Raw genomic sequence first — 71,190 nt, 5'->3', positions numbered from 1 at the left:
AAAATGAAAAGCAAAGAAACCATTAAAGCAGAGCTTGAGAAAAATATAGAAGTTGAGATTTTTATACAAGAAAATTTAAATGGCAAGTAAAGAGAAGCATTTAACTAGAAAATCTAAAGCAATAAAAATAAAAGGAACAAACTTTAACAAATGTAAAGTAAAAGAAGCTGAAATACATTAAACTAAATCTAAAAATGTATTACAACCAAGGTACATGGACTAAAGGTGTAAATAAACCTAAGCTACAGTGATAACTAACTTAACTAACATTAAGAACAACTAAAACTAGAAGAAAAATTGTTGGGAAATGTAAAATCTATAGCTAAGGAAATGAAAATAAGAAGACCTAGAAAAAGAGGAAGAAAAGCTGAGAAAACCTAAGGAAAACTAAGCCTAAACTAAGGTAATGTGGCCTCCTTTCTCTCTCAGCCAAATTTTCGATGATTTAATAGTTATTCTGACCTAATTTATGTGCCAAAAATACCCTTGAACGAGCCTTCAATGATTGGTGCTTCGGGTGGACAAAAACTATGATTTTTGCCCAATTTTATCCCCTCACGATATCGGTATCACAATACCTCGAACAGTTCAGAAGTTGGAGGTCTTATTGGAGGGTGGATTTTTATAGTATGCCCAAAGACCAATCATGAGATGATTGCAATTACATGTTTTACCTTGTTTATTAATATAAGGCATTGCTATTATTATTTCAGTTTATTTTTCTGTGTATATAAATAAACAAAATTGTAATAAAGTCCTAAGAAAATATAATCATTCTTAAAAGGTCCTTAGTCTAGTATTATTGTGAGTTTGGACAACAATAATGCATTGAGACTAATGTGTAGTTAATTGATGACAAAGTGTTGCCATTGACATAGGGTTGTCAAAATCAATACATTAGTATGTGTTAGAGAACAACATATTGAAATAACCTGCTATGAGTATGTTTCTTGGATTATTATGTAATAGTCACAACATTACTCAAAGTGATAACTATGTATATGATCCTCAAACTTGATATCATCATTGTCCCAACATCATGAGTCGTATATTTTGATACAGTCAAACGTCTACCGTAACAAGTTGTACTATAAAGACTGATGTTGGATATACCACAACGCATGTAGTGTGATATGGTTGATCAAGATAAGATCTATCCCTCCTACATAATAGGAGCAATATCTTAGGCCTCTTGATGAAGTGAGACTAGAAATGCATGGCCATGTGCGAATAAGTTGATATGAGATATCACACTTATTTGTTTATTGTAATCTACATAGAAAATCAAGAAATATGAGATTGGACAATACAAATGTGACTATTCCATGACTTGAGTCCAATATATATATATTCACATGCATTTACACACAACATTTCCATGTATTAGTCAATTAGTAATAGTTTGACAACTTAGAAACATGAAACATAAAGCGGGTTCTATCACTACACATTGGATACACGAATCTCCATCACACTAATGACTCAAAGAGTCTAACATATCCCATAAGTGTAACTTAAAGCTAAACACTCTCTAACACACCAACATATCCCAATGAATAGAGCTTAGCTCGACATTCCCTTGTCTATTTGATCTGTCTGTAACACCTCAAACCCGACCTAGAAGTTGAGACTGAATCTGGAGGTGTTACACCAACACATTGAAAAAAAATTTATTTTAGTGAGTCTTCAGAAAATCTTCAAAAAAATTACTTGATTAGTAGTGAAAAATCTTTTCGGAGTTTTAATTTTCGAAAACCAAAATCCATTTTTGTGACTTGAGTGATTTTGTAGTTTCGCGGTTGAGAATACCTGTTACTGACGAATTAATAACAACCCAAAAATGAGTTCAAAAACATATTATAAACCCAAAGTTCAAACCAAAATAATTACAAAAATCATCGCATTTTCATACTTGCAAAAATAATTCGAGCTTTCACACGTCGTCTAGTCATAAGTCAGAGGATTACCTGAACAATCGAGAACAAATAGAAGGGTGAACTATAATGCCCAGTGAATAACCCAAATGAAATGAATATAAAACAATACACAATATACAAATCAAAGTAACGCAAGTAATTCGAAACGATCATTTAACCAGAGCGAAACAAAACAGAAAATCACAGAGATTTCCATAACAATTGTATAACAAAATAGAGGATGTATGAGTATGCCAATGCAATATTCTTCAAAAAATAGATTGTAGATTTTTCAGAAAACATCCTACCCAACTCCGTTACACACCAAAGTAGAGTTTCTCTTGAACTCATCCAACCAAAACACACCAAATAGGTCAGTTCGGGTTGCCTGGCAACGATGACCCGCCATCTCAGGTTGCCAGTTAACGATGGCGTATCACATTGCAGTTAAACTGTCAAATTAGATACAAATTTGGTCCAGCCACTATGTTGCAGCCGAGCTGCCAAAATAGATATTGTGGATAACCCACCAATTAGTGCAGATCATTAAACTGACAGAACTACCTCCTTTCACATTATCTCAAACCCCATGCAATGTGTCATGGCATGCAAATACAGAATCAGAATGATAAGCATGTAGGTCATGCTATCATACAATAATAGAATTAGAAGGCATAAGAGTCCGTGATTTATATTACAGATTTATCAAGCCTCAATAGACCATATCAGATTTGCCACGAAGTCACATGCATGGTTATAAATAAGAATCAATACCAAACAATTCAACATATTCGAATATCACATACTCTTAATCAATAGAGTAACGTAGAGGCGTACCATCAAACTTAACAGAATGCGGATCATATTTGGATAAATCGCATACATTAAACAAGAGCATATTACGCATTAACATATCATACTTACTTAGGTTAAAACATATCTTACATGCGTATTTAGCAAGATTTTTTCCTAAAAATATCAACTAAAAAATCATATTTAAACTATTTATAGAATTTTGACAATTTAAAAAAAAAATCTAATTTTAACTAGTCAACCACTAATTCTTCAATTCTTCAATTTGGTCTCCACTTTGCTTTTCGTTCCAATTTAGCCCATTTTATTTGATTTTAAATTTTGGCACTCCAATTTCGTCTCTGATAAGAAAAACACAAGTTTAGTAGCATCTTATTAAAAAAATTAGCCAAAAATAAATAAATTAAAAGCACAAAATTAACTTGCTATCATTTATACTTGAAACTTAGGATAGAGGTTTAGGCCACTCCTAAGCTCCTAATTAATACTATGAATCGTATCTATTAGCAGCGATTCCAAACACTCACCGTTCATGCTTTCGCCTAGTCGCCTAAAGCTTAAACTAGCTTTTCCTTGCCTTTCGCCTTACTTAAACATGGTCCTAACGACTTTGAAACTTCACCAAAGTAAATCACACAATAAACACAATTAATTAGTAGCCATAACACACCTTAAACAAACAAAAACACAGGTCTAAGGCTAGTTCCTCTTAGAATTGAAATTTTCAACTAACAAACTTGAAACTCAAATATCTTAATCTTTACTCATTCCCATCTGCCTATAATCAATTCCAATCATCTATTTATACATCTAAGAATAATTCTCAACCCTCAAACCACACAAAATAACACAGATTCATGGTTCCTAAATTCTAACATAAAATAGCCATTTTTCATAAAAACTCATTAAAATATTAGATTCTCTAAACGAGACTTTAGGGAAAATTTAGAAACCTCCTAACCTCATCAAAATGAATTGAAAAACACTTTGAAACATCAATTTTATACAAAATCTCGAATTTCACCATTAACGACCCAAATTTTGGCATTTATTCAAAACTTTTGATTCAATAGATAAAAACTCTATTTAAAAGACTAGATATCATCAAAAACTAATAGGAAATCGAATCGTTACCTTTAATGGAAGAAAATCAAATGTTTGGTTGAAAATCTGAAAAACCCACAAGGGGAACAATGGTGAAATTAATGATGTTTTTAAAGCTTTTTATGGAATTCTAGGGAAGTTTAATGATTTGGAGATGATAGAAATCAAAGGAATTGATGTTTGAAAAATAAAATAAGTGAAGCGTGATTGGGAAAATCAAGGGATTGTAACAAAAAGGGTGAAGGAAGAAACTATCGTAAGTTTAATGTAGATGGAGAGGAAAATAGGATATTTTTAAAACTTTAGTATAATTGATTTAAAACCACTCCTAATTTAAACCCTTTTAGAAAACAATCTTTTTTTCAAAATTGAGGATCTTTCCTACCTTATTTTCAAAAATTGATATGATTTTTAAAAAGATATAGTCAAAAATAATTTTGGGTTACCATAATTCAATATTTCTGAACATATTTCAAGCCAAAATCCCTAAATTACCCTCGAAACTACTAAACTCAATTTTGGGGCATGACAAAATCCCAATGCAATAGTATAGCAAGTTATCAATGATAATAGTAACAACAGTAGAAATACCAACTAGTTTCTAGCATGCAAACAATAACAATTTAATATTTCAATAATGACAATAGGCATGTGACAACAGTATCTTATGCATGCAACAGTGATTACTTAACCAACTAGTAGAGACCAACATAGAATCACAAGTTATCCACGTTACAACACATATTAATACAGATGACAGGCTTCAGAGCAAAGATGGTATGATATCACAACATACATTACCACACACAATTGCAGTTTCAACAGTGTCAAATTTTCGGACTTTCAAAATCTTGAAAAATGTCGTTACCTTAACAAATTTGGTGTTCTAAGCCAAAAGCAAATGTATTAAGATCATTTAATCAGTTTAATATGAAAAATCAGCTGCATACACACACGATTTGGTGACCTACACATTCGACCAATGTATAACACACGCAGTTTTGACACTACATCACATGTAAAAACACACACGAAACACATAGTATTAGAATCGATGGCAAAGATTCCGGATGGATCTAAAAGAAACCAATTAATAAGAAAGAGAAGAGCAACCCGCAACTCAATTACGAATCAGATAACGGAGTCTTAACCAACATAAGAGATTTCACTTGCCGAACTGCAACAAATGGGTACTGAAGTTATCGTCGACAGTCCTACACGCCAATGGGGTTCGAATGAATAGATTATGATTCGACAAAGAGGATGAGATTAACAACTTAAAGGTGGTGAAGTATAAGACCAAAAAAAATGAGTAATACAAGATTGTAGGTTCAGTGGCAGGAAAGAGAAGAGAAAAGAGAAAACAGTGTTACGGAGGAAAAGAGAAGAGAAAGAAGAGACGCGGCATAGAAAAAGTGGAAGTGAGGATTCAGAAAACCAAGGTTAGGGGCGATAATAGAAACAAGGGAAGTGGAAAAGTGAAAAAGGGGGTTGACCAAGCAAAAGTGTTTTTAAATACCTAGGGTTTGAGGAGCACAGTAGGAGCATACGACATAACTAAGGTCTACAGAAAAGGAACATGCGACATACTAGGGTTTACAATACAAAAATATGCGACACACTAGGGAAGAGATGAAGAGAGAATTAGGGTTTTGGATTTAAGGTTTTTTAAAAGCTCTTAACAATCCAATCCCATATTAAGGCCCAATTGCACCCTCAAACAGGAAATAAAACAAATTTGACAGTTACAACTATAACCCAGAAAATTTAACCTACATTTTGGGGTGTGACACTTGGGGTGACGACAGAATACTTTATCAATCGATCAGATTCGTGCATCTCGATTGTTGCAAAAACTATCAATGGCACTTTGACATGCCAGATATTGTGATTCGCCAAAAATTCGACCGAGATGCATTATTGAATTCTTGGATCAGAGACTGACATCCATTCAAACTACAATATGAAATTGTAAATTTTATTACCTACCTAATATTAAATTTCAAATCCTTACATAAATATTATATATTTGAAATTTTCAAAAATTAACCTCGATTTCTAATTGTTGATCTAACAATAGTTGACTATCTTCGAGCTCGTCCAGTATACTCACATGACTTGCATCATTGTTCCACATTTTCAAATAATATGTTATTTCAAAAATATGATAACTACATTATTAAATGAATTTTACCTTATTACGAGTGGGAATTCATAAAGAGCGTTTACTCAGGGACGTAAAAATGGTAGGTGGTACTATGCCCATAACTAAAGAAGGAGTATACAACCACCGATTTTAATTTTTTATGTTTTTAATTCCCGACACATATCTCGATACAATCTCGCTAACATAGTTAATCCTCAATTAAGTTGCCCCACTTCTTTTAAGTCGAGTAGTTTTAGGAGCCACCTTATATGTACCAGATTTTGAGATTTATTTGACATTAGAAAACCCCCGTTTAACCTTAGGATGAATGCTTACGCGTATTTTTGTCTTTCAATGGCACTAGCGCAGTTGTTGATATATGAGAAATTATCTTCTAAACATTTCATCTCTATCTGACTACCACTAAACTTGTCTGGCACTTTGCCGAATAGTTCTCACAAATTGTGCTCCAATCGCCAACGGCCACTACCCCCGTAATGACTGTCCCATCAACCGGTAAACTGAGTTGTAATGCTACATCTTTGAGTGTAATTGTACACTCACCGCACGGAAGATGGAATGTGTGTGTTTCGTGTCTCCATCTTTCCACCAAAGCACAGATAAGTGCGGGATCCAATTTAGTCCCCCGAGCATACGAGACACGTGCAGGAATCCCATCTCTTGCAAGTGTTGTTCAATAACACGCGGTATTCTCGCACGTAAATTGTGTATATACATCTTGATAATTCAATCTTCGGTTTGATTATATAAACATAAACAAATTATAAAATTAATAATGTTAATAACTTAATAATTATTTTAATTAAAATAAAAATAATATTTTCTTACTATTTGCAATTAGACGCCAGAAATGTGTTTGTCATGTAAATGAATAAGAAGCATTGACATTTTTAAAATTATAAAAATCAAATAAAATCAAAGAAATTATGAAATATAAAATTAAGACAACAATAATTTGAAAGAAATTGAATGAAAAATTGAGAATAAAATAGTTGAGAGAATTGAGAGAATATGATTTGAATACAAAAGAAAGAAAATGAGTTGAGTATATATAACAAATAAAGTGAGTAATTTACTTATAAAGTCCTATTTCTAAGTATATTTACGGAAATGGGCTAATTTCTGCATTATTTACCGGAAAGGACCAATTTTTGCAAAATGCGTCCAAGTAGGAGCGTTTTAGGGTGAAATTTTAGCAAAACGTGCCACTAGGGGAGCGATTTTGCCATGTCAGCTCAAAACGCGCTGACATGGATTCGTTTTGCTGACGTGGCAAAATCGCTCCCCCAGGGGCGAGTTTTGCTCCGTGTTTTTGTCCCCAACGGCTATTTTTGCTCTCCCAAGGACAGTTGGGGGGTCCAACGGTAAAAAAAGAGTATAAAACCCCCTCCTATTATTTCACACAATATTTCTTCAAATTTTGGCAAAAAGCTCTCAAATTTCTCCCTAAATTTCTCAAAGCTCTCTTTAATTAATTATTTCCTTTTAATTTTTTTTCTAAATTAGTATTATCTTTTTTATAATTTCAAAAATATTTGATTGTGTTAGCAATGACCGGGGAATTAATTCGTCTCGATCATAAACATATCTCTGTGGAACAAATGAAAATGGTAAGGGTTCATTTTAATTTTTGAATATTATTTAATATTTTTTTCATTTATGTAATTTTAATTAATTTGTATTTTATAATTTTTTATAACAGTCTATAGATCGGGTGTTACAATGTTCTACTTGTAATATGTCTAATCCTCCAGCACCATTGATAGAAAATTACTTGAGGGAACCAGGTCTTTAGCACATGGCCACTACAGGCCGGAGGTGGAAGTTGGACCCGAAACTCATCAGCGCGTTAATAGAGAGGTGGAGATCCGAGACGCACACATTCTATCTTCCATGCAGAGAGTGTACTATCAATTTAGAGGACGTACAGTTACAATTAGGATTACCAGTGGATGGGTCCGTACTCACCGGGTCCGTTCAATCTGCTAATTAGGGAGACATATACTACGATCTTCTAGATACAATTTCAGATAATATTTACGGAGGTTGGATCGAGATGGGCTGGTTACGAGACACATTTTTGGAGTTGGGGAATGATTCGACTGAAGTAGAAAGAATACGATATGCTCGAGCATACATCCTTGAGATGATTGGAGGTTATTTAATGCCGAACTTGTCACAAAACCTCGTACATCTAAGTTGGCTGCTAAAACTCGTTGATTTTAGAGCAGCTGGCGAATTTAGTTGGGTGTTTGCTTTGTTGGCAACATTGTACCGGGAGATGTGTGGGGCGACGCTGCCAAATAAAGCCAATATCAGAGGTTGTCTATCACTACTACAATCAAGGGCTCGATTTCGCTTTCCATTTTTACATCCTCCAGTGAACCACCCATATACATTCTCGCTCATAACGATGTAAATTTTTTATTTGAATTTACAATTGTTACATAGATTTATAATTAAATCGTATGTTAGAAAAATATTTAATTAGGTAGAACCATCCAACAAGTTATGTTGGAATCCCTACCGCTCTTAAAGATATACGGCTTCTATTAGACCAATGGTCGGAAGCGCAAGTATTAAATAAATTATATATACATAAAATAGTCGTTTCATATTTAGTATTTAGTATTATGTATATAACTAATATTTTTATCACGTTCATATAGTTTCAATAGACACCATATAAGGATCCGACAATTCGAAGAGTAATTTCGGATGAATTCTTTCAAAATCTGAACATTTGGCATGTTAAGGTCCCATTGGTCAACTATGCTACTTTCGAGATGCACCAGACGGATAGAGTGTTGCGGCAATTTGGATTCCGCCAACCGATTCTTGAGGCACCTGAAATGCTCAATAAAGAGCACAAAATTGACTTACGGCAAACGAATACAAATTGGCCAGTATTTTTCTCAAAATATATCGAAATTTGGGAAAATCAGTATGATCATATACCTTCTCATGAATCGATCATCGTTTCAGAGTTAGCGTACGCGCCAGATTACATGCCATGGTTTAGGATCCATGGGAAACCATATTTCCTGTCGGAAGAGCAGAGGCGTCGGCAAATCCATGCCAAAAGGGAACGACGGGGCCCTTTAAATCCAAAAAAAAGGGATGACAGCACGGGCCCATCAACAGCGTCTATACAATCACCCGGCCCAATGCCTCAACCGAAGATACCCACACCACAGCCCCTTCAGGATATGCCAGGTGTGTATCTTAGCCCTTACATGTATCCTAATCCTTAAATGTTTCCTTTTTCCAGTCCTATGCCAGGTTAGAATACATGGCCAATGTATCTCCTTTCTCGATAACTTCGTCTGAACCAAGAATATATAGGCCATTGTTGCCAGAGGGATCGCACGAGGCACCGTCGGGGAGCTCATCTCATTACCAATCCCCATCACCTTATGGGATTCAAACACCTCTGCCGTGGGTGATGCAAACACCTCCACATTCTTTATTCTATCAATGTGGGTCATCCTCCCAACACCCACAACCGGAGCAACCACAATCTCCGCCAGAAGTTGAACCAAGGAGGAATCCAGCGCGCAATTGTCGACCACCCTCATGTGCCACTGATTCTGACCGGCACATACATTGATTTTTTTAATATATTTGTACAAACTATTTTTATATTGTTTCAATTAATAAAATAAAAGTTGTTTTTAATATTTTAATAGTAAATTATTTTTATATTTTTAATAAAATAGAAGTTCTTTTGAAAAAGGTAATAGAAATAATGCAACATAGTTTCATTACAGCAATTACCAAATATTTCGGTTTGGACATGATCGAATTGGATGACTTGGGTTTCTACTTAATAGAAGCACAAAATCAATATTTAATAGAAGAAACCCTCATTAGAGTCATTCTGAAGATTTTGTGCCTAATTCTTTTACGAAATTCTGTCTAATCTATAGTCTGGTTAAAAATCAGTCACATTGTGTTCTCCGATAAAAAAAAAAGCCGTTCTTGATGTCACGGACCTCACCATCATAGTAAATAACAACACTAATACGTTCACTAATCTTCAATTTCTGTTCTGCTCAGCCTCTCTAATTTTTCTTACTGTAACTTATGCAACCTGAGAATGAAATTTGGCTCATTTATAGCCTAGAGCCAAACATGAACTACTGTAGAAAAAGAGCGTCGACGTTTGAGCTTTTTTCATCAATTTTGCTGACAATGCATCCTGCTTGAAATGTTTTTGACACTATTTGTTCAGAACCATCTTCTTAAAATTATTTTTTCAGGAACTACTGTAGAAAAAGAGCGTCCACGTGGGAGCTTTTTTCAGTAATTTTACTGACAGTGCACCCTTTCTTGAAGCTTTTTTGATACTAGTTATTCAGAAACCTCTTCTCAAAATTATTTTTTCAGGAACTACTGTAGAAAAAAAGTGTCTATGTGAGAGCTTTTTTCAGTAATTTTGCTGACAGTGCATCCTGCTTGAAGCGTTTTTCACACTATTTGTTCAGAACCATATTCTCAAATTATTTTTTCAAGAACTACTGTAGAAAAAAAACACAAAATCCTTATTGTCAATATAATTTTCTGAAAACCCTAAACCTAAACATAATATTATTTTTTAAAAAACTAAACACTAATTTAATGAATTTTTTAAAAACACTAAACCCTAATTTAATTTAATTTATTTATTTAAATCCCCTAAACCTTAATTTAATTAATTTTTAGAAAAGAACACTAAATCTTGATTTATTTTTAAAATTTCTAAAACCCAAAACCTTAAATTATTTTAACAAAACCCTAAACCCTACAAACCTAAGCCTAACTTATTTTAACAAAACCCTAGCCTTACAAACCCTAAAAACCCTAAACCAAAAAACCCTAGGGACTAAACATGCAAAAAGCCCTAACCTAGAAAAAAACACAAAGCAAAACGCGTCCCTAGGGGAGCGATTTTGCCACGTTAGCAAAGCGTGTCCACGTCAGCGCGTTTTGTGCTGACATGGTAAAATCGCTCCCCCAGGAGCGCTTTTTGTTGAAATTTCACCCTAAAATGCTCCTACGTGGACGCGTTTTGTCAAAATTGATCCTTTTCGGTAAATAATGCAGAAATTGGCCCATTTCCTGTAAATATACTTGTAAATGGGCCTTTATAGATAAATTATTCGTTAGATAATCTTTAAATGATTTATTTATATTTTTAATAAATTAAGAAAATGAATTTAGGAAAAAACATGAATAAAGGCACTATTTAAGTGGCTTTTAATATTTGAATATCTTAACTAAACCATTCTATGGTGAACTACAATAACAATAGGAAGACAAACACAAATCTTTTTCTAAATGTAATCACAATGATAAAATTGTTCAAACACTAAACGAATTCATATATAAATAAAAAGTCATACAAAAAATAATATAAACATGTCAATATATACATAAACTAAATTATTAATAAATGAACAAAATTATATAAAAGTAGAATACTTTAAACACACATTTTTTTAAAAGAAGAAAAAATCTTTCCTTCTTTCTCTTGTTTCTTTCTTTAAAGGACACCCTTATTGTCCTTGAAAACCAAAGAGATAAAAATTTGTACAATTGTGAAGCAAATATATATATTTTAACCATTTCTTTTAATCATAGGTATAGTTACTGAGACTTTGCACACCTCAAATTGTTGCAACTTGTAAGCTGGCACTAGGTCAAGGTGCCCACACAAATTACTTCACTAACTTAATAAAATAATGGAAAACGAGAATGTTTAACTTCTCTCAATACTGCCTCTCCCTATTTCTCTTTGCAGCCACCAACTTTGTACTCACTGTTGTCTGCCCTCTTTCCTTTGCTTTAGGTTTCTTCTTTTTTTCCTACTCTTTTACCAAAATAAAGTCCGCACCTTGCCTCTCCTCTTTCGTCGGTCTTAGACCAGGGACATGAGAGGCTTTTCTCCAACAGCTTTTGGTTGCTCCTCCCCCCTTTTTCGCGACGTCAGGCTTGGACCATTTGGCTTCCTCTAGCATCCTTGGTGTTATTGGGCAGAACCTCTTCCACCTTGACCTCCCTGGTTTGAAGTGTGACGGAGATCGAAAAACGCTACTCCAAAACAGTACATGTTGTCGGCTCTTCTCCAACCCACAGTGGTCGAAGGTGCTTCCTGCCGGAGGCATTACAGGTCGGTGATAGATTACAGGTCTTCTGACCTCCCCGGGCACTATCCTCCAGTGATGATGGCTCAAATGTGTTGATAGCTAGGGGTTTTTTTATTTGCTTGTGGCTTTAGGGTTTGTTGGCTCTACGTCCTAAGCTTTTGACTTTTTGTTCTATTTTTGTAGGCTTTTTTTTTCAACCTTATCTCTTTCATTTATGAATGCCAGATGTTGGGGGGAATAAAACTACCATATCAATACATGGTTACATGATAATAACAATAATAATAGGTAAATTTAACACTGTTGATCCTACTCAATAATCTTCAACAAAGATGATTGCATGACTTGACCTTTTCGTTTTAGTAAGACAACAGAAGATGATCTTATTTTAAATGAAAACTATTTAGATATATTTATAACTAAATTCAAAATTATTCATCAATTCTATATGCTAGATATATATATATATATAAAGCTTCGGGCATTCCTTCTCTACGTGATTAAATTTCAATTTTAGTTTTTCTATTTTTATGTTTAATTTTTTATACATACTTTAATATTTTACAATTTTATTAGTTAGTCTGAATACTTAAAAATTTAACTTAAATTAAGATGATTTTAAATAGCCATTTTTTAAGTTAACTCTTATTACTATTTTTTAACTCTAGTAAACAAACAAATAAAACCAAATATCCAAAGGATTTTTCAACCCTAAACTCTAAATATTAAATCCTAAATTTTACCCAACTTTAAACCTTAATCTTGACCCTAAATCCAAATCAAACCCTTTCCCTAAAATTATAAACTTTAAATTTCTAAAACCATCCTATTATAAACCATAAACCAAATTAAAAATAAACAAGTTACAAACCTTGAGGTATTATTATTTGTTAATTTTATTTATTTAATCAAACATTAAGGTTAAAATATTGTTAGGAAAATTGATCTAGTGTTATTGATGACATTAATTAAAAAATTGTAAATGAAGTGATGCATTTTTATTGGATGCCTAAAAAGTGAATTTTTAGGATTGTTCTAACACAATTTAAACTCAATATTTTATTCTAATCAAAAAATTGAAATGAATTTTTAAGAAATTTTAACACGTTAAAATTTTCTGTTAAGTTCAAGTCCATTACAATATTATTTTTTTGCTGTATGACCACCGGATTAGTATTTGTTTTTAATTTCAATATGTTAACTGAACTTGATATTTTAAATCTGGAATTTACAAAGGGAAAAATAATGTAATAAAGGCTTGTCGGATTCGGGTAGAATTTTTGTTAAAAATAGTAAGCTATATTAAAGAAAGGGTGAAATAAAAAAAGTAGGCATAGCCAGCCAATTTATGGATTACATTTATCTTAGAGAGGGCCACTTTCTAAGAACCAAATAATGTTGAAAATAAAAATAGCTTCACAACATGCATTTATATCATATATGTGTATATATGTATTATTTTATTATATTAGAATGGTATTTAAGGTATTTTATATTGACATAAATTTTAATATATTAATAAATCAGAAAAAAATTTACCATATCTGGAGGAAGCTAACACCATTGCGTGTCTCTATCCAGGGGTTAATTAGACGAAAAAGCTGCTTTTAAAAATTAATTAGGAAATTAGGTTATTTTTCTTCAAATTTAAAGAAATGAGTCGGTTTTGGAAAGAAAAATAAGACGCGTTTTCGTTCAACGGTAACTTTTTACAACGGTTAAAAAAATCTAATGGCTAATTATCAATGGTTTTTTTTTCTTCAAACGGCTAAATTTTTTTTAACAGCTACTTTATTTGACTAATTTACCTATAAAGGCCCATTTTCAAGTATATTTACGGAAATGGGCTAATTTTTGCATTATTTACTGGAAAGGGCCGATTTTGGCAAAACGCGTCCACGTAGGAGCGTTTTAGGGTGAAATTTCAGCAAAACACACTCCTGGGAGAGCGATTTTGCCATGTCAACACAAAACGTGCTGACATGGACGCGCTTTGCTGATGTGGCAAAATCGCTCCCCCAAGTGCGCGTTTTGCTCCGTGCTTTTTCTAGGTTAGAGCTTTTTGCATGTTTAGTCCCTAGGGTTTTTTGGTTTAGGGTTTTTAGGGTTAGAGTTTTGTTAAAATAATTTAGGCTCAGGTTTGTAGGGTTTAGGGTTTTGTTAAAATAATTCAGGGTTCTGTGTTTTAAAATTTTTAAAAAATAAATTAGGATTAGGGGTTTAAAATAAATTAATTAAATTAAGGTTTAGTGTTTTTAAGAAAATTAATTAAATTAGGGTTTAAATTTTTTTAAATAATATTGTGTTTAGGTTTAGGATTTAAAAAAATTATATTAACAATAAGGATTTTGTTTTTTTTCTACAGTTCTTGAAAAAATAATTTTGAGAATACGGTTCTGAACAAATAGTGTGAAAAACGCTTCAAGCAGGATGTACTGTTAGCAAAATTACAGAAAAAAGCTCCCAAGTGGACACTATTTTTCTACAGTAGTTCCTGAAAAATAATTTTGAGAAGACGTTTCTGAACAAATAATGTAAAAAACGCTTCAAGCAAGATGCACCGTCAGCAAAATTACTAAAAAAAGCTCCCATGTCGACGCTCTTTTTCTACAGTAGTTCATGTTTGGCCTTAGGCTATAAATGAGCCAAATTTCATTCTCAGGTTGCATAAGTTACAGTAAGAAAAATTAAAGAGGCTAAGCAGAATAGAAATTAAAGATAAGTGAATGTATTAGTGCTGTTATTTACTATGATGGTGACGTCCATGACATCGAGAATAACATTGTTTTTTATTGGAGAACACAACATGACTGGATTTTAACCAGATTATAGATTTGACAAAATTTCGTAAAAGAATTAGGCGCAAAATCTTCGGAACAACGCCAATGAGGGTTTCTTCTATTAAGTATCGATTTTGTGTTTCGATTGATTCCATGACATATGACTCATTTGATATCAAAGGTGGTCGTAGCTTTGAGGCGATGGTGCAGACTCATCTCGCTAGTGGATCACCCTATCTTGAGTTATATGTACAATTTTCATCACCAAATAAAACATTTGTGACTTCAACATCTACTGATGTTCGTGAGGAATACACGACCCCTACCCGACACTCTGTTAGTGGGAGGCAGAACACGGAAGTGCCCATGTTTAGTGACACTATGAAATACACAACTCTTGCACAACACTCAGTTAGTAGATGAGACATGCATATCGGTGGATCGATGTTCGATGCTGGAAATACGTATTGGGGGATGACATCAACTTCTAGTGGTTGGCAATCTACATCTAATTGGGGACGTTACGAAACGTCTACAAGAAGGGATGATGTACTCCCTACGACATCCACCGACGGATGGACCTCGTATGTTGTATGATGGGTTGGATGATGAATCTGATGTCGATCCACTTCAGGAGCCCAGCCTCGATGGTCCAGGAGTTACATTATTTTTTGAACCGGAGCTTGTTCCATCGAACCTGAAGACGTTGAAAGGGGTTCAGATGAAGAACAAAAAGATCCGCGATTCAGGGCGTAGTCACCTCCAACCCATATACATAATGTTGATATATCGGCAGATGATGTGTTGAAGTTTCCAGATCTATCACACAGAAGGTGTGACCGTACAAGTTCGTCATTGGATTCAGGTGAATTAGAAGTTGGTAAGGAGTTTTCCAGTAAGGATAGTTTTCTTAGTGCATTGAGACACTATAGCATCAATCACGGGGTTAACTAAAACATGGTTAAATCTAAATCCATGCAGTTCAAGGCCAAGTGCGCGGTGTAAGACGTTACATGTTCATGGAAAATCATGGTTTCTTTTAGGAAAAAGACAGACTTATGAGAGATAAAAAAGTATAAAAGTCCACATACATGTGTTTTCGATACATTATCACTGGGTGTTTAAGGTTTTTGAATAATAATGTTATTACTTAATGTTGTATTATTTAACGTACTTCGTTGACAGGTGTTTCACAAGATCATCCCAAGATGGATTCAGGTATGATAGCTAGCTTAATGCTACTGATGTTGAAGGCGGATCCTAAGATTTCTGTGTCGGTCTTAATTGCCAATATTCGTAGCCAATTGAGGTACACGCCCTCTTACTGCAAGGCTTGGATAGTTAAGCAGAAGGTATTGGAAAAGATGCATAGTGGGTGGGACGCTTCATATAATGAGGTATGGTAGTGGTGTCAGGTGTTGGAGAGGTACGTCCCAAGTTACATAAAAGACCTTGAAATAGTCCTTGCGTACTACAACGACCAATTGCTCCGTGGATGCCAAGTGTTCAAGCGTCTATTCTGGGGCTTTAAGCAATGTCAGGGTGCATTTGTGTGCTGTAAGCCATTGGTACAAATTGACGGTACCTTTATGTATGGTAGATATACCCATTGGCTATTGCTAGGTGTGGCACAGGGTGACTGTGAGAGAATCCTCCTAATTACGTTTGCAATAACACCGTGAGAGTCAGGTGATGATTGAGATTTCTTTCTTTCTAGGTTAAAGAGACATGTATGTCCCCAACCTGATATTTACATTATATCGAATTAGGGCACTAGAATACTAGCCGCAATTGAGCGACAGAGAAGCCTATGGGATCACACACACTATCGTTATTATCTAATGCACGTTGCGTACAACTACTACGAGCAATATCGATTTATCATTTAACGACAACAAATAACCAACATGGGTATTTAATCTCTATTAATATAATTTCGTTTGTAATATTCAATTTATTTTGAATAGAATAGTAGTAAGTAATTTTTGGTATCAACTTATATTGGTAGGGTACGAGATCAATAAGGACCGTTTTCATGAGATATTGGGGATTTTGCGTTCAGTTTCCAATCAAGGTGCATACTACCTCTATAAAATACCTTTCGAATACTGGACACAAGCACAAGATGGCGACCTACAATATGGTCATATGACCACAAACCTGACTAAATTCATAAATTATGTTCTAAAAGGAACGCGTCATTTGCCAATAACCTCGGTTGTGCGAGAGACTTATTTTCGTTTTGCGGCACTATTCCCAAAACGATCAGTGAGTTATAAAGGCCAAATGTAGGGAGGCCATGTATGGTTCCGAAAGTTATTGCAAGAAATTAACAAGGCAAAGGCGCGGGCCAACACCATGCACACAGCGTGTCACAATCGCAACTACCTATGGTTTCGTGTGATGAATTTTGACAGACCGAATCATTGTATTACCGGCGGGCAATATCGTGTCCTGAGAAATAGGACTTGCGTCTATGGCACGTTGCGTACAACTACTACGAGCAATATCGATTTACCATTTAACGACGACAAATAACCAACATGGGTATTTAATCTCTATTAATATAATTTCGTTTGTAATATTCAATTTATTTTGAATAGAATAGTAGTAAGTAATTTTTGGTATCAACTTATATTGGTAGGGTACGAGATCAATAAGGACCGTTTTCATGAGATATTGGGGATTTTGCGTTCAGTTACCAATCAAGGTGCATACTACCTCTATAAAATACCTTTCGAATACTGGACACAAGCACAAGATGGCGACCTACAATATGGTCATATGACCACAAACCTGACTAAATGCATAAATTATGTTCTAAAAGGAACGCGTCATTTGCCAATAACCTCAGTTGTGCGAGAGACATATTTTCGTTTTGCGGCACTATTCCCAAAACGAGCAGTGAGTTATAAAGGCCAAATGTAGGGAGGCCATGTATGGTTCCGAAAATTATTGCAAGAAATTAACAAGGCAAAGGCGCGGGCCAACACCAGGCACACAGCGTGTCACAATCGCAACTACCTATGGTTTCGTGTGACGAATTTTGACAGACCGAACCATTGTATTACCGGCGGGCAATATCGTGTCCTGAGAAATAGGACTTGCGTCTATGGCACGTTGCGTACAACTACTACGAGCAATATCGATTTACCATTTAACGACGACAAATAACCAACATGGGTATTTAATCTCTATTAATATAATTTCGTTTGTAATATTCAATTTATTTTGAATAGAATAGTAGTAAGTAATTTTTGGTATCAACTTATATTGGTAGGGTACGAGATCAATAAGGACCGTTTTCATGAGATATTGGGGATTTTGCGTTCAGTTACCAATCAAGGTGCATACTACCTCTATAAAATACCTTTCGAATACTGGACACAAGCATAAGATGGCGACCTACAATATGGTCATATGACCACAAACCTGACTAAATGCATAAATTATGTTCTAAAAGGAACGCGTCATTTGCCAATAACCTCGGTTGTGCGAGAGACATATTTTCGTTTTGCGGCACTATTTCCAAAACGAGTAGTGAGTTATAAAGGCCAAATGTAGGGAGGCCATATATGGTTCTGAAAGTAGGGAGGCCATGTATGGTTCCGAAAGTTATTGCAAGAAATTAACAATGCAAAGGCGCGGGCCAACACCATGCACACAGCGTGTCACAATCACAACTACCTATGGTTTCGTGTGACAAATTTTGACAGACCGAACCATTGTATTACCGGCGGGCAATATCTTGTCCTGAGAAATAGGACTTTCGTCTATGGGACGTTTGACGCACTTTTTTATCCATGCGCTCATGTAACTACAGCTTGTTAGAGTCTCTATTTGAATCCTATGAGATATGTTAACGAAATATACAAAATAGAATACATGTACAATGTGTAGAGACACGTATTCTTACTGGTCCTAGATGAACGTAAGTGGTTGTCTGTATCGCTTGTTCCGTTTAAGTTGTTACCGGATAGAGAATTGCGTCGCAAACCAAAAGGTCGACCTTACTCTAGTGGAATACGTGATAATATAGATATCCGAGAAAGAACGAACCAACAGAAGTTGTGCGGATGGTATAGGAACCCAGGTCATACATTTCGATCATGTCCAAACCAAAATAGTTGATAATTGTTGTAATGAAATTATGTTGCATTATATCTATTGCCTTATTCAAAAGAACTTCTATTTTATTAAAAATATACAAATAATTTACTATTAAAATATTAAAAAACTTTTATTTTATTAAATGAAACAATATTAAAATAGTTTGTACAAATATATCACAAAATCAATGTATGTGCCGATCGAAATCAGTGCCATATTGGGGTGGTGAATGATTGCGCGCTGGATTCCTCCTTACTTTAGCTTCTACCGGGGGTTGTGGTTACTCCAGCGGGGGTTGTGGTTGCTCTGTTTGTGGGTGTTGGGAGGATGACCCACCTTGATAAAATAAAGAATGTGGAGGTGTTTGCATCACCCACGGCAGAGGTGTTTGAATCCCATAAGGCGATGAGGATTAATAATGAGAAGAACTCCTTGACAATGCCTCGTGCAGTCCATCCAACAACAATGACCTAATCTGAAGGGGTTGTGGTATGAGTGTTGTCAAGGAGATGCACCGGTTATGTATAAGTGCTAGGATACATATAAGTGCTAGGATACTTATCCAACCCATGGTATGAGTGTTGTCAAGGAGATGAACTCCTTGAATCCCATAAGGGTTAGGATACATATAAGTGCTAGGATAAGTACCTGACATAATCTGAAGGGGTTGTGGTATGAGTGTTGTCGATTGAGGCGTTGGGCCCGGTGAATGTGTGGGCACTGTTGATGGGCCTATACCGTCATCCCTTCTCTTGGATTTAAAAGGCTCTGTTGTTCCGTTTAAGATGGACTTTCCAACGCCTCTGCTCTTTTGACGGAAAATATGGCTTGCCATGGATCCTAAATTATGGCATGTAATCCGGTGCGTACGCTAACTCTGGAACGATGATCGGTTCACGAGTAGGTATATAATCATATCGATTTTCCTAAATTTTGATATATTAGGAGAAGAATACCACCTAATTCGTATTCATTTGTTGTAAGTCGATTTTGTGCTCTTTATCGAGCACCTCAGGTGCCTTGGGAATCAGTTATTGGAATCCAAATTGCCGCAACACTCTATCCGTCTAGTGCATCTCAATAGTAGCATAGTTGGCCAATGGGATCTTAACATGCCAAATGTTCGGATTTTGAAAGAATTCATCCAGAATTACTACCCGAATTGCTGGATCCTCGTATGGTGTCCATTGAAACTATATCAACGTGATAAAAATATTAGTTAAATACATAATACTAAATACTAAATATGAAACGACTATTATATGTATATATATTTTATTTAATACTTACTTGTGCTTCTGACCGTTGGTCTAATAGAAGCCGTCTATTTTCAAGAGCGGTAGGTATTCCAACATAACTTGCCAGATGGTTCCACCTAATTAAATAAATGTTTAGCATACAATTTTATTTTAAATATATGTAATAATTGTAAAATCAAATAAAAATTTTACCTCGTTATGAGTGAGAATGTATATGGGTGGTTCATTTGAGGATGTAAAAATGGAAAACGAAACCGAGCCATGATTGTAATAGTGATAGGCAACCTCTAATTTTGGCTTTATTTGGTGGCGTCGTCCCGCACATCTCTCAGTACAATGTTGCCATCACGGTAGACCCCAACTAAATTCGCCAACTGCTCTAAAATCAACGAGTTTTAGCAGCCACCTCAGATGTACGAGGTTTCGTGACAAGTCCAGCGTCAAATAACCTCTAATCATCTCAAGGATGTATACCCGAGCATATCGTATTCTTTCTACTTCAATCGAATCATTCCCCGGCTCTGGAAATGTGTCTCATAACCAGCCCATCTCGATCCGACCTCCGTAAATATTATCCGAAATCACACCTAAAAGATCGTAGCATATGGCTCCCCAATCACCAGATTGAACGGACCCGGTGAGTGTGGACTCATCCACAGGCAATAATTGTAACTACACGTCCTCCAAAGTGATAGTACACTCTCCGCATGGAAGATGGAATGTGTGCATCTCGAGTCTCCACCTCTCTATTAACGCGCTGATGAGTTTCGGGTCCAACTTGCATCCCGGGCCTATAGTGGCCACATGCCAAAAACCTGCTTCCCTTAAGTAAATTTCTATCAACGGTGATGGAGAACTAGACATATTACGAATATAACATTGTAACACCCGATCTAAAGACTGTTATAAAAAATTATAAAATACAAATTAATTAAAATTACATAAATGAAAAAATATTAAATAATATTCAAAAAATAAAATTAACTCTTACCATTTTCATTTATTTGACGGAGATATGTTTATGATCGAGACGAATTAATTCCACAGCCACGATCAAATATTTTTTAAATTATAAAAAAATAATACTAATTTAGAAAAAAAAATTAAAAGGAAAAAATTAATTAAAGAGAGCTTTGAGAAATTTAAAGAGAAATTTGTGAGCTTTGAGAAATTTAGGGAAAAATTTGAGAGTTTTTTGCCAAAATTTAAAGAAATATTGTGTGAAATAATAGGAGATGGGGGCTTTATACTCTCTCTTTTTACCGTTGGAACCCCCAACGGTCAAAAACTAAAATAGCCGTTGGGGAAAAAAACACGGAGCAAAACGTACCCCTGGGGAGTGATTTTGTCACGTTAACAAAGTGCGTCCACGTTAGCACGTTTTGTGCTGACATGGCAAAATCACTCCCCTAGGGGCGCGTTTTGCTGAAATTTCACCTTAAAACACTCCTACGTGGACGCATTTTGCCAAAATCGGACATTTTCGGTAAATAATACAAAAATTGGCCTATTTCTATAAATATACTTGGAAATGGGCCTTTGAAGGTAAATTAGTCTTATCTAACCTTCTTTTAGGTGAACAATATTAAAGAATTAAAATATTTATATTATTTAATTATTTTTATTTTATTTAATATGTTAAAATTTATATTTTTTGTTTTATTTATTCTCACTGAACAAAACTTACCAAAAGTCAGTTTTTTTTACTTTTGGTGACAGTGTTTTTGCAAAACATAAAAAACGTCACGTATGAACTGTAAGAGAAAGTATTTACGACGCTGTAGAAAAGATCACAAAAAGTTCACTTTTTGTGACAAAGCTAGAGGTCAAAAAAGTTAAAAAGAAATCACAGGATGCATCAAAACGTAACAAAAAATTGAGAACAGAGACTATTATGATGTTTTAAAAAGGTGAGGAAATAATATGTTTTTTGGATTACGTTTTATGAAGAAAGGATTGAAAGTAGGAGTACAAATACATAAATCCACCGTACAAGAAGTTAAAGTCAAAACATTAAAATAGAAATAAAAATTGATGTTGAAATGAAGATTGAGTGGTACGATCATGAAAACTGACGATAAGACTACCACATGGAATCCGATCAGAGCTCATGGGAGGACTCCTAATTGCATTCCTGTAGTCTTATTAGTTTTAATTTAAAATATCACCAAAATGTCCATTAATGTTAAAAGTATTATTAACTCCCACAAATCATTAGATATTTTAGTAAACAAAATTTTAATGGACACAGAAACAGCTCAAAAGTCAAAACCCCCGACTGTATAAAATAGACACCGCAGATAGAGTTTCGTAACTCCAGCTCCAGTCCAAAAGCCCAAAGCTATTACCCACACGCCACTCTCCAACTGTATAAATAAGTGGTTTTACCGGCAAAACCAAAAACTATTAAGCTCTTGCAAATTTGGGTTTAACAATGGAGGAGTGTTTTGGCCTCTGTTCATCGTTTCTCTAACAAAACCTCAAGGGTCTTTTTTTAATATATATATTTACAATTTTTGACTTTGGAAGGTTGTTTGGGGAGGGGGAGTGAAATTGAATGGCGGTGGAGTACAAATGTTGCGGAACGGATTTCTTTATTCATATATTGGTAATAGTATTGTTGGTGGTGTTCGCGGGTTTGATGTCGGGTCTTACTTTGGGTCTTATGTCCATGAGTCTTGTTGACCTTGAGGTTCTTGCTATGTCTGGTACTCCCAACGATCGTAGACATGCTGGTAATTTCTTCATTTCCTCTTCTTCTTTTTTAATTAAGGAAACCGAATTAAAGAATCAAAAAGTTGATAATGTATCCTTGGGTTGGCAATGGTAATTAATAAATGACGTAATCTGTACTTGAAAAGTTGTATTCTTTGCTTTGATTTGATTCACCAGAACAGATGGACTGGAACCATGAATTAAATGTTAGAATATTTTACTTTTTGAGCGAGATTGATGTGAAGTTTTCAGTTTTTCTTCATTGAAATTTATGATTCAAGTGGATGAAAAAAAATGAAATGCCGAAAGTCAGTGAAGTTTGAAGGGTAGACTTACAGATTACATTTTGTTGATGAAATTATTGTCATATATTGCTATGGATACTGCATATTGAACTTAAATATTCAGATTAAATGCTAGCCGTGCTAACTTATTCCCTTGTTGGAACAGCAAAGATATTGCCTGTTGTCAGAAAACAGCATTTGTTGCTTTGTACACTACTTCTATGCAATGCTGCTGCAATGGAGGTATATGTTCAATGGTGTGATCTGTTTCTAGTATTCCTGAATGTTAGTTGATATTTTATATCACTTTTTTGTTACCTTTATCAGGCACTTCCCATTTTCCTTGATAGTTTGGTTACTGCTTGGGGTGCTATCCTGATATCGGTGACCTTGATTCTTCTATTTGGTGAGGTTAGGCCACCTTACATGATTTGAATTGAAAGTGCCCTTGAATTTGGCGCAAGTAACAATCCTTGTTGAAACGCTGAACATGATATTCTGTGATATGTTTAACTTTTGTGCGTGGTACTTAGATACCATTTGCTATAATTTTGGTTGAGCAACTTTTGCCACTTAGTTTTCCAACCATTCTGGCTTAAGAGTTGCTCTTGGAAAATGAAAGTACATGTAACTGCGGTAAAAAGGAAGCAAGCTCTATGCATGCTCTAATTGTTATTTAATTGTATGTGCAGATAATACCACAATCTGTTTGTTCTAGATATGGTTTGGCAATTGGTGCGACAGTGGCTCCATTTGTTCAAGTTCTTGTTTGGGTCTGTTTTCCTATTGCCTATCCAATAAGTAAGGTGATGGATGTTACAATAAGAATTCAACCATTTTTGCCTTTTTAACAGTGAGAAAAGCAATCAAACTTGTAAGTTCCTGCAAATTTTCTCTTACCAATTATTTTCTGTGATTTTCAGCTGCTAGACTTGCTGCTGGGCCATGGACATGTAGCACTTTTTCGAAGAGCTGAGTTGAAAACCCTAGTAAATTTGCATGGCAACGAGGTATGCTTAACAGCTTCTTTATATTTTGAGACTTATTGCATAAAAGCTTTTACTTTCCCCTATAAGTTGTGTATACCGTGGTATGCAGTTACTAAGTCATAATTAACTTGGCTGTCGCCATTTATCGAATCAATGTTTGTTTTTGATAATTTGTTTCACCTGCCATTCCACTAGCTTATTACGGTAGTTAGTTTCTGTATATGCTTAAACTGCCTCTGTAAAATTATTCGAGTGTTTTTGCTCTTTGAATCACAATGCCTTGCTTCAGAAATCTGCTTCTTTCATAATAACTTTCTGCTTTTATGATCCTTTTGATGGACCTCTAATTAGGCTGGAAAAGGTGGAGAATTGACACATAATGAAACGACAATTATAGCTGGAGCACTTGAGCTCAGTGCCAAAACAGCTAAAGATGCCATGACTCCTATATCTGAAGCGTTTGCAGTTGATATTAATGCCAAACTTGACAGGTTTTACTCTGTAAATTATAAAGAAAGATGATAGCATTGGCATCTGTTTTCATTTTTCATTTGGAAAACTACCATTATGGACAGGGACTTGATGAATTTAGTTTTGGAGAAAGGGCATAGCAGAGTGCCAGTTTACTACGAGCAGACTACAAACATTATCGGACTCATTTTGGTAACCATTTTTCCTTGGCTACAACGCAGTTTGTCGAGCGCAATCTGTACTTATTTTCAGCTAGTCTTTTCTCTCTCCGAAACGTTCCCTTTAACTATTTGGCTTGAGATTTTGGAACTGGATGATGCTCTGTGATATGCTGGGCTTTCTAGTTTATGACGTTCATAGGCTTAGCTTAGTAATGCTTTTAAGAAACATTTTTAGGACAAAAAACACTTTTGAGAAAAGTTAAAATTTTCTGCTTTTGAAAAACACTTCTTTCAAGCACTTTTAGGGCATCGTCTTGCTTAAGAATACTTTTATCTCGAAAGCAGTTTTTGTCTCAAAGCATTGCTAAACTAAGCTATAGTAACAAATCCAATAGCCGGTGCAGCCTCCTTTTCTAAATAAGTTTTCCCTTATATTGAATATGGTTCCATTCCGAATATTAGTATTTGTACTCATTTTCTTATTCCTTGGGCTTTTCTTTATTCTTTTTAAGTTTCTGGGTGTTTTTTCTTTCTTTCTTTACTTCTTTTAATCTTAAAGGTAAATAATTTATTGACAATTCACCCTGAAGATGAAGTACCTGTGAAAAGTGTTACTATACGAAGGATTCCAAGGTATCTTACAGTAAATCAATGAAATTATTTCAAAAAAAAAAAAATGGACCGACTGTATTTGTTTCATTCACTCTTTACCTCCTTAATCATTGGTTGCTCCTATATATTTATTTTTGCATGTTACAGGGTTCAAGAAGAATTGCCATTATATGATATATTAAATGAATTTCAGAAAGGTCATAGCCACATGGCCGTCGTTGTAAGACAGTGCAACAGGACAGATGAATCTCCTAGTAACCGTGATGGGAGTAAGTATTCACCTCTCAATCGATATATCCAGTTCTCTCCAAATTTCCTTCCGCTTATACCTTGACTTTGCTGCGTAGGAACTAATTTATGCATGGCTTCCATTTTGGTATTTATTGCTCTAATCTCTCTATCTGTTCGCTTAAAAACAGGGCCACTGCCAGAAGTTAGAGTCGACATGGATGCCGACAAACATCCAAAAGAAAAAGTTTTAAGACGTAAACGTTCACTCAAGTGGAAGAGCTTTCCGGCTACAGGAAGATCTTTTAAAGGTGGTTCTCGGAGCAAAAAATGGACAAAAGGTACTGATTCAGACATCCTACATCTAAATGACAATCCACTCCCAACGCTCCCAGAAGAAGCTATCGGCATAATAACAATGCAAGATGTGATTGAAGAGCTTTTACAGGTACCTCTGACCCTATTTAACAAGTTTCTAATATCAATTTTCTCAACACTTGACTCTTATATGTGAGCTTGAGCAGGAGGAGATCTTTGACGAGACGGATCATCATTACGAGGACTCATGACATATATTTTCCAAGTTTTAGATAATGATGAAAATATATATATACAGTAATACAAACTTTATGTGAAAAGGTGATATTGTTTTTTATTTCCAGGTTTATTTCTCTCGTGTCCTACATTTTTCTCAATATATGCATATGTATACCTATAAAAGCACATGGATTCAACAGTTCTAAGTTTAAACCAAATTCTCTTCAAATGATTATCAAACTGCTTGTGTTTGTAAGGCAAATCAACATGTAGACTTAGCTTTCAAATTTCAAGGTTTGTTCTTCTTGGCAAGGCTTTTCAGCTTCTCGTTTGCAGCCACAAGTTCAGCAGCTATTCCTGGTTCGTTGGCTGAATGCCCCGCATTTGGAACAACCTGTGATAATAAAGTTTTTTTTTTCATTACGCAAAACGGTTATAAGGAGTCGTAAATTAGTCTCCATGGTTGAGTGATTCATGCAAATGCAGACTGAACAAGATAAACCAAAAGCATCAAATCTTGATGTGATTATAGGCCGCAGCATCATATTCAACAGATAATTTAGATCTTACCTTAAAATCCGCCTCTGGAAATGCTTTGTGGAGATCCCAAGCAGACATCATGGGACAGCAAACATCATATCTTCCCTGTTCAAAATGGTTCAAGGGGTACCAGATTACACATGTTCATAAACTTTTAGAAAATGCAATATATTTGTAAGACTCTTATGTTAAAATGTCTTATGAAGAAGCAGCAAGGTTGCCTGCATTGTCTGGGAGGTAAACGTTTACATACCTGTACAATTGTAGTGTTAATATGCCTTATTTTGTCAACATTGTCTAACAAGAACGAATCGGAAGGAAAGAATCCTTTATTCACAAAGTAGTGGTTCTCAATCCTTGCAAAAGCCTAGACACAAACAACGAAGAGACAAATTTATCAAAATTGCAGTAAAACTTCAGCATCTTGTTTAAACTATTCTATTATTTCTAGCTCTATGTCGAACAGTAGGTCTTCTCGGGCATAAAACTCACCAGTGAAAAATAATCATCATCCCCTCTCTTGATGTTTTCATCATTTGGTAGAAGATGGGCAGTCATCATTTCCCATTTGGTCCATGCCCTAGCAGCTGCATACTAAGAAATTAACCAGAGAGTTAACAGAAAAAACATTTAACCATTTTTTACATATAATAGAAAGAAAAAAAAAACCACCGCAAGCTCACAAGTCGTAGGTTCAATAAACAAGAAGGGTAGAGGAAGGAAAGCAGTGTATCCAAAACCAGATGATTCCTCTTACTTGTATTTCCAAATCCTCAGAATTCAGTCTCCTGTGGTAAGCAGTAATAAAACTCTCCCTCTCCTTTTCTGGAATAAGATCTCTAAACGGTTCCCAAGCTGCATATTTTGAAGAAATGTTTGCACATCTTGATCAGCATTCATAAGTACAGATATAAAACAAAATAGTCTCACCACAATACACATAAAAATGGGTTTAAATCATTCAAAATCACTAAAATGTTACAAATCAAACATCTTTTCATGCATCTTGAAATCAAAATATATTGGGAAAAATAAGAACTTATCTTACAGCATTAGAACAACTATTTTTAACATATAGAATGGAAGTATGGAACACATACCATCAGGATAAATAGCAGCAGCACCACCTTCATAAAACCAATCGATCTCTTTCTTCCGTAAAAGGAATATCCCTCTTAGGACCAAGCCAGTAACCTTAAAAACAAACGAGAGAGACCATCAATTCAAACTAAAAGGGGGGAATTATGGGAAGTGCTGATGACCTGATTGTATGTATGAGGAGTTTCAACCAGCAAAATGATGTACCTTGTCAGGATGTGATTCACTGTAAGCAAGAGCAAGTGTACTTCCCCAAGAGCCACCAAAGACCTGAATAAGCAGAAAGCAGATAAAACAATGTACTTAACTTGCCTATAACTGCCAATAAACCTGACATTGGTTAAGCAACTAAAAACAAGATATCAGTACCTGCCATTCTGGAATTTTCAAGTGTTCTCTTAGCTTTTCAATGTCATCAATAAGATCCCAAGTGGTGTTATTTTCCAAGCAAGCATGGGGAGTACTCTTTCCAGCACCACGCTGGAGCAGAACTCATATCTTATTAGTGGTTAAAATATGAAACTTTTTTAGAGATTTGAACATGAAGGAACAAAGAGTTACCTGATCAAATAAAATGATCCTATAAAATTCAGGATCAAAGAACCTTCGGTTACTAGGTGATGTTCCTCCTCCAGGTCCCCCATGAAGAAACACGACTGGCTGCAAAATATGAACAGAACAGATAACAAAAACAAGATACCAAAAATAGAAAATCCCCATTCCATCCTAAATGATTGAGACAGGGAATGGGTACTGACATGGCCATCTGGGTTTCCTGACTGCTCCCAGTAGATTGTGTGAACATCAGAAACCTTGAGAAAACCTGTGCTATAAGGCTCAATAGGTGGATAAAGATTCCTGATAAGTTGTTCAGTTGGGTTCCCTGACTCCATTTTATCACTTAACTGAGTCTCAGTCTTATATCCGACCCTTTGCACCCACAAAGATAACTTCTTTTTCCCTGGAGAGAGTCAAAGCAAACAAATTTCAGCATACCCATATCCACAAATGAATGAAAAAAGAGAAGTTACCTATTTTCATTAAAAAAAGTTAATAAAAGAGAGCAAAGAGGGGACCTGAGAATGTGAAATTTTTGGAAAGTGAAGGGAAGTAGGGAAAGGAAGGAGGAAATGCGGGTGGTAGCGAGGAATGAGTGAAGAAAGTGTTTGATTTTGAGGCAAATTTAAACCCTAATCTCATTCTTACTTTCGGGATAGTGGTGGCATAAGGAGGATGCTTCTTAGGCTAACTGATAAGCATCGCATTGGGCCTTGGAATTAGATTCCTAGGCAGATAAAATCGACCATTTTGCCTTTATCTGATTTGTGTTAAACTAGAATCCTAAAATTCTTGCATTTTGAAATAATAGCTCCATTTTATCAAAATGAGGGAACAATCGTTTTTAGGCCTAAATTACATCCATTGACAATCCCATGGTAGTTTAGAAGTCTATGAAAGCAGATTCAACTACTTTTAAACCATTTTTTTATGAGAAAAAGAGCATAAATATATTAAAAATCAAAATAAGGTTGGATATAAAGTATGATTATAGACATAGATTTCATTAAAGTCTCAATACAATCATGATACACAAAAGATTGCAGTTAGAAAAGGTGTCAGAATAATCCTGTTGAAAGCTGCTCCCCAAGCAAGCTAGTTTATCTGCACATTGGTTCCCTTCCTTGAAAGTAAGATTAAGAGTGACCACAGCAAATTTAAGCAAGAGGCACCTGTAATCATTAACAAGAGTAGAAAGAGCAATATTATTAGCATTTTCATTTTCAATAAGTTTAAGGGCAATTTCAGAATCACTTTCAATAACAATGTTATTAAAGTTTACTTGCCATGCGAGGACAATCCATCTTTAATAGCCCATAACTTCGCTTCAACATTAGTAGCCAAGGCCAAGGGGATGTCTAGGAATGGCAACGAGCCGAATATCTAAAACTTTTAGATTATCTGAATCTGAATTCGAATCCGCAAATCTGTCTAAAAATCTAAATCAACAAATTATTCGAGTATTACGATCTAAATCCGAATTCAAATTAAATACTATTATCCGTTAAATATTTGAATCTGCAAAAAATCCAAATTTTATATTTTCAATCATACGTCGAATATTTGAACCTGCAAAAATCCAAATTTGAATCCACGAAATAATATAATGAAATTTACACCTCCTCCAAATGTTGCAATATTGTCGCAGCAAAGTCATCCTAACAGATTGAAAATTCAGCAGCAATCATTTCTTCAACGATTTCAGAAGCAGAAGCAATGTACTCAATTTAAGAAGTTTTTGGATGTATTAAAACAGCTTCATATCAACATTCCATTTGTGGAAGCCCTTGAGCAAATGCCCAACTATGTGAAATTTAAAAAGGCTATTCTTTCTAAGAGAATGTTAGGGGAATTTGAAGCCATAGCTCTAACTAAAGAGTGCAACTCATTTTTGCAGGACAAGTTGCCACCTAAGATGAAAGATCCAAAGAGTTTCACCATTCCATACAATATTAAAGATTCTTATTGTGGGATGGCCTTGTGCGATTTGGGTGCGAGAACAAAATTGATGCTAAAGTCAATTTTCAAGCAATTGGGGATTGGTGAAGTCAGACCTACTATAGTTACTCTTCAATTGGCAGACAAATCTATTGCTCATCCTGATGGGAACATTGAAGATGTGTTGATCTGGGTTGATAAGTTCATATTTCCCGTTGATTTTATTGTGTTAGATTATGAAACAGATTGAGAGGTACCTAATATTTTAGGAAGGTCGTTCCTTTCAATTTGTATAACCTTGATTGATGTGTAAAAGGGTGAACTAGCCATGAGGGTCCACGATGACAATGAAATTTTTAATGTCTTCAAGGTTATGAAATTCCCTAATGAGGTTGAAGAATGCTTTGTTATTTCAATGGTAGATTATTTGGTTTCTACAGAGTTGGAACATAATTCTTTTGATGATCCTTTGGAACATCTCTTGTTATTTGATTCTCTACATAAAGATGATGAAGATGAGAATCTAGCTTTATTGGAAGCTAATTCGAAGAGATTCAGAACAATAGCTTGGTTTGATTAATTAGAGTTGTCATCTTGAGAGTTCAATGCACCAAAAGCATTAGTTGAAGAACCACATGAATTGGAATTAAAGGTTTTTCCTTCTTATTTGAGATATGCATATTTGAGTTCATATTCTACTTTACCTGTCAATATTTCAATAGAGTTGACAGAAATATTGGGAAATGTGCCAATATTGTAGTAAACATGTAATTATTTTTTCTATAATTGAACGATGAATAAATACATAAAGTTAATTTCACATTTCACTATTATATCTTTTGTGTTTCTTTCTTTCATATTTTGCAGGCATAGAGAAATTGTGACAAATAAATATTAGCTCATTGATTGTCTAAGTTCAAACTGATGATAAGTGGCACTGTAATAATGTTTATATTGCGAGAAAGACGACTTACATCAGCAGATAATCTAAACGAGTCTGTAATCTTGTAAAATAATCAAAGTGAGCATTTGATTCAAATACTTAGAAGGATTATTATGTCGTCTATAATTCCAATTGGGGAGAAGACTAGTCTTGGTTATCGGAGCAGTTGACTCCACAAGTAGAGACATAGATGTATTCATTAGAATAATGATACATTGGACTAGACCCATGATGAATTAATTTTGAATCTGTTTGTGAATTAGTTCACTTGTGACGTTTAATGTGTGATTTACCTAAATCCTGAGTTAGTCACTGACCATGCGTATGTAACTCATGTGTTTTGATATAAGTAGAGGCATAACTCTAAAAATGATCGAGCCCATAGCAGATATGTTAGGTACATTGCTTGTGTTTGACATGGATTTACTAAAAACAGTGGAATTCATAGCTTGATTAAAGAGTTAACGATATCCTCTCATTGGCATTGTGTGGATTGATAAATATGGAACGTGGTCACGGGTTGCTTGTTCTCGAACAAGAAATTTATCACAATCATTTGTTGACAGTGATAATATTAATTATTAAGAAGACACAATGGTGACAATGAGATAAAATAGGATTGTATTGAGTGAACGGATTTAACTCAAATGAATCATTAATATCATGAGGGTAACACACACATAACAAGGCCATTCGACAAAGTAGTTGGATGAATTGCTTTTGTTGAAAGTATACAATAAGGAGTTTCCATTCGTGGTACTTCTTGTGGACTGACTTCATGATTAAGTAAATTGTGAATTATCAAAATGATGCTTCTAGACATAATTGCAATTACTCGAGCCTAATTGTATAGGTCTGATTGGTCCCTCTGTTCACTCAACAAAAGCTCAATCGGACTACATTTGAATTAGAAGAAAATTATAGGACTTCAAAAATAATTTAATTAAGTCGATTTATTCAATACGAAATTAAATTGGACGGTTGTGAGAATTGTTCAACTAGAGAATTTGATTAAAGAATATTCTTAAAAAATAATTTGGAAAGTCTTAATAATTTTTTAGAAAATTAATTTTGATCAAGTAAAATTAAATTAATCAAATTAATTAAAATTAATATGATATTTTTAAAATTTAATTTCAAGTTAAACAATTGGCCTAATGGGTAATTGAACCTGAAAATTAGACCTGAGATCGAAAATTGGGTCCGAGAACCCAAAAATTGGTTGAACCAGGCCTGGTATGTAAAACTGGACTAACGGCCCAATCGATGGCAGGACCGGACCGGTCAGACCGTCACTAGCCTGGATTAAACTGGCAACAGTCAAACTAGCTCGGGGTGTCGTAAGGGTGTCGCACCTATGATGGCACCACAGGACACAATGGTGCCAGCAGCGACGACGACATTCCGATGGTCGACGGGTGGTCCTTCGATAGTTGAGCAATGGAGGAATCACACTTCTACTAGCGCTCTACCGGATAATTTGATTTCAGATTAACTATTCCAAAAATAATATTATTTTAATAGATTTAATATTAAATTTAATTTAATACTTATCTTGATAGTATTTTATTAATTTAATTTAATATTAAATCTAGTCAAATCCAGCCTGGTATGTGAAACCGGGTTAACCGTCCAACCAATGGAAGGACCGAAATGATCGGGCCATCACTGGGCTGGACCAAACTGGCAACAGCCAAACCGGCTTGGGGTGCCATAAGGGTGTCGCACCTGGGATTGCACCACAGGACATAACGGTGCTAGCGACATTCTGGTGGCCGACAGGTGGTCCTTCGGCGATTGAGTAGTAGAGGAATCACACTCATACTGGGACTCTACCATATAATTTAATTTCAGATTAATTGTTTCAAAAATAATATTATTTTAATAGATTTAATATTAAATTTTATTTAATATTTATCTTATAGATAAATATTCTATTAATTTAATAGATTTAATATTATATTTAATATAATACTCATATTAATATTAAAATGATTAAGTTTAATCATAGTTGAACTTTTTAAACTCTCCCTATATAAAGAGAGTCACGGGTCATTATTTTCACACACTTGAATTCAAGAGAAAGTTATAGAGAGAAAATTCTCTAAAGAAATTATTTCAAAATATTTCTAGAGATATTTTTCTTATTTACAATTTAGCTTAGAAGTTTAGAGAAATTGCAAAATTGTCTCATTGGTAATTTTTGTGAAAAATTTTCTAATTCGAAGCGAGCCCACACTCGATAGACGTGAGCTTGAGGATAATGGAGAAGACTACTCGGTCAAAGCATTCATCCTAGATGAAAAAAAAAGGTACAATTTTGATTAAATGTTTATTACTTTAGATATCACAACGAAGTTCTTGTTTTTGGAAAAAGAATTAAAACTCTGGTTTTTCCCTTAAACTTTTTTCCATTGCATTTTTTAAACCTGATTTTCCAACAATAAGACCAAGAAGCAAAGTTACTTGTGATTTTGAAAAGGCTGAAGAAGGCTACCGAGTGGACTATTGCATATATTTGAGGTATTAATCATTCTTTGTGTATGCACAAGATATTGCTAAAAGACAGTGAAAAGGGGTCTATCGAAGGGTAGAGGAGATTGAATCCAATTATGAAGGAGGTGGTAAAGAAAAATATCATTAAATGGTTAAATGCTGGAATCATTTATCCCGTCTTTGACAGTTCTTGGGTGAGCCCTGTTCAATGTGTATTGAAAAAAGATGGAATTACAGTAATACAAAATGATGACTATATGTTGATTTCTACTAGAACTGTCACAAATTGGAGGGTTTACATGAACTACAGTAAGTTAAATAAGGCCACCAGGACCAGGAAAGGTCATTTCCTGTTTCTTTTCATTGATTAGATGTTGGACAGACTTGTTGGGCGAGAGTATTATTGCTTCTTAGATGGGTATTATCGGTTCGATAGATGGCCCTTTGTTTTCTTACCTCACTTTCCGAAGCATTTACTTGAACCATGGAACCCTACTACTAGAGAAGAACAAGAAGAGCCCGACACCAACACCAACAACAATAGTCATCGATAAAAGTGGAGGTTGTTTTCTTTTTCTCTTTCCTTATTTTTAGTTATTTCATTGTTTTTATTTAGTATTTGTTTGTTGTTTTTTTTAATATTTCTTTTACTAATTTTGATTTTTGTAACAATAAGGATTTTTTTCTTTAAGTTTGGTTGGGGAGTATGTTTAAGTTGCTATTTTATGTTTTAATCTTTCTTATTTTCTTAGGTCTAGGATGTTGTTTTAAGATTATTATGTTTACATAACGTCTAGGTTGTAATGTAATCGACTTTTTACTTTGGTTTTGTTTCAATGAGGGAGCTTATTGATAAAAAAAATGCATAATAATGATAACTGTTGTGTAGGACTAAGCCTTTAATACTTGAAGTTTTTTATGCTAACTGAATTGTGGTGCGAATGTGAACCTCAGTAAATGCACATAGTTCAACCATGAAATTTTAATTTCCCAAAGAGTGATAATTCTTGAAAAGACTTATATTTCATGCCTTTAGACCTAACTAATTGATTGTACTTAGGTACATTTAGTTACATTTTAGGACATTTTATTCGTATTTTCATCATTTCATTAGAAGTTTGGATTGTGTTTAATTATTAGGTACTTTTAATTACTTGTGGTAAGGTTGTGTTTGGTGGTTTGGTAGGTGTAGGTTGAGGAATGAGAAATAAAGAAGTAAAGGTTTACCAAGGCAAAAGGTTGGACATTTTTTCAGTACGAATGTCGTGACAATTTCAGTAAGACTAAGTCAACACCTAATGCATACCAGTTTCAGTCCAACTGTACTTGTACCAGAAAAATCTACCTAAAAAAGAGGAAAAGATAATCTTGGGTTGTTCAAAAAATAATTTAAAAAGAGGAGAAGATAAACATGGGTTGTTGGATTTACCCTAAGGAAAAAGCTATAAAAAGCCAAATGAGGAAAACCTAAACAACGAACAAGAATGAGAGCCTTAGGCAAAGATAGAGGGTAGCGACTGAGTAGAGACAGAAAGAGGAAGACGAAAGCAGTCCCTCTTAGCCATCGCAGGATATTGTGCTGCTGGAGTGTGAACTGGACACACCAAAAGTTGTCTTCCTGAAGTCTTCTATATTTCTTACATTTTTCTTTCATGAATTTAATGATGAAAATGATGTTGGATGTTATTTTGGTTTTGAATTTTATGTGCCAACCCATGAGCTAAATTTCATCGGGTTGGGATTACATGATGAAACTTTTATTTTCTTTAATGATTGAAGCATAAATTCGAATCAATTTACTATTTCATTCAATTGTTTTATTTCTAAATTGTATGCATGTAATCCCTAAACATAGATGATTGTTCAGCATACCCATAAACTAAATCTAATTCTGAAAAGGTTGGATTAATTGGATTGATATTGAATGATATGAGCAAGTACTCGACTAATACTTGCAGTAAACTCTAGACATAGAGCAACATTCATACAGAAGGAAAACAATACAGGGTACCATATTAAGGCCTATAGAAACGAGTAATGTAACTTGAGGTTTTTGCTCTCGAAAGAAGCAGACCATTTTAGAACTCTTCTGAGCAGTAAACTGAGTATGATTTTGCCGAGGCATTATTGACAGTAAGGGTAGGTTCTTAGTAATTCCGACCTTCCAAAACAACATCATATATCCTTTTTTCTTTGCCGTTGTATCTTTACCATATCATTCTTAGTTATTTATTTGTTCATTTACATATGTTCCCATAGTAATTCTCAAAATTGCCAGTACATTTCTACTCTCGCTTTGCCATAGCATTTCCAAGTATTCATTAATTCCACATATTGCATATATCACTATTTTTTAATTGCCACTGCATACTTACCATAGCTTTACCATAGCATTAATTGTATTTTATTATAATAACTTGACCACTTTTATGCCTCAATCCAATCCTCATGGGAACGACACTTACTCATCACTATATTACTTGATTCGACGTGTATACTTGCACAATTCGTATATTATTTCACACGCGACAGAGAAATCTAAGCATGCATGAAGGTTTAAGTATTTAGAATTGGCTTGATAATCCGCTTGAGGGGAAATTCTAGGAGGCTTAGTGATTTAAAGAGGATTTAGGCAACTTTGTTGGACTGTTTGAGCTTTTCAAGCCTACTTTATTGATTATTATCCCTAGAAACCCCAATTTAAGATGAATATCCTATTTTTATTGTCTTAAAATACATGATTTTATTCTTTTTTTTAGTATTCCTCTTTATTTTCTACCAAATCTTAGATTTAGTTTGCCTAAGGCATCATCTTGCTAAAGTTTGGGAGAGTTTAGAGAGGGATACTTTTTTTTCTAGTTAAATGTTTCTAGTGTCTAAGAATACGCTATTGTATGCTCATCTCAGCTAAGAAGAAGTGAAAATTTTTTATTTATATTCTAAGAAAAAAACTGTAACACCCCTCGCCCAGTCCGGTAGCCAGACCCAAGTTAAGGAATACTACTACTATTACCAGAGCAAATCACACACAATTCATAACAATTAATTTATTTAAACACCTATTCATTTCATAATTCAATGTACAATATGATTTACAAATAAAACCAAGACTCAATCAAGCTTATGAGAGCTCCCAAGTTGACCTGCGTATGAAGAAGGACCATATTAAAAACTTTCCAAAATTTTTGACAATAAGTATCAATACCCACTCCATGTATTGATACCAATTTCAACTTCTATGTTTCAAAATTCAAAGTAAAATTTACAAGTATCGCTACTTGGAATAAGGTGACGATACCCTTGTTAAGAAGTATCGATACCAAATTCAGAATCGATATTGTTTTTGCATTTTGCCATTTTTCAAAATTTGAATACAAGTCAATTTGTATCAATACCTTTATATAACATTGATCCTTAAGAATAAATATCGATACTTTATACCGGTATCAGTACCAAATTAACATTATGTCATTTTTAAAACATGACAATTTGGTAAAGTACTGATACCTTAGTCCATGGTATTAATGCCTTTTTTCCAGAAGGTCAAGAATAATGCACTTTGGTACCCTTTTCACACTCAAAACAAATTCAATCCAAATGGTGCTTGTAGGCACTCATCAAACCTGCAAATAACCAACTTTAAAACATACCAACAACCACAGTTCAACCAAAACCAATCAACTATACTAATATGCCCCAAATGGAAATCAAACTTGCAACTTTTATCTATACATTTCATGCCAATTGGACTATGCACAATTCAATACTTACCAATTTCACCTATTAACCAAACATACTATTAACCATTTCCAAGTTCAATCAAACCATTAGACATTAACTAAGTACCTTGCCAAACACATCAACCTATACAATTCACCAATTGCTCAAACATTTAGTACCATTCACATTCACCATGAACTCAAGCATTTCATTGCCAACTTTGTTACTCAAATACTTCAACTATAGATTAACACATTTACAAAATGCACACTTTTATACACAACATATAACCATTCAAATTAAACAACATTCAAGGTCCAAAATCATCATCTTTCAAGATGAACACATAAATATAACAACTCCTATGTACATGCCACATAATCGAGTCTAGAATGATTAAAAGACTACCAAATCGAAGGTTGGATAGTGTGAGATCCGAGGTGATTTGATCGACGCGTTCCGTAAAATTATCACTATAGAACAAAAAATAAAAAAGAGTAAGCATTTTGAATGTTTAGTAAGTTCATAGCTTTTAAAACAGAAAACCTACCTCAATTCACAATTAACATATTGAACTGGCTAACTATACAATTTTTTCTGTTACAATGTTTCACAAAAATAAAGTGAGTTTATCAAATACCAAATCATATAACATTCAATTTGTACATACAATTCAATTCAGTACCATTTAATCAAAATCATCAATTATATACCATTTACAACATTCCAATCATATGTAAACATTTCTAATCAAACACATATCACTATTTTTGTCATTTCCCTTTTTCATTAACCGTTTAGCCCAATGAACTATAATGAATAGATACGGATACGCGGGTAATTACACCACACCAGATTACTCATCAGAACAGTAACTACAACACACCAAAGCACGGAGTTGCAAAGCCTATAGGTACATATATCAAATAACAATACATCCCTCCACCAAGCCGAAGTCTCCGTGGAGACATAATTTGGTAATCCGCAATAAATGTTGAATTATGGTATAATTAGGGATATTCCTGTACAATCTTTTACTCCGTATCATCATTTACACATATCCCATACAACACGTAATTAACCTTATTGGCATGCCAATTGTATCTTATCCCTTCTCACATTCAATCAGTTGTTCCTCGTAACCGTAACTAAGTAATAAATATTTGTATGACACTTTCTGTAACACCGCACATCTGGCTCGATCGTCAAGTCTAAGATACGAGATGTCACATTCATTGTCGGAGCAACTATAATTTCATTTACATAATAATTAAATTGTTTATACAAGTCATTATGATCAATACTTAATTACACTATATTATTTAATCAAATACAAGTTTTAAACGAGCTTACGAAAGCTCTTACAAAAAACTGAGGTTGATTGAGGACTAAAATGTAAAAATTTTTGTACCGGGTTAGTGTCGCAACGGTAAGGGAACTTACGTCGCAACGTTAGAGAATTGTGGTCGCAACACCACTTATTGGTATGTTCACGTCATGACGATAAGGGTCTGTAGTGGCGATGTCACTTGATGGAATTACAATACCTTTAACCAACCTAATGCATAAATCAATTTCTTATATACGTTCATTCAAAACTAAACATCCTTCATTAACTTGGTAAGTAAAGAACATTTCAAACTCTATTCTTTACACATAGCTCCGACTCATGTTTAAGTTAACAATTTCTATTCAAGATACCAAAATGACAACTTGTAATATAAAACCAACTCAACTTTAGATACATGTCGTTTAATGAAACATAAAAAAAACTATGCAAACTTTAAGAACTTCGAGATCTATGGAAACCTACGCATGGAATAAACAAATTGTACGTTGAGCGATAAAACTCAAGTACTTTCATAATTCAAGTCAATAACACAAAAACATTAACATGATAAGGATATAATCAATACATGATCAAATTTCAACCATTTCAATTCACCTATTCATGTCTCATATACCAAATTTATGCGCTATCTCATTTGAGAATTTCATATAAACATATCATATCGAGCTTTCTAACAAGTCATATTCACTTTCATTTCTTAACATACCATTTACTCATTTCATTATCTCATTTCTTACTTGAATCTATTAATTCCTTCATAACCATATCGACCCTCAGGCTCGCATAAACCAGTTCACATGGTCTTTTACATGCTTTCATTTATCACATTGCATTTACTCTAATATAAACTTCTTAAACATCTAAAAATTGAAGAAATTGACATGGACTAGCTAAATCAAGCTCTTGTGTTCAATAATCTATAAAAATTTTAAGAAAAAACTTGATTACCCTAGCAAATTTTGAACCAAAATTAAAATGGAAAATAAGATTTTTCTTCTTTTCTTCTTGGTTTGGATGGTTGAGGCTTGAGGAAGAATAGGACAATGTTGGCATCTCCCACTTAGGTTTATATTTATACTTAGTTTAATCCTTAGTTTAACTTAATTAACTATGATTAATGATATATGTATATACATCTTTAATTATAATTAAGAATAAATACAATTCATCATCATTTTCCACCATCTCATATTTAAAAATGGTTTAATAACCATTTTGGTCATTTGGGTTATTGCTATTAGGTCTCTAAGTAGTTTTTTTGAATTAAAACTCAATAGCGATTAGACTTTTACAATTTAGTCTTTGAGGGTTAATTAACGATTTTCTCAATTAAATTAGTTAACCGATCTTTAATATATTTTCCTACTAACTCCGTAATTATTCTTATTTTACTTTTACGGACTCAGTTTATGAAAATAGAGTTCTGAAATCACATTTCTCGACACCGACAAAAGTTGGGTCATTACAATTTCTTCTTACATGACCCATCTTCCTTTGCATTGCCTAGAGTATCATCTATTTTCCTATTTGATTTCGAAATGGGGTTCCGAAACCGCATTTTTCGACACCGAAAAAAGCCGGGTCGTTACAATTTCTTCCTACATGACCCATCTTCCTTCACATTGCCTAATGTATCATCCATTTTCCTATTTGATTTCTCAAGCACCTCCTTTTCCTCATTTGAGAGAGTTCCTCTCATTTTTCTTAAGAAAACTTCTAGTTTTAAGTAACATAAGTCCATGAACTCTTCAAAAATTTAGAATTTAGTCTATGTACATTTATTTTTAGAATTTTAATCTGTCTACTAATCAAATTTCTAAGTTCAAGTCAAATTGTTAACGCTATTGAATTTTTTTGTTAAATTGATTGGTATGACATTTTGAAATAAAAAATACTCACATGGTTGCCATGTAAAAATGGCATTGTAATGAACCTGAATTTAACAAAAGAATTTTAACGATATTAACAACTAGACTTGAATTTTGAAATTTGAAAAGTTGAGGAACTAAATTCCTAAAAATAAAAGTACATGGACTAAATTCTAAATTCACAAAGAGTACAGGGACTTATGACATATTTAACTAGAAATAAAAGAACACTAACCTTAAGATTGCAAGCTTAAAAAGGTTTATTACATAGATTGGCCCTGAACTTGACAACTTTTCTCAAATTAGCCCCTAGACTTTTTTTATTGACATTAGTCCCTAAGATTGGCATCCGTTACACAAATTGTTCCTTATGGTTAACACCATTAGTTTTTTAATATTTGGATGATGCGGTCAAATTAGGATATGACATACAAACAAAAAAGAAAACGACACATGTCTTCCTCTTTATTTATTCTAAAAACTATAAGAAAAACCTTACATTTTTTAAAAAATGTATAAATTTTAGAATATATAGGAAATATATATAAATTCTAAAAAATAAAATATATATAAAAACCATTCAAAACATGCAAATAAAAAATAGTTAAAATGATAAAAAAATACAAAAATATTTTGGAAAATAAATAAACAGTAAAAATATTTTTGACAATGCCTAAAACTATGCATAGCCCTTCCCCAACTCATAAATAGGAGGATAATGCGTTTCAACGCACTCAAACCCACGTCTTCTTATATTTGCTACAATGTCTATGCCAATCGAGTTAAGACTCAATCAACATTTAAAAAAAAAATCTGTAATTTTTTATTAACTATTCTTATTTTTGCATTACACATATTCAATTTTTTGAATTTTATAATTTACATTTATTTCTTATATCTTTTTAAAAATTGTTTATATTTTTTTAACTTAATATATAATTAAAGAGGAAGACACATCAATCCCTGTTTGTCCATGTGTCACTTCCATGTTTGGTCACATCACCCAATTGTTAAAAAATTAACAAAGTTAACATATGAACCAATGTGTGCAACAGATGTCACTGTTAGGGGCTAATGTGATTTAAAAAAACAGTTAATAATTTTAATGATGTAACTAATTTTAGTTGTGATGAAACTTTAATTGTTGAGTACTAATGGACATTATTCTGGATTGGAAGAAGATTTAGTAGAACAGCATAAACCCTAATAATTTTGTTGAAAGGCATCACTAGATTTAGAAAAATCCAGGAACCATGAGATTAGAGGGAGTTTGTGGGGGTCCGTTATTTGAGAGTTCTCTAATGTGGATGAATTTCTTCTCTCATGGAAATAAAATAGAATTGCAGGGCAGGCCTCAATTTAACCTAAACTCCATACCTACCTTGCACTCATCACATGATACCACCAATATTCAGTTGTTCATTGAATTCACAGCACTATCAAAAGAATTGCCGCCCAACACACCAGGTCAACTAATCATAGGAGTGAAGAGCTCGATGGATGGCAATAAAGTCATCTTCAACTCCATTAGATAAACAAATTTATAATGATTTACAATTCTCATAGATTTTCCAAGCCAAAAAAATAATAAGTATTGATTCATTCCTCTTCTTTACAGTTTCTTTTTAACTACGCAAAATTTTAGCCCTTTTCCCTCTATAACAATTTACAAGGTGAAGGGATTGGAAGGTGTGTAAACAACAGGAATGGATGACATGGTTATGTTCCCTGTCACCACATTGGGTGCCACCGTGTCCTCGATATCCACCGGGTTAACCTGCACCACTCTCTCTGGAATAACTTTCTCACCTTCAACCTTGGCCAACACCTCAAAATGCATACTCACCCTCTCAGGCTTTGTCCTCCACTCGGGAAAACCCTCCAAATCAAACCCATCTCCTTGTTTCAACTTCTTCTCCACTCCGAAACCAATCTTCACAAATGTTTGAGCTGACACATCAGCTTTCAATAACTTGAAGGAACCTTTCTTGTTTGCTTTTGGCCCCAGCAAAGATGATAGGAGTGTCTCAAAACCAACCAAATTAGCATTGGAACCATTGATTGAAGCAAGAGGCCACATTGTAGCAAAGTGCTTTGGGGTTAATACTGTTGCAGTTTCTTCTTGTGGAATAATAGTGGAAAGACCATTCATGGCCTTAGTTTTAGACATGGAGGATAGTTCCACAAAGCCAGGTGCAAGTCTTTTAAGCTTCAACTTGTTATTTGGAGTTGCCGATGATGGAACAGTAAGAGAGGTCGGGCCTACAATACGGAGGGAGAGGAGAGGAGCATCTTGACTACGAGAAGCATGATGAAGTTGCTCGAACAGGACCATAAGGCCAGACGCAAATCCGTTATGAGTTCGATTGAGAGGTAATGGAAGATCAATAGGATGGCGCAGGCTAACTGATCTCGCACCCGTGACAGTTACCACAGCACCATCTGCTAATATTACCTTCTTCAACACACCAGCATCCACATCATGCTGCACAATCAAAACAAACCAACAACAACATCAACAACTAGACTTCAAAAAGTCATATGAGAGACCTCACAGCAAAAAGGGTAACAACCCAAAACTGAGAAAAATCTAATTTCACAAGAAATCATATGAGAGACCTCAAAGCTAAAAGGGCAACAACCCAGAATTGAGAAAAATCTAAATTCACAAGGCAAAACCAAAATATATGTACCTAATTCAATGCCTTGTTTCTATAGGTTCTGATAAGAATTTCCATAATTCTGACATATGCATGATTACTAGAACTGATAATTACTATTGCCATGATAAAAACTAACTACAAAACTTAGAAGAAGAGAATTTTTGTTATAAAAAGGGAAAAACAAATTAAAACTGACCGGCAGGGAGATGCGTATATCCTTGGCATCCCGAATCCAGAGCTCCATGGGACCAGCCAACTGAAAGGGGGCCAAAACGGGTAGCCCATCGTCCGATATCCTCTTCTGCTCTACCAACCCATTATCAACACCGGGTCTAGCTAGCTCTTCAACCCTCAAAAAGGGCAAATCAACGTACTCCCATCGATTCACATCCTCCAAAAGTTTAACAGGAATCACCTTTCTGTCGATTTCAACGTCGAATTCATATGCCACTGAATGACCCACAAGTGCATCCCTCGAATCTAACCCTGATAGCTCAACATCATCGGCTTGGAATCCCAATAACTTCAAAATTCCTTCTTTCAAATCCTACACCCGAAAAATAAATCAAATTATATTTTTACAAAATATCAAAGAATTGGAATATATTATTTATAAAAAAGGCTTACAGCAATGGCTTTTGGGTGAGGAGTCGAAGCCAAGGCGTTAGAAGAGGACAGAAGCGTAAATAAAGCGAAAACCAATGGCAAGATATAAGATGAAGATTTGGCAAACGCCATCGTCGTCCGTCCACCGATAACAACACCGGAGAGGGAGAGGGAGAGAACCGAATACAGAGGCGAACTCCAAAGATTTTGATTCGAGTGGTTCGTTTTCTTTGGATATATCTTAACTTGGGAAGGGGACCTAAATATGGGAGATTTGTAGATGAGTGGTGGAGACTCTGGAAAAGGTGATGTGGCATTGAATAGCCAATCAGGAGACAGGAATTTAAGCGAAACACAAATACTATTGGTCGGTTTTGTTGGCACTTGGCATTTCTTTCCGTGATAAGCGGGTGACTGACGTAAAGGAGAAGGAGAAGTTTAACGACGTCGTTTCGATTTTGCATCGCAAAATTACCAAAAGAAAATTTACATCAAAATGGCGTCGCCCGGACTCGAACCGGAGACCTTCAGTGTGTTAGACTGACGTGATAACCAACTACACCACGACACCAACACCTTAACTGCAACAGGGTTTCTTTTCTCAGTATATTAAAAAATTATAATATTTTATGTACTTATTTATAATAAAATATAAAAACACAAGTTTATAACAAATTTTAATTGACTGAAATAATTTTATTTGTTAATTATATTATTAAAGTTACATTAAAAATAACTTATTAGTATATTAGTAATTCTTATGCGATAATAATACAAATAATATTAATTAATGGATAATATATTAATATGAATTTAATTAATTTGGTCATATTTTTAAAAAATTCTAATTAATAATTAACATCGAATATTATTAATTAATAAAAATTTTAAATTAATTGGAAAAATTAAAAATAATAAAAATTTAAGTTTTTAATTAAATATTTTAATTAAATAAATATATTTTTATCTAAAAATATCATTTTATTTTAAATAGGCTTAACTTATAAATTGGTAAATAACTATGCCATTTTTCCATTTTAGTACCTGAACATTATTTGGTCACATGTGGTACCTAAATTATTTTTCCCTCAAGTTGATACCTCTGTCATTAATCAAATAGTTAAGTCTATTTAAAAAAAAGATAAAGAATTAAAAATTATCATGTAGCAAAAAAAGAGTTATTATTATTATATATATATTTAAAAACTTCTTTAAAATAAAAAATAGAGAGAATTGGTTATACTAGTTCAACTGATTTGTATTGGTTCATGAGTTAATCTGTTCAACCTCTATGTTCACTCTAATTCTTGGTTCAATCGACTGATCTAGTCCGATTCTAAAAATACTGATTTTGGTCGATAAAAGAACTTTTTCAATCTTGTCAAGTTGAGCAAGAAGACAATGAGTTTGAAAACAAAATTAATTGTCAGTGTCTCAACCTCGGGTGGGACGAATTCTAGCATTACTGGCATTGCCAAATATTATAAAGGAATAAGAAAAAAGAAATGAAAAATAATAGAAAAATAAAGAGAGAAATAATGTAAAATAAAAGAAAATAATTAAAAATGATTTTTTTTAAGTTTATCTAATTTCACAGTCGATTATTGGTTGAGATTATTTTTAACAGATATAAAATTTTACTGTAAAAGTAGGTAACAAAAGAATAGTTTAGGTACCACTTGTGACCTAAAAAAAGTTTAGGTACCAACTTGGGAAAAAGAGTATTGTTTAGTACTAATTTGTGGGTTAAGCCCTTTTTTTTAAAATAAACTTAACAATTTTACTAATTGAGGTACCCACTTGGGAAAAAGTAGTTTAGATATCACTTGTGACATAAAAAAAAGTTTAGATATCAAGAAGGGAAAAATGATAGTTTAGGTACCAATTTGTGGGTTAAGTCTTTATTATAATAATTAATAATGTTAAAATCAATTTTCTTATAGTTAATAGAAGTTAAATGTGTGAGATTAACATTATATATACAATATTGATTGAGTATTAACTCGGTTGGCATCGGTATTATTACAATTGTAGGAGTATGTGAGTTTGAGCGCACTAAAATGCGTTTATCATTATATTTAAGATTTTATAAATACTAATTGCATCTAATCAAATTAGTTCAATCCAACATAAATCTAGACTCACAAATAATATAACTTATATTTATTTGAGAAACTAAGATGAAGAAAATGAATCAATCAAGAATTAGTATTTTATATTATCTATGTTTCTCATATTTTTTAAATCTATAATAACTAATAGATATGCTTTAAACTTATTTTTTTTAATAGATCATTAATATAAAATAATTATAATTATATTGTAAAATGGATGTACATATAGCTCTCATAACCCCCCAAGAATTCATTTTCTTGTAACTTTTGTAATCCTTGAAAATTTATAGGGGTGCCTTAATTGTATTTATTAGTTTTGTAACCTATGATGATTAAGGCCCTATAAATAGATGGTTTGTATAAGCTTATTTGCATCCTAAGTAAAAGTTGAAGTATCCTTTTATTTTTCTCCTTTGTTCATATTATAATTCTCTTTGTTTTACAATACGTTATCAGCACGAATTTACTTAAAGGTTTTAGTTGGAATCAAATTTAATTTCTCTTTTGATTCAAAGTAGTCCTAAATTATATATCACAAATTGTTTTATACTATTTCCTACTTTCATTCTTAAATACATTATTATAATTATGTTTCTATAGAATATGCATTGGTAAAATTATGTTTATCAAATATTTTTAATATTGTCTTTCCTTCATTTATTTTCAGTATTGTTTATTTAGATGAAATGTTTTTTTTTAATCTTTAATGTTTTAGTTATTAATTGAAATCTGTATTATTTTAAAGACATTCTAGTTGTTTATTCATTTAATTAAATTATTAATTTAGTTAAGGTGTAATATATTTATTTTAATATTCATTATGTTGCATTATATATGTTTTTGCATGTGCATATTGATTTCTTAATTTTGCATTTATGTATTAAATGAAATAAAATATGACACCCCAAATCTGACCGGGACGGACTGACCCAAATTCGAAGCGTTACGTTAGTCACCTAAGTCACTCTCCGGCTAACGACCTCCCAAGATACACCCCGACCTTATTACACCTCAATCTTATCTATTTATTAGTTATTTATTAATGCGAAAGCAATTTGTGAAGTAATTTTAAACTTTTTATAAGTAATTTAACCTAAGGGAATTTTTGTAATTTTACCACCTACGGTTAAACTAACCTGAATTTTGATCTATACATTTACCAACCTTGTTTTATTCAATTTGTGTAAGCCCTAAAAATTTCAGCTTAATCCGAGTTTATTTTATATGTCTAATTCAAGTTTTATCATTAAGAACTAAATCCTAACAATTTCAAACTATCAGTACTATACTCGAATATTAAATTGAGTGTGTTTCTAACAAATTTGATCAATTACAAGTCTAATCCTAAAATTTTATCAAGTTTCCTTATCATTTAAGGCTCTAATTAGACTTATCAAGTTACAGGACTAATTTGTAATTTAAACGGACTAGATAACCAATTTAAAAAGACCAGAATTTAAACCCCCAACAGTCTACTATAGTTTTTTTGTGCGAAAAATTTGATTTTAAACCCGATTTTGAGTATTTTAATGGTCAATTAAACCCGATTTAGCTACAATTAAATATTATACATATTCAAACACATTCAATTGAATTTATTAACACCAATTAAACCTCAATTAAATAGAATTAAACATTCAATTTCATGCATATCACCCACTGGTTAATTCAAACAAGTGGCGTACATAAGTCGCTAGTAAACCATTCCAGGGAAGCTTCATTTAAACAATGGTTAGTGTAAACATCATGCCTCACACACCGTGTTATCAATCACCGTGTTATCAAACAACAATACACCATAAATTATTCAATAATCAAACTCAAACATGCAAATATGATATTATAAAACCATCCAAAATTAAAAATGTCCAAGTTTAATTACAATCAAAATTAAACTAAGTCTCGGAAGTTCCACAATTCCCGATTAACATCTTTAATAAGTGTAACTAAATCTTTACTGAGCCTTAATCTCTTGGAACTCTCTTGCTCAACTCCTTAGCTCCTCAATCCTGTTGGTTAACTGCACGAATGTGAGGATGTGAGCTTAAAAAGCTTAGTGAATGTTAATAAAATGACGAGTAAATTAGCACCCAAATCATGCTTAAATCGAAACCAATCAAATACAAATTTTCAGTCACAATATCAATCCATAATAGTTCAATGTCATATACTCAACCATGTATCAAAAATCATAATTAATCATGGCATATAATCATCAATTCAGCATATAACCTTTAATACATTTATATTAGGATATACAATCATGGCTTAATTGGGTGATCATACATCGGATAAACAAATCTCCCTACTCCCAATCAAAATCAAAATCAGTCCCAAATTGAAAGGGCCGAGGCCACATGCTCCCTTATATCGCCTTAAATCAGTCCCGTTGAGTGGAGACACAAGCTCAACACTCCATTATCTACTCCAAATTAGTCCACCTAGAGCCTCATTGCTCACAAATAACATATCAACTTGGTGAGTACTCACAAATCCTATGACATGCCAACTATATCCAATGGATCCACCATGCTATAATGCCAATATAATCAATCAATCATAACATAATTTCAGTCAATAATGTGCTCAATTTAAAGTGCTAAAACGCATATGTGAATCATGTAACATAGCCATTTTAACATCAAATTAAATCTAGCATACCAATTACCTATTATCAATGTTCATTTATCAATTGAAATATTAACATGCCATGAACCAAAAACCCCAGCATACTTGCTTAGTTCACCATTATAATCAATCAAATCAAGCACAGAAAATCACTAGATGCTTACTTACCAACACTTAACAAAATTTTCATCACTTAAACATATATTAATAATCTTGAAAAATTAACCAACCAAAACTCAATTAAATATTTGCAATCAGTAATTAATCATCCAATTAACCATAAGTGAGGGTCAATTTACCAAATCGTCCTTTAATAACACTCACCACACAACTAACTAAACCACAACCAAGTGATCAACCAAGCAAATCCAAGCTACAATTTTGATTAGCTCGATCCTCTTCAAGATTTGGAGCTTCAACAGAGATAAAATAGATATTACCACATTTCAAAAGATATAATAAACACAAATTTTTATCAACTAAGCTACACGAAATTTTCGCTCAAAGTTACCTTACTGGATTTGTATCATTAAGTCGAAAACTCGATTCCTCACAAAATCGATCACTCCAACCCTCCTAATCACTTCCGAACATTAATACTAGACCAAATAAACATATACTAAGCATCAATTTCAAATTTAAATCAATTTCACAAAAATCCAAAAAATCAGTTCACGAAGATGATGAAATTTGAATTTCTTTAAATTACCTTACAAAACATGTTTAATCTTGATAAATAAGATAAAAAAATCTTCCAATAGATCCATTTTGAGTTGGAACAACCATTGATTTGTGGATTTTCTCTCAAAATTCAAATCCACCATTAAAGCACCTTAAGCTTTTGAAGAATATGACATTGATAAAAAATCATGTAATTATCACTCAAATAATATAAATATGCTTCTAGTCATAATAAAAATAAGTTTAGAAATAATAATTACCTTTGATTCGTTCTAAATCCTTTGATTGAAAATCTTGTTTCAAGAATCTTGAGAAATTTCAGAATATTTTTTGCTACTTTTGTGAATAATTTCGGGTGAGTATTTTGAGAAGGAAATTTGTTGAATCTATTCCCTGATGATAGATCTTTAAAACCATGCAAAGAAAACGAATTTTATAGCTCTCTAGTCTTATGTAAATGGTGTGAAAAGTAGGCTAGATGCATTGTGTTTAAAAGTGAAACAACCCACCAGAAATTTAAAATTAAGAAATTTGCTCAATGGCCACTCCCACATTTCCCTTACTTTACTAATTGATCCTTTCCCTCCAAAATTCTGAATTTAAATGTTTATTTGTCAAATAAATACTCCAAAATTTCCCTTATTTTTCAATTAAATCTAATTTAATTAATATTTAAATTTAACTCGAATTAACCCCCAATAAAAATTATTTTAAAATTCTTTTTCGACCCAAATTAATTATTTTCACAAATAATTATTTAATTACTTTAAAATTAAATTTCCAAAAATATTTTTATTTTTCCGGATTATTGTTTAATCTAATTTAGATGAAATTGACCTACTAAATTAAATTAAAAATTACTATTAACCCGATAAATTCCTAAATTCACGCTTGGAACCCAAAAAATATACCCGAAACTACTAGACTCGATTTAGGGATGTTACAAAAATAGTAATCTATACACATTGTTTCTTTCATAAAAGTATGATGTATACATTTTTAATTCAGTAAAGCTCACGTCATTACGACTATATATAACTTAAAATATTTGACAAATAATTGGATTGTTTCACTATTGAGAATGCTTATTATTTTGCTATTTTTTATTTTTTATTTAGTGATTATAATGTCAAATCTTGCCAAACTTGAATTTCCAACCCTAGACATCTCAGGCAAGAATTATTTGTTATGGGTATTAGATGTTGAAATTCAATTAGATGCTAAAGGTCTAGGTGAATACTATATTAGCAAATGAAGAAGCATCTAACTAAGACAAGGCAAATGCAATGATTTTCATTCATCATCATCTACATGAAGGATTAAAAGTGGAATATCTCACTATGAAATACCCTATTGAGTTGTGGAATAATCTAAAAGAATGATTTGACCATCAGAAAACGATGGTACTCCTTAAAACTCGTTATGATTGGATGCACTAACGATTGCAGGACTTTAAGATTGTAAGTTAATACAATTCAGAACTTTTCATAATTAGTTTTCAACTGAAATTATGTAGAGAAAACATAACCGATGAGGACTTATTAGAGAAAACATTTTCAACTTTTCATGCTACTAATGTCCTCCTGCAACAACAATATCATGGAAAAGGTTTTAAAAAGTATTTTGAATTTGATTTCATGCCTTTTTGTGGCTAAAAAAGATAATGATTTGTTGATGAAAAACCATGGAATTCGTTCCACTGGTTCTACACCATTCCCTAAAGTGAATGTTGCAGTACACAATAATTATGGAAATGAAAAATATAAAGGTCGCAGTCGTGGCCATGGTCATGGCCATAGACGTAGTGGGGGACATGGTCGATGACATACTAGAACTGTTATAATGGTGGTCATAATAATGGTACTTTTAACCACCAGAAAAGAATAGCAACGGAGGACAAGAAAGAGGTGGTCAAAATAATCCTTCAAAGATTGCTAATAATTTATGCTACCAATGTGGTATGAAGGAGCATTGGTTACGTACCTACTGTATGCTTGAACATTTAGTGAAACTTTATCAAACATCCATTAAAGGGAAGGGAAAGAATATTGAGACAAATTTTATATCCCAAAATGATAAAATAGAGGCAAAAGATGAATATATTCACTAGGATATTAAAACTGACCATGCTTACAAGGGTGATGAATTTCATGGCCTTAATGATATAACTCACCTAGATGTGGTAGATTTCTTTAAAAATCATTAGAAAAGTTGGTGTTATTTTGGCATTTTTATGTTGTTTTAAGTATGTTTTATTTTCTTGCATAAGAATAACTTATATATATTCAATAAATATTTTCAACATTTCTTATCTTATATTTTGTTTATTTTTATGAAGAATATGAATATTCAACAAAACTTTGTTGGACCCAAAATCAATAGAGACATGCGTCTTGCAGATAGTGCTACAATACACACGATACTCAAAGATAAAATATATATTTCTCATTTGACAATAAGTAATGCCCATGTTAATACAATATTAGGAAATTCAAAATTTATTGAAGGCTTCAGAAGAGCTATTATATTATTACCTAAAGGTACAAAATATGTCATTGATGATGCTTTATTTTCCACTAAGTCTCAAAGAAATTTATCGAGTTTTAAAGATATTCGTCTTAATGGATATCATATTGAGACTATGAACGAGAAACGTATTGAATATTTATATATTAAAAATGTTGAATGTGGAAAGAAATATGTTTTGGAAAGACTACTTGTTTTTTCATCGGGTTTATATCATACACATATTAGTACAATTGAGACACATGTTACTAAAAACCAAAAGTTTGTAGAACCACATACTTTTATTATTTAACATGACCGGTTAGGCCATCCCGGATCTATTATGATGCGAAGAATAATCGAGAATTCAATTAGGTACCCATTAAAGAACCAGAAGATTTTTGAATTCAATGATTTCTCTTGCGTTGCTTGTTCTCAAGGTAAATTGATTATTAGACCATCACTAGTTAAAGTTGGGATTGAATATCCCCCATTTCTAGAATGTATTCAAGGTGAATATGTGGGCTTATTCATCCATCATGTGGACCATTTAGATATTTTATGATATTGATAGATGCATCTAGTAGGTGGTCACATGTATGTTTATTATCGACTCGCAAACTAACATTTGTGAGACTACTTGCTCAAATAATTCGATTAATAGCACAATTGTTAGATTATGCAATAAAAAATATTCATCTTAATAATGCTGGTGAGTTTACGTCCCAAGCTTTCAATGATTATTGCATGTCAATTGGGATAAAATTTGAACATCTTGTAGCTCATGTTCACACACAAAATGGTTTAGCTGAATCCTTTATCAAATGCCTCCAACTAGTAGCTAGACCACTGCTTATGAGAACAAAACTCTCATTATAGCTTGAGGATATGTTATTTTGCATGCAACAACACTTTTGCACATCAAGCTAACAAGTTATAATAAATACTCCCCATTACAATTGGTTTTTGGTCAGGAGCCAAATATTTCCCATATTAGATTTTTTTGATGTGCGGTATATGTTCCAATTGCTCCACCAAAATGCACAAAGATGGGTTCTCAAAGTAGGTTGTGAATATATATTGGTTATGAATCTCCTTCTATAATTAAGTATGTTGAACCATTAACTGGAAATTTGTACAATTTGTTGATTGTCACTTTAATGAAACAACATTCCTAATGTTAGGGGAGAGAAAGTACAACTAGTAAAAGAAATTACATGAAATTGGTCATGATTATCTCAATTAGATCCTCGTTACAAGTCAATGTGAACAAGAAGTTCAAAGGATCATACATTTGCAAAACATCGTTAATCAACTGTCAGATTTATTTATTGGCCTAAAGAGAATTTTAAAAAAATCTTACATACCATCTGAAAATGCTCCAATACGAATTGTTGTCCCAATAGGGCAAACTGTTACTACAAAAGAAAGTAATCCACGCCTGAAAAGTGGAAGACTAGTCAGTTCCAAAAATAAAAATTTTTGTAAAAGGAAAGAAACAAGTATTCAATATGCTTATATTGTGGAGGAAAGTGCCCAAGAAGAGGCCAAAGATATAACTAATCAAAAACCCCCAAAAGAGGTTCTGAAAATGGTGATAACGAAGAGATCTCGATAAGTTATGTTACTTTAGGAAAAAGATGAAACCGAAAAAATATAGTTGCCGACAACAATTTTGCTTATAAAGTTGCTATTGAAATAGCAAAAGAAAATTAGGATCCTAAGCCTAAATCTATTGACGAATGTAAAAATAGAAAAGATTTACCAAAATGGAAAGACACAATTCAAGCTGAATTGAATTCACTTTCTAAACATGAGGTTTTTGAACCTGTAATCCAAACACCTAAAGATGTAAAGCCAGTAGGATATAAATGAGTATTTGTGCGAAAATGAAATGAGAAAAATGAATTCATAAGATATAAAGCACGACTTGTAGCACAAGGATTTTCGCAAATGCCCAACATTGATTATGAAGAGGCATATTCTCTTGTGGTGGATACAATCACGTTTAGATATCTTATTAGTCTAGTAGTACGTGAAAAACTTGACATGCGTCTAATAGATGTTGTTACAGCTTTATATGGTACACTTAATAGTGAAATTTATATGAAAATCCATGAAGGATTTAAAATCCCAAAAAGATATAGAGTTTCTCAGAAAAATTGCTCGATCAGATTAAATAAGAGTTTATATGAATTAAAATAATTTGGACATATGTGGTACAACCATCTTAGTGAATATTTGTTAAAAAAAGGTTATAAAAACAATCCAATTTGTCTATATGTCTTTATAAAAAGGCTTGGATAAGATTTTGTGATAATTATTATTTATGTTGATGATTTAAATATTATTGGAACTCTTTAAGAGCTTCAAAATGCATAAATTGTTTAAAGAAAGAGTTTGAGATGAAAGATCTTGGGAAAATAAAGTTTTGTCTTAGCCTACAGATTGAGCATTTAAAAGATGAAATTCATGTTCATCAATCAACTTATACGGAAAAGATCTTAAAGAAATTTTATATGGATAAAGCATATCCATCGAGTACCATAATGGTTGTACGATCGTTAGATGTGAATAAAGATCAATTTCATCCTTGCGAGAATGCTGAAGAGTTCATTGGTCCTAAAGTACCATATCTAAGTGTCATTGAGGCATTGATGTATTTTGCAAACAACACAATACTTAATATAGCTTTCTCTGTAAAATTGTTAACGAGATTTAGTTCTTCTCCAATACGTAGACATTGGAATGAAATTAAACATATATTTAAATATATCAAAGGAACCATTAATATGAGGTTACTTTATTCAAATGATTCAAAATCTCTAGTAGACTACTAAGCTGATGCTGGATATTTATTAGATCCATATAAAGGTCGGTCTCAAACATGATATTTATTTATATGTGGAGGTATTGCCATATCATGACGTTCAAGAAAGAAAACATTAGCTGGCGCCTCTTCAAATCATGCAGAAATAATTGCAATGCATGAGGTAAGCCAATAGTGTGTTTGGCTAAGGTTATTGACCTAACATATCCAAAAGATATGCAATTTGCCTTTATAGGAAAAGACGTTAACTATCTTAGACAAAGATAATGCAACATATAGAGCTCAATTGAAGGGTGGTTACATCAAAGGTGACAGAACGAAACATATTTCACTAAAATTATTCTTCACCCATGATCTTAAGAAGAAATGTGATATAAAATTTCAACAAATTCGTTCTAGTGATAATTTAGCAGACCTTTTTACCAAGCCATTGCCAACTTCAGCATTTGAAAGACTACCACAAAGATTGAAATGCATCGACTCAAAAATGTAATGTGACGTTGCCATTAGAGGGAGTCTAAAACAAGTTGTACTCTTTTTCTTTAACAAAGGTTTTGTTCCACTAGGTTTTCTTGGTAAAGATTTTTAACGAGCTAGCTTGTAATAGGAGCTTGTGTAGTCTTTTTCCTTCATTAAGTTTTTATCTCATAGGATTTTTTCTAATAAGGTATGAGGCACATCTTCATTTGATGGACATCCAAGGGCAAGTGTTGTAAAATGGATGTCTATATAGCTCCCATAACCGCCCAATAATTCATTTTCTTGTAATTATTGTAACCCTTAAAAATTTATAGGGTACCTTAATTATATTTACTAGTTTTGTAACTTATGATGATTGAGGCCCTATAAATAGAAGGCATGTATAAGCTTATTTGCATCCTAAGTGAATGTTGAAGTATCATTTCATTTTCTTTTCTTCTTTTTTTGTTCATTCTATAATTCTTTTTTTTAATAATAAGTTATAATCATTTTTAATTATGTTTTTTTATTGATTTTATAGTTATTCTCATTTAATTTGACTTTGAATCCATATTAAATTACGCTTATTATTTTAAATTAATTATCACTTAATTAGCATTACATCAATATAAATATGTGCATTAGGACGTCATTTTCATTCTAATGGCAGTTAGAAATACAGTAGAATATCATGTTTAATTGTTGTTTGGCAGCTGAGAAAAGTGAGGAGATCAATATTTTTTATTATTGAACTGAAATTCAAAAGAACTATCTCAGCAACTATTACTCAGTGCATATATATTGACTAAGAGATGCTGGTAATCATGTAAAGCATGCTTATACATATGCATAACAACTTTAACAGAACTTGGCTAACAACTAATCAGTTGAGCTGGATGACAAACTCAAAATGTTCATACTACCATTATATCATTCTCCTATTTTTTTTATCTTGAGAAAAAACTAACGTTGCATCAAGAACTTGGAAACTACACCTGAAGTAAAGCAAATTGACTCGGTGGAATTGGTTTTGTAAACAGGTCTACAAGCTGATGTACGGATGGCACAAAATTGACTTGCAACACACTAGCTACCACTTTCTCACGAATAAAATGTAGATCAATTTCTACATGCTTGATTCGAGCAAGATGAGTAGATTTTGTAATCATAGAGACAGCGAAAGTATGATCGCACCAAACAACAAGAACCTGAGATAGAGATATGCCAAGTTCCGTTATCAACTGTTGAACCCACAAGAGCTCAGACACACAGTTGGCAACACTACGATACTCAACCTCGAAAGATGATCGTGAAACCACATTCTACTTCTTAGAACACTATACAACCGGATTTGATCCAAGAAAAACATAATATTTAGATGTAGAACGATGATCTTCTACCATAGAAGCCCAGTCAACATCAGAATAACACATCACAGTAGGTGAACCTTTGGTAAATTACAACCCATGACTTAACGTGCCATTGAGAAACCTTAAAATACGTTTCACTTCCTTCTAATGAACTTCAAGAAGATTATTCATATACTGACTAAGCTTGTTTACACAATATGCTAAGTCAGGTCGAGTGAGACACATATACTATAAAGACCCTATCACACTTTGATAGAGATGACCATCCTCAAATGGGTTGTCTTCTAATGATGGTAACCTTGGTGTGCTACCCATAGGCATAGGGGTGGAAGCAACACCTTTCATACCTGTTTTTGTAAGCAACTCAATAACATATTTTTGTTGAGCAAGAAATAACCCGTTTGGGGTACGATAAACTTCAATGCCAAGAATAAAATTAAGAGCACCAAGATCTTTCAACGAAAATGTATTGTGCAGCTGTTTCACAACCTCATCAATCTCATCATTAAAGGTACAAGTAAGCACAATATCATCAATATATGCCATGAGTAATATAGTAGACATAGTAGAAATATTTATGAACAAAGATGGATCGATTTTAGACGGCTGAAACCTGAGTGTATCAACCAAAAACTTTTCAAGTGTGTGAAACCATGCTCGAGGTGCCTGACACAAACCATACAAAGCCTTGTGAAGACGACATACAAGTTTCTCCCCATTAATACCAGCAACTGTAAATTTCTTCTGTTAACTTTCCATTAAGAATAGCTTTGTTAACATCCACCTGGCACAATGACCATCCTTGTATAACAACAAGAGCAAGATCAATGCGAATAGCATTAGCTTGAACTACCAGATTGAAGGTGTCAACAAAATCTAAGCCGATATTTTGAGAAAACCCCTTGGCCACTAACAGAGCCTTGTATCTATCAACAGAGCCATCAGGTTTCTTTTCAACCTTAAACAACCATTTACAATCCACTGTGTTTATGCTTGGAGGTAGAGAGCAGAGAAACCATGTATGATTGCATATCAAAGCTTCAAGTTCATCATGAATTGCTGTTTGCCAACGAGAAAATTGCATGGCCTGGTGGATATTAGTAAGCATATTTTTAGGAGAACAGGTTGTCTCAGTAAGATAGACCTTAGGTTTAAAAATACTAGTCTTGCTTTTGGTGACCATAGGGTGAGTATTAAATGTAGGTTGAGGTTATGAAGTAGAGGGAACCGGTAGAGCATGAAGTTGATGCCTTAGAAAAATAAGGCAATGTCGGGGAAGATGAACCGTGAAAATGGGGACTAGATGATGACCAAGAAGTGGGTATAGAAGGTAGACTTGTATGTGGTATAGAAGGTGGAGTGGATAAAGTTGACAAATAAGGAGGTAATGTAATAGGTGATGGTACGATTAAAAGAGAAGAAGACTAAGCATGATGTGACTTGTCATATAGGGATGGAATAGAGTTTGACTGTGTAACTTGACAGAATGGAAAAATATGCTCATAAAAGGTCACATGTCTAGAAACATAAATTTTTCCTGTAGGTGACAGGCAGAATAGCCTTTATACACAGAAGAGTAACTAATGAATATACAAGGTGTGGATCGAAAATGTAGTTTGTGGGTATTATAGGGTTGCAAGTTGGGAAAACAAAGACATCAAAACGCTCTAAGAAAAGTGTAATCAGGTTTAATGTGAAACAATTTTTATAGGGAGAAAGGCTACCTAAAAGAACTGAAGGTAGCTTGTTAACCAAGAACACTGCACTACTAAATGCATCATTTCAGTATGAGAGTGGCAAAGACGTATGTGCTAACATAGAGAGACCTATTTCAACAATCTGTCGATGTTTCCTCTTAACAATCCCATTCTGTTCTGACATGTGTGGACATGAAAATCTATGTACAATACCATGAGAATGGACATAAGCCTTAAGATCCTGAAATTCAGCCACACTGTCTGTTTGAAGAGCCTTTAATTTGCAACTAAGAATATGCTTAGCTTGGCGATGAAGTTGCTCAAACACTGAGAGTACACCTAACTTTTGTTTCAAAAAATACACCCAAGTATATCGAGAGTAAGCATCAGTAAATGCCACGTAATATCGAAATGTTGGAAAAAAAACAAGTTTGAAAAAGCAACAGAAAATAAATTTAGGGAAAATTAGAGTTTTAAATTTGTTCCAAAATAAGATCTTGGTTATGATATCTAAAGTAATAAACACTTAATCAAAATTGTACCTTTTTTATTCGTCTAAGATGAGCACTTCAACTGAGTAGTCTTCTCTGCTATCCTGAAGCTCATGTCTACCTAGTATGAGCTCGTTTTGAATTAGAAAATTTTTCATAAAAATTACTAGTGGGATAATTTTGAAATTTCTCTAAACTTTTGAGTTAAGTTGTGTAACAGCCCGTTTTCAGTGAAATTGGAACAGTGATTTCGGGACCATAAATTTGAGTTAAAAAGAAATTTATTTTAATATTATTGTATGGTTTGCATTATGATAGGAATGACGTATGAAAATTTCGATAAGAAAATTTTACCAATTTCTTGTTTAATTATAGAAAGGACCAAATTGCATGAAATGCAAAAGTTGAATTCTAGTAGCTAGGAAGATCAAACTATCTATGGAATTCAAAATTTAAGGGCCTTATATGGCAATTAGACCACTAAATGGAGTTAGAAGATATTTATGATGATTCATCTATAGAAAATTAGAAAAAGAAAAGGACAAAATTGGAAATTAAATTAATTAAAAATGGAAATAAGCTAATATCTTCTTATTTCATCATCTTCCCCAAATTAAAATACATGGAAACCCTAGCTAAGAGAAAGTGAGTTCAAGCAAGTTGTTTTGGCTCAATTAGGTATGAATTCTTGTCCTGTTTTTAGTAATTTTTATATTTCTGAGATCGTAATAACCTAATCTATCTATTTTGAAGATCAATTTGCAAAGTTATCAAAGTATAAAATTTTTTCCATGGATGAGTATGCTGAAATTTTGAAATTCATGGTAGAAAATGAAAGGTTATTGATAGATAAACAACTTTTGTAAAGGAAATTTTCATGAAATTATGATTTAGGGACTAAATTGTAAAGATGTAACATTCATGGAAAATTGATTAATTTTATGAATTTCATGGGCTGTAAATGTCATATGAAAAATTTGGTTAGGCTTGGAATAAGGATTAAATTGCATGAATTTCATTTTCTGAGCCTAGGGATGAAATCGTCATTTATTAAAAGTATAGGGGTAAAATGGTAATTTTGCCTAGGATGGGAATTGGATGAAATTGAATGTGAATTTTATTAAAATGAGTTAAATTTACTCATATAGATCAGGATAGACCTAGTTCGGAATTGGATCGAGGAAACTAACACGAACAATTATCGAGGTAAGTTCGTGTAACTAAATTATGTATATTAATATGTTTGAATTGAATATTGTATATGTGAATTGTATAAATGTCTTATGTATGAAAATCAGTCACATATCTAATAATACTCGATAAACGTTAAGTCCTATTTGAATAGAAATTCGATGGATATAGGATTTCCCGTATTGGTTGTGGTCCTGCATATGTTGCGGGCACACCGTAGCTCTTATGAGCATCTTGTTATAAGCTTTAAATTTTATCACTCTCGACTAAGTTTCTTTTTTTCACTTTTGTCTACAAATTTTAAATTTTAGTCAAATTGTATTTTTTTCAATGGAAAAGTTAATTGAATTGTTAAAATTTTAACCAAGGTTTATAGAAACTGGACTAGCGGTCGAATCGATCATGCCACCAATTTATCAATTCGATTGGTTCAGACGATTCAATTAAATAAATCATTTACAAAACATAAAAATAAAAATATTAAAAACTGGTTCAACCACTTTGATTGTAGGCTGATTTTTTTAGCATGGTTCAACCGCTTCAAAATTATTCACGGCTCAATCAATCTAAAGCCTTTCTTCGGACTGGTATCCTAACCAATTTGGTCTGATTTAGATAAACATAATTTTAATGGCACGAACATGGTGACCCACCATGACATCCTACGTGTACTTCATTGCAGACATGAATATTAAAAAATATATATAGTTTTATGATTTATTTGAAAGTTGGTGAAGTTTTTAATGTTTTTTTTGAATTTTTATTACGTACACATAAATTGTCACACAAGTTGTCATGTCAATACCTTTGAAATTTTAATAGATTAGTCAACATTTCCATCTAAAGAAAATAAATTGACTAAAATTTGAAGGTTTAAGACTAAAGTCATAAAAAAATTAAGACCAAATTGAGTAAATGTTAAATGTTAGATTTATCATTATGCCTATCTTTAAGTAGTTTCTTTTAAAGGTTTTACATAAACTATTAAATGACGTGAATACACTTAGGCTTAAGAATTAAAAAATACTTTGAAAAATAATTAAAAAATTGAGCCCCTCATTGAAAAGTTCAATCAATTGAGCTCTTAATTGAAATGTAGTAATTAATTGAGCCCTTTGAATATGGCTTTATGTTAAAGCCCTTGATGGACCATTAATTGTTGATGTGATGGTTGACGTGGAAAAAAATGATGATGTGGCGATTGTCGTGGAATTTGACGTGAAAAAAAGCTGACATGGTGGGCTTAACCCATAAATTAACGTAAATTATACTCTTTTTCCTAAATTGGTACGTAAACTTTTTTTCTTTTGTCACAAACAATATTTAAATTATTATTTTGTTACTCATTTTACACCAAAATGTTATCTCCGTTAAAAAATTCCAACCAAATAATAAAATCTCACGTCATATAAACTTTTAAAAAAATTAATTCTTTTATTTCTCTCTTTATTTTTTTTTCTATTTTTCTTTCTTCTTCCTTTATAATATCTAGCAATATCAACAATGCTTGAAATTTGCCCTCTCGAGGTCGAGACACAGGTGGTTAATTCTATTTTTTGAACTTCACCACCTGCTTGTTGTACCTAACGAGATTGAAAAAGTTGTTTCACCGATCAAAACTAATGTTTTCAGAACTAGACCGGATTGATCGGTCGATTAAATCGGAGACCGGTCAAGGTACTAGTCTAGAGATAGGGGTTGGACCGATTGACCTGTAGCCAATACAAAGCGATTGAACAGATTTTATCAATTATTTAAATATTTTTATGATTTTTTTATAATTTATTTGATCAAACTGAACAAACTGATTAAACTATAAACTAGGGCCCGACTAATTTGACAATTAGTCTGGTTTTGAAGAAAGAAGAAAAAGATATATGTAAAAGAAAAAATAATAATTTTTTGCCATTTTTGTCACATGTTAATTTTTAATTGGCTATCATTTTTTTAAATAGACTTATCAATTTAACAAATGATTGAACTAACAAATGTACCAACTTGGGAAAAAAATAATAGTTTAGGTACCACCTGTGATTAAAAAATATTTAGGTACCAAAATGGAAAATAAATAATTTAAGGTACCAAATTGTCGTTTAAGTTTTTTTTATTTAAATATACTTAACGGTTTGACTAGCGGAGGTATCAAATTAGAAAAAAATAGTTTAAGTACCAATTGTGACAAAAAAAAGTTTAAGTACTAAAATAAGAAAAAAAGTATAATTTAAATACCAATTTGTGGGTTAAGTTGAAAAAAATTATGAAATAATATAAAATTATTGATGTAATTGAATATCTCCCCATATATATAGATATAAATAATATGATTTTTAACCCTTGAACTTCACAACAATGGGTTGGAGCCATGAACAATGCTAATCAAGACAACTTTTGATTTTTGAAAGTATTTTTTTTTAGCTTTTGTTTTTCCAGAAGCATATTTGGAGTCAAAATGGCATCTTTAACCCTTATTTATACTTTAATATATTTTATGTAATATTTATATTAAGTATATTTCTATTAAAATTTATTTAAAATATATAAAAATATATATTTGAATTTATAATGGTTATATTTTAATAATAGTTAAAATATAGATTATATATTCAAATTAAAATTTACAAATAATTAATATTAATTACTTACTTATAAATATTTAAAAATTATATTTTATATATTAAAATATCAATAATGAGATACAATAAATTATTTTTTATGTTTATACTAAAATATCATAATATTAATAAATTTAAATATTATTTAAATATATATTTTTTATTTTACGGTATTATGTCTAAAATGAACATTTTATTTCTTAAAAATACTTTTTGATAACAATAGTAAAGATAATCTTAGAGGGTCATGTCATCAAAATTTTATAACTTTGAAGTTTAGGGACCAAAATAAATCTAATTACAAGTTCAAATGCTAAAGTAGAAATAGCATAGTGGACATAATTGTATAGAGAGGAGAACTGTAAGTAGTTGAGCATAGATGAGAGAGGGGCCATTGTATACAATAGACAACAAATTTTGCTCCTTTTCTTGTGTTCCTTCAGAAGGAAGCAAATCCCATCTCTTATTTGCTCTTTATTTTCTCATCCTACTTTTGAAGGAAAAAAACAAACAAGATCATTGTCGGCTACACTCCCAAACACTCAATCTCCTTCCTCTCATATACAGTTTTTCCCCAATTCTTCAAGAAAAAGAAACCCTAGCTAAACATGGCTGTTCCCAAACTAGAAATGAGACCTCTCGGAAACACCGGCCTCAAGCTCAGCAGCGTGGGCTTCGGAGCTTCCCCTCTCGGCAGCGTCTTCGGTTCCGTTTCCGAAAGCGACGCTGTCGCCTCCGTCCTCGAAGCCTTCCGCCTCGGAATCAACTTCTTCGACACCTCCCCGTAATTCTAAATTTCTTCACTTTAACTAACTGGGTTATTGTCTTATGTTTAATTTGATGAATTATATGTATGTATGTATGTATGTTTGTTTGTTTGTTAATAATTTGAAGGTATTATGGAGCGACATTGTCAGAGAAGATGCTTGGTAAGGGACTTAAAGCTCTTGGAGTTCCTAGAAGTGAATATATAGTTTCGACAAAATGTGGGAGATATCGTGAAGGTTTTGATTTCAGTGCTGAGAGAGTAACTAAAAGCATTGATGAAAGCTTGGAGAGGTTGCAACTTGATTATGTTGATATATTTCAATGCCATGACATTGAATTCGGCTCTCTTGATCAGGTTCTTAATTATGTTTCAATACCATTTTCGTTTTCATAATTTCTGTATAACAACCTTTCTTGCCACTTCAGAAATACACCACTAACAAATATATATCCCTTCTCATGTGAAAGCTTAGGCTAATTTGGTTCGTTTTGTATGTGGTAACAGGTTGTGAATGAGACGATTCCGGCACTTCAAAAACTGAAGGAAGCAGGGAAGATTCGTTTCATTGGTATCACCGGGTTGCCCTTGGAAATTTTTACTTATGTGCTTGATAGGGTTCCACCAGGCACTGTTGATGTAATATTATCATATTGCCATTATAGCATTAATGATTCAACATTGGAGGATTTATTGCCTTACTTGAAAACCAAAGGTGTTGGCGTAATCAGTGCATCTCCACTTGCTATGGGACTTCTTACTGAGTTTGGTCCACCGGAGTGGCATCCGGCATCTCCCGAACTCAAGGTGAGACTTTTATCAGCCTCCGATACAATAAGACCATTTGTTCTCCTGCAAAATACAAAGCTATTTATGCAACCTAGTCAGTCTTGTTTGGTGGTTTCTGAAAAATGAAATGCCTTCATATTCTGTTGGATCCAACCGATGTGTAAATGATAGCCTTTAACCTGTAAAAGTTTATGTCAGGACATGGTTTATGTGAATTAAATGGACTAGGTTTTCGAGTGACTATACTGCATGCTGATTTAGAAGTTGCAACACAAATCTTTTGTAAAACATGGATATGATTTGTAGGACTATGGATTAAAAATAAATTATATATCTGGGTTTGTGTTCTGTCCAGTCTAGCTACATTGTGGTTCATTTCACCACAACACACCTAATATTAAATACTTCCACATTTTATGTCACCACGAAGTCATGTTATGAATGTGTCGTTTCCATAGTATATGTGCTTGATTATAAGGCTTTCATATGTTTTCATAACCTCTCTGCAGTCTGCCTGCCAAGCTGCTGCTGTATATTGTAAAGAGAAAGGAAAGAATATTTCGAAGTTAGCTATGCAATACAGCTTGTCAAACAAAGATATTTCGACAGTGCTGGTTGGCATGAACTCGGTTAAACAGGTTCTGGTTCATCATTTGAACTTTATGAAATCTATTTTATGCCTGATAATAGAATTTTGTTACTCAATCTTCATACCTGTCAAAACATGTTTGCATTTTTTTTCACGAGCTTGCTGCTTCGGTTGTTAGTAATCCCGGGGTTGTAAATAACTAGGTTGAAGAGAATGTTGCCGCTGCAACAGAACTTGCACTATTCGGGAAAGATCATGAAACTCTAGCTGAGGTGGAAGCAATACTGAAGCCAGTGAAGAATCAGACATGGCCGAGCGGAATTCAACGAAGCTGAGCAACAATATCGACCCGTATTTTTATTATTGTATGCATATATTCTCCCACATGGAATGGGGGCAACCATTCTGTTGTTATGATACTAGTATTTAGATGACAAAAATTTCCGTCCCTGTCCAAGTAAACTTGCTACTGTCCGATTAACGAGTATGATTGAAATAATAAGCAGTCTGTCTCATTGAATATCTAAGTGTTTGGGCTTGAAATTGAGTTGTTAATCACCCCACATTAGTTAAGTCTCATTCAAGCTTGGTGAAAACATGAATTTACAATGCATTAAACAATACCATTTGTTGTTGCTTGGATGCCAGCTAATCATTGTTGCTCTAAAATTTCATAAAAGAATCACTAAACCTGCATTTTGGTCACTTAATTTTAAAAAGTTAAAAAATGGTCATTGAACTATTCAAAATTTTTTATTTGAGTTATTGAACTATTAAGTTCTTTATTTTTTATTAAAAGTTTGGCTAGTGAGTTTCAAGCAATAATTTGATGATCAATATGATGGATCAATATTTATCGATGAGTAGAAGAATATATTTTAGATCCAAGTCGATCTGGAGATTAGTGTTGGAGATTGTGGAAAAAAGTTTAAATTTTGGTTCATAGATTTATGACATTTGACGTTGTTTTATGAAAAAAAATTGAACTACAGAAAAGAAGGGAATTAGAGCTTTTGGTTAGTGGAGCGATGTAAATAGAGAATGTTATACAATAATGATTTTTATAAGATGATTTTTATAGTTCAGTGATTGGATGAAAATTTTTAAATATTTCAGTGATTATTTTCTAATCTTTTAAATTTAAGTGACCAAAATATAAACTTATTAACAATTTAGTAACTTTGGATGTAGTTTACCCTATTTTGATTGATATGTTTAGATTGGCAGGTAAAATTTTTTTAATTTAAATTTAACTATAAAATAAATTTAAAAGTAAATTTTTCAATAATAAAATAGACCAACAAGCGATTTGGTCTTAGAATGAAACTTTCCAATTAAAGTAAGGAGGTGTAGTGGTTGCTCACTTCATTTGTTAATCATATGATTGAGGATTCAATTCCTACTTATGGGAATGAAGCATATTTAATGTTTAGTTGTTATCTTTTTGTACGGTTCATAATTTATTTTCTGATTATCGATAGTTTTCTAAAGAGAATTTTCTAATATTTTAACTTTTTTAAAGTTATATTCTAAGAAATCATTTTTTAAGAATTTTTTAAAGAATTTATGATGTTTTAATTTTTTTTAGAATTATTTAAGAAAAAGTCTATTAGCTATACAATTCAAGGGCCAAATTAGTTATTAATCCTTTAATCATTTTGTTAATGAGTAACGGAAGTTAATATATGAGTGGTTAAAATATTAATGGTTATTATGTAACTTACTAAAACATAATTTTAAATAAAATATAGGAATCGATGATGCAATTTACCTTAAAGAATTGAAGGGGAAAAATAGGAAAAGAGAAGGATATAGGAACGAATTGGAGAAGTAAGGTAAGCCAGTGAATGTAAACCACCAAACTTCCAAATACTCCCGACCCCACAGTCCACCACCAAAAGATAAATCAGCCATGGCAGCAGCAGCAACAGCTAGAATAGTATCCGTCGCCGGAAGTTCCACCGTTGCCTCCTCTTCTTGCTTGCTTCTCAAAGCGCCCTTCGCTTTGAAACACGGCCGTAACGCTCTTAGCTTCAACAACGGCAGACGATTATCCAAAAGGTTATTTTCTTGCAATGCCATTTATAATCCCCAGGTTCAAATCAAACATGAAGGTCAACCCGAAACCCTTGACTACAGAGTCTTCTTCGAAGATACTTCGGGGAAAAAGGTATTTGTCCCAACTTTCTTTTTCCTAGATTTTTTGAAATTGAAATTGTCCAGTATTTGGATGATAATTGAGATTTAGTGGTGTTTTAGATTTCTCCTTGGCATGATATACCATTGCACTTGGGAGATGGTGTTTTTAACTTCGTTGTGGAGATACCCAAAGAGTCAAGTGCAAAAATGGAGGTTGCTACTGATGAGCCATACACTCCCATTAAGCAGGATACTAAGAAGGGCAAACTTCGATATTACCCGTAAGATTCTCTGATTTTGAGTATGTTTAATTTCTTACTCACTTATATGCTTTTTAGGCTATTTTTCAGCACTTTGTTTTGGCTTCTTGCTATAATCTCATTACTTGTACCTCAGCTATAATATAAACTGGAATTACGGATTGCTTCCACAAACATGGGAAGACCCTTCTTTAGCAAACTCTGAAGTTGATGGAGCATTTGGTGATAATGACCCTGGTAATTTCCCTTCTTGGTTACAGTATTTGACTGACATTTATTATTGATAAGGTTTCCTCCTTTATTGTTGTGAAAAAGTAGCTTTGCAAGTCTTGATGTTTCCGTTTCTTTCAAATCTTAGTTGATGTTGTTGAGATTGGTGAAACCCGGAGAAAGATAGGTGAGATTCTGAAGGTCAAGCCTTTGGCTGCATTAGCCATGATTGATGAAGGGGAACTTGACTGGAAAATAGTTGCTATCTCATTAGATGATCCAAGGGCTTCCCTTGTCAACGATGCCGATGATGTTGAGAAGCATTTCCCGGTACCGTAACTACTGCCATTTAAGACTTGTGTGTTATTTGTTATTTAAACTGGTCTTAAGCATGGTTATCTCACTTATAATGCCAACTTTAAGAGCACCCTTTTGATGATAATTTCAGGGGACACTAACGGCAATCAGGGATTGGTTTCGAGACTACAAGATCCCTGATGGAAAACCAGCAAACAAGTTTGGTCTTGGCAACAAGGCAGCAAACAAGGTGTGTACTGGTTTTGTTTCATTTTCCCCTATTCCCATAGTGCCTATCAGATTCATTTTTCTTAGGATTTTTATCTGCACTGTATGATGAACAGGAATATGCTCTGAAGGTCATTACAGAGACTAACGAGTCTTGGGCCAAACTAGTCAAAAGATCAATTCCTGCTGGAGAGCTTTCACTTGCATGAAGGCTACCAGGAGCAGTAGGAGAACTGCAATGGTTTCAATTTGTAGTTTGTTTGTTTGTGTTTTTTTTTTTTTTTGGGGGGGGGGTGTTGGAGAAATTAGATAACTCTTTTAATTGGAATAGCATTTCACCATTCACATGGTTGGTCTGAAGTGAATAAAAGAAAAAGGCATGCGAGTTTTTCAAGCTTATCAAGCCCCTTTAATAATTCTAAACTTGAACAGCTATTGAAATAGGCAACCAAACTCTACACATGGGGTTCATCTTTTCAGGCTGCCACGGAAATTCCCATGGTTGGTAACCATATTTTGCATATATATTGCATTAAAACGTTCAAGTTCAAATACAATGACGACCATAAGTAGAAAAACTCGAGTTCTTATTGGCAAAAACATCACATTATGCCCATGTCCTATACACAACTAGGATAACTGTTACAATACGATTCAGTCTGAAGAATTTGCAGGAATGAACTTGAGTGATATGCTGTTGACACAATGGCGCTCATCGGTGGGTGTTGGAAACCCTTCACCTTTAAATACATGGCCCAAATGGCCACCACAAGCTGCACAAGTGATTTCAGTCCTCATCCCATCCGGGTCCGGCTGGTTAAACATCACACACTTGATTAGTAAAATCTGGAATAGAAGAAAACAAGTTGAGCAAAAGAGGAAGGTAGCTCACATGGCGATTTATGGCTCCAGGGAGACCCTCATAGAAAGCTGGCCACCCACAACCTGAATTAAATTTTGTAGTGGACTTGTAAAGAGAAGTCCCACATCCTGCACATTTATAGATACCTTCTTCGAAGAACTTATCATATTCTCCGGTGCCTGGATACCTTTACAGTACCAACACAAAATGTCAAGAATCAAATTACAAACTTGCTATTTCATCCAAAAGCCATAGAAGCTCAAAATGTATACAATTTGACAGAAGCTTATGCTACTATTAATCAACACAAAGAATGAATGAATAGGTTAGCAAACTTACTCGGTGCCCTTTTGTCTCAAAATTCGAAACTGCTCTGGGGAAAGAATAGCACTCCACTCTTCCTCAGACTTCTGGACCGAACCAGAAGCAGCCATGGTTAAGACGACACTCCCACGAAACCCACGCTTCCTCAGATGAAGGAAACTCCCATACCCAGATGAAGTAATGGCCTTTGGCGAAGAAAATGGAAATCTCAAGCGGGGATTACAAGGAAGAACAGCAGCAGCTAAAGCGGAGGGTTTTGCGGCGGTGGCGAGGAGTAAAGCTTTGGAGTAGGAAGACGAAAAAGGCGTCGTTTTGAGGATGTGAAGGCCCATTTGATTGAGAGACAACAGTTAAAGGGACTTCTTTTTTCTCTCTCTTTTCCCGAATCTGATGACCAGAGGAGCTCGAAAGTTCCTGGTTGATGAATTCAAAACCGAAATTATCGAAATCGAACAAGGGTATTTGAGGAAATGAAAAATTTTCACACGAGTGTTGGTTTGCTACCGAATTGTTCGCACGTGTACGCTTTTCGAGACTCTCTCTCTCTCTCTCTCTCACTTAGCTTAGCTTCCCTGCCTTTCAGAGACTCTTGCGCTCTCACTTCTCTTCTGCGATTTTCGCTCTTCCAATTTCGATCTCAAATCTGGTATGTTTCCTCAAATCTCTGTTTCATATCTTTTATCGTTATTTTTTTATCTTCATGATTTTGTTTCACTAGAAGAAACCCAGGAATAAGTATGTCAAAATTATATTTGAGTTTTGCCTCTTACTATTCATCTCCTTTATGCTTAAACCTTTTGCTTTTTTATTATCGGAACTGAGTGAAATAGGTAGATTTTTTTTTCCATTCTGTTTTCTCTGTAACCAAACAATTATCTTTGATGCTGAAAATTAGACCTTTGTTAATTATGTTTTTATAATTTAATTATCAGTTAAAATTTTAGTTTGAATTCTCACTTTGCGGTCCTGACTTTGATTCTCTAATGCAGTAAAAGACTTGCTGAAACTGCCAATCAAAGGTATTTAAATTTTCATTTTCATGATGTTTTTGATTCTATAATTGAATGTTCTTATAATTTTTTAGATAGCATGTAGTAACCTTTACAAATTTAGCTTGGTTTGCAAAAGGTTTACTTGAAAATATGATGTGTTATTGCTTATTCCTTTCCATTGTTGATGAACATTATAATGCTTTGCTTGGTAAGAAAGATGAAAAAAGGGGAACGACGGTTAAATTACAAAGTGGTTTCCTTCTTTAACCCTTTTGATCCTTTCTACCAAGCAAAGCGGTTGAAGTTAGAACATTACATCTAGCATGGCTATGCTTTCATTTTGTTCTTTCGGCTAGTATACTGGGCAGCTCTGGGTTTTGGTAGTTTAAACTTTACCCTATTCTTAGAAAAAGAACTAATCCATCAAACCCATTGAAATTTGATACTAGTGATTATTTGGTGCATGATGTGGGGGTTACAACTTTGTGTGTCTGAAAGCCATCTTACTAGTGCTTTTACATCCTTGGGTAATCTTCTAGTTGATTTATACATTCATGTTTAAGAACAAGTTGCTCGTATTTTAGTTGTGATATTTTTGCTTGATAAGATATTGTGATTGTTACATTATGCATTTGTAATTTGTGCCAAATTTAAAGCTTTGATTTGGAACTTCTATTGTTTTAGACTAATCTTTATCAGTTCCATTACTAGATACCTTACAAATATCTTCTCTCGTCACTTCAAGAAGGCCAGTTTCTATGTTACCATTTCCTACCTACTGCATATCAATCCTTTCTTCACACTATCCACCATAACTTCTAACAAATAAATAAGACTAGAAAAGGTAAAAGCATCATTTAGTGAAGCAATATAGGTACATTGTATAGACTGGATCCTCCTTTCTTCAATAAGTTACACTCTTTTGATGACCAGAAGTTTTCTTCTGTTTTTCTTAGTTGTTCGATGTTCTATCACTTGTGTATTTTGTGCAGGAAGCATCAAGTTGAGATTAAGAAAATGGAACTGGACACCCTAAAAGATGCATTTGACCGTGTTGTTAAGAGACAGAAATTGTCCTCCTTTAGATCCCAAGAAATAGTT

At 33.3% G+C, this 71,190-nt stretch overlaps 8 protein-coding genes and 1 non-coding gene across 12 annotated transcripts in view; 5 read left to right on the top strand and 4 right to left on the bottom strand.

Annotated features, from left to right (window-relative positions):
* The first annotated feature begins 22,585 nt into the window (after positions 1-22,585).
* Positions 22,586-27,168, top strand: LOC107945121 (DUF21 domain-containing protein At2g14520). Of its 4 annotated transcripts, XM_016878979.2 has the most exons (11): positions 22,589-23,012; positions 23,443-23,519; positions 23,604-23,687; positions 23,969-24,082; positions 24,200-24,286; positions 24,617-24,756; positions 24,841-24,928; positions 25,457-25,530; positions 25,657-25,778; positions 25,929-26,185; positions 26,262-26,398. In XM_016878979.2, the coding sequence occupies exons 1-11, from the start codon at positions 22,835-22,837 to the stop codon at positions 26,304-26,306; spliced, it is 1,266 nt and encodes a 421-aa protein (XP_016734468.1). In that variant the 5' UTR covers positions 22,589-22,834; the 3' UTR covers positions 26,307-26,398. The 4 variants fall into 4 exon arrangements, with proteins under 4 accessions (XP_040964258.1, XP_040964257.1, XP_016734469.1 ...); XM_041108323.1 differs by having other exon boundaries at positions 22,587-23,012; positions 25,929-27,168; XM_016878980.2 differs by lacking the exon at positions 23,604-23,687 and having other exon boundaries at positions 22,588-23,012.
* On the bottom strand, positions 26,364-29,536 carry LOC107945122 (proline iminopeptidase). The gene is made up of 11 exons (XM_016878981.2): positions 28,989-29,536; positions 28,671-28,873; positions 28,474-28,572; positions 28,282-28,392; positions 28,120-28,182; positions 27,915-28,008; positions 27,572-27,669; positions 27,307-27,408; positions 27,068-27,181; positions 26,845-26,919; positions 26,364-26,668 (listed from the first exon to the last, which is right to left on the bottom strand). Exons 1-11 carry the CDS (start codon positions 29,110-29,112, stop codon positions 26,564-26,566), a joined length of 1,188 nt encoding a protein of 395 aa, XP_016734470.2. The 5' UTR covers positions 29,113-29,536; the 3' UTR covers positions 26,364-26,563.
* Positions 29,537-30,076: 540 nt separating this feature from the next.
* Positions 30,077-30,658, top strand: LOC107940655 (uncharacterized). Its single transcript, XM_016874091.1, has one exon. It carries the CDS (start codon positions 30,077-30,079, stop codon positions 30,656-30,658), a length of 582 nt encoding a protein of 193 aa, XP_016729580.1.
* Positions 30,659-42,287: 11,629 nt separating this feature from the next.
* Positions 42,288-44,415, bottom strand: LOC107945120 (uncharacterized). Its single transcript, XM_016878978.2, has 3 exons — positions 44,077-44,415; positions 43,646-43,996; positions 42,288-43,271 (listed from the first exon to the last, which is right to left on the bottom strand). The coding sequence occupies exons 1-3, from the start codon at positions 44,185-44,187 to the stop codon at positions 42,453-42,455; spliced, it is 1,281 nt and encodes a 426-aa protein (XP_016734467.2). The 5' UTR covers positions 44,188-44,415; the 3' UTR covers positions 42,288-42,452.
* A 137-nt stretch (positions 44,416-44,552) lies between these two features.
* Positions 44,553-44,626, bottom strand: TRNAV-AAC (transfer RNA valine (anticodon AAC)). Its single transcript has one exon. It is a non-coding gene; the product is annotated as a tRNA-Val (tRNA).
* An 18,346-nt stretch (positions 44,627-62,972) lies between these two features.
* Positions 62,973-65,297, top strand: LOC107945119 (L-galactose dehydrogenase). Its single transcript, XM_016878976.2, has 5 exons — positions 62,973-63,417; positions 63,528-63,756; positions 63,907-64,206; positions 64,698-64,826; positions 64,981-65,297. The coding sequence occupies exons 1-5, from the start codon at positions 63,242-63,244 to the stop codon at positions 65,110-65,112; spliced, it is 966 nt and encodes a 321-aa protein (XP_016734465.2). The 5' UTR covers positions 62,973-63,241; the 3' UTR covers positions 65,113-65,297.
* Positions 65,298-66,538: 1,241 nt separating this feature from the next.
* Positions 66,539-68,305, top strand: LOC107940645 (soluble inorganic pyrophosphatase 6, chloroplastic). Its single transcript, XM_016874081.2, has 6 exons — positions 66,539-66,947; positions 67,037-67,197; positions 67,313-67,413; positions 67,535-67,716; positions 67,835-67,933; positions 68,028-68,305. Exons 1-6 carry the CDS (start codon positions 66,690-66,692, stop codon positions 68,118-68,120), a joined length of 894 nt encoding a protein of 297 aa, XP_016729570.2. The 5' UTR covers positions 66,539-66,689; the 3' UTR covers positions 68,121-68,305.
* Positions 68,306-68,413: 108 nt separating this feature from the next.
* Positions 68,414-69,541, bottom strand: LOC107945117 (peptide methionine sulfoxide reductase B5). Its single transcript, XM_016878974.2, has 3 exons — positions 69,113-69,541; positions 68,804-68,960; positions 68,414-68,724 (listed from the first exon to the last, which is right to left on the bottom strand). The coding sequence occupies exons 1-3, from the start codon at positions 69,427-69,429 to the stop codon at positions 68,566-68,568; spliced, it is 633 nt and encodes a 210-aa protein (XP_016734463.1). The 5' UTR covers positions 69,430-69,541; the 3' UTR covers positions 68,414-68,565.
* A 26-nt stretch (positions 69,542-69,567) lies between these two features.
* LOC107945116 (protein RMD5 homolog) overlaps positions 69,568-71,190 on the top strand; it is a 2,819-nt gene continuing 1,196 nt past the window's right edge. Inside the window, exons 1-3 of the mRNA XM_016878973.2 lie at positions 69,568-69,743; positions 70,087-70,116; positions 71,082-71,190. The exon at positions 71,082-71,190 is cut by the window's right edge and continues 1,196 nt beyond it. Of these exons, the coding sequence (XP_016734462.2) occupies positions 69,568-69,743; positions 70,087-70,116; positions 71,082-71,190 (315 nt within the window). The remainder of the gene's footprint in view (positions 69,744-70,086; positions 70,117-71,081) is intronic.

Source organism: Gossypium hirsutum, chromosome D12 (genome assembly GCF_007990345.1).
Source record: "Gossypium hirsutum isolate 1008001.06 chromosome D12, Gossypium_hirsutum_v2.1, whole genome shotgun sequence".
Lineage (NCBI taxonomy): Eukaryota > Viridiplantae > Streptophyta > Magnoliopsida > Malvales > Malvaceae > Gossypium > Gossypium hirsutum.
The sequence above is the reverse complement of the archived record's forward strand: the minus strand, read 5'-3'. Positions and strand labels throughout refer to the sequence as shown.

What these genes read in the sequence shown, in the direction of transcription:
- LOC107945121 (XM_041108323.1), top strand. Translation starts at nt 22,835, where the DNA reads ATGGCGGTGGAGTACAAATGTTGCGGAACGGATTTCTTTATTCATATA. An exon ending in ACTATACGAAGGATTCCAAG is followed by an intron (nt 25,531 to 25,656) that starts GTATCTTACAGT and finishes TGCATGTTACAG; the next exon opens with GGTTCAAGAAGAATTGCCAT. An exon ending in TCCTAGTAACCGTGATGGGA is followed by an intron (nt 25,779 to 25,928) that starts GTAAGTATTCAC and finishes GCTTAAAAACAG; the next exon opens with GGCCACTGCCAGAAGTTAGA.
- LOC107945122 (XM_016878981.2), bottom strand. Translation starts at nt 29,112, where the DNA reads ATGAGATTAGGGTTTAAATTTGCCTCAAAATCAAACACTTTCTTCACT. An exon ending in TGCTGCTATTTATCCTGATG is followed by an intron (nt 27,670 to 27,914) that starts GTATGTGTTCCA and finishes CAAAATATGCAG; the next exon opens with CTTGGGAACCGTTTAGAGAT. An exon ending in ATGATGATTATTTTTCACTG is followed by an intron (nt 27,182 to 27,306) that starts GTGAGTTTTATG and finishes GTTTGTGTCTAG; the next exon opens with GCTTTTGCAAGGATTGAGAA.
- LOC107940655 (XM_016874091.1), top strand. Translation starts at nt 30,077, where the DNA reads ATGAAATTTACACCTCCTCCAAATGTTGCAATATTGTCGCAGCAAAGT.
- LOC107945120 (XM_016878978.2), bottom strand. Translation starts at nt 44,187, where the DNA reads ATGGCGTTTGCCAAATCTTCATCTTATATCTTGCCATTGGTTTTCGCT. An exon ending in CTCACCCAAAAGCCATTGCT is followed by an intron (nt 43,997 to 44,076) that starts GTAAGCCTTTTT and finishes TTTCGGGTGTAG; the next exon opens with GATTTGAAAGAAGGAATTTT. An exon ending in ATATACGCATCTCCCTGCCG is followed by an intron (nt 43,272 to 43,645) that starts GTCAGTTTTAAT and finishes TTGATTGTGCAG; the next exon opens with CATGATGTGGATGCTGGTGT.
- LOC107945119 (XM_016878976.2), top strand. Translation starts at nt 63,242, where the DNA reads ATGGCTGTTCCCAAACTAGAAATGAGACCTCTCGGAAACACCGGCCTC. An exon ending in CGGCATCTCCCGAACTCAAG is followed by an intron (nt 64,207 to 64,697) that starts GTGAGACTTTTA and finishes ACCTCTCTGCAG; the next exon opens with TCTGCCTGCCAAGCTGCTGC. An exon ending in GCATGAACTCGGTTAAACAG is followed by an intron (nt 64,827 to 64,980) that starts GTTCTGGTTCAT and finishes GTAAATAACTAG; the next exon opens with GTTGAAGAGAATGTTGCCGC.
- LOC107940645 (XM_016874081.2), top strand. Translation starts at nt 66,690, where the DNA reads ATGGCAGCAGCAGCAACAGCTAGAATAGTATCCGTCGCCGGAAGTTCC. An exon ending in GGCAAACTTCGATATTACCC is followed by an intron (nt 67,198 to 67,312) that starts GTAAGATTCTCT and finishes CTTGTACCTCAG; the next exon opens with CTATAATATAAACTGGAATT. An exon ending in GCAACAAGGCAGCAAACAAG is followed by an intron (nt 67,934 to 68,027) that starts GTGTGTACTGGT and finishes TATGATGAACAG; the next exon opens with GAATATGCTCTGAAGGTCAT.
- LOC107945117 (XM_016878974.2), bottom strand. Translation starts at nt 69,429, where the DNA reads ATGGGCCTTCACATCCTCAAAACGACGCCTTTTTCGTCTTCCTACTCC. An exon ending in TTGAGACAAAAGGGCACCGA is followed by an intron (nt 68,961 to 69,112) that starts GTAAGTTTGCTA and finishes GGTACTGTAAAG; the next exon opens with GTATCCAGGCACCGGAGAAT. An exon ending in CTGGAGCCATAAATCGCCAT is followed by an intron (nt 68,725 to 68,803) that starts GTGAGCTACCTT and finishes ATGTTTAACCAG; the next exon opens with CCGGACCCGGATGGGATGAG.